Source organism: Chenopodium quinoa, unplaced genomic scaffold (assembly GCF_001683475.1).
Source record: "Chenopodium quinoa cultivar QQ74 unplaced genomic scaffold, ASM168347v1, whole genome shotgun sequence".
In the NCBI taxonomy this organism is placed as follows: domain Eukaryota; kingdom Viridiplantae; phylum Streptophyta; class Magnoliopsida; order Caryophyllales; family Amaranthaceae; genus Chenopodium; species Chenopodium quinoa.
In genome coordinates this window covers 2,834,013-2,906,101 of record NW_018743813.1, presented here as the reverse complement: position 1 = coordinate 2,906,101, position 72,089 = coordinate 2,834,013, and the positions used below count along the sequence as shown (strand labels likewise).

At 37.2% G+C, this 72,089-nt stretch overlaps 1 protein-coding gene and 1 long non-coding RNA gene across 3 annotated transcripts; both read right to left on the bottom strand.

Annotated features, from left to right (window-relative positions):
• Positions 1 to 15,305: 15,305 nt before the first annotated feature.
• On the bottom strand, positions 15,306 to 19,774 carry LOC110685432. Of its 2 annotated transcripts, none has more exons than XR_002504057.1 (3): positions 19,463 to 19,774; positions 16,841 to 17,735; positions 15,306 to 16,587 (listed from the first exon to the last, which is right to left on the bottom strand). It is a non-coding gene; the product is annotated as an uncharacterized LOC110685432 (long non-coding RNA). The 2 variants fall into 2 exon arrangements; XR_002504058.1 differs by having other exon boundaries at positions 16,841 to 17,658.
• A 19,506-nt stretch (positions 19,775 to 39,280) lies between these two features.
• On the bottom strand, positions 39,281 to 39,996 carry LOC110685454. The gene is made up of 2 exons (XM_021861980.1): positions 39,636 to 39,996; positions 39,281 to 39,549 (listed from the first exon to the last, which is right to left on the bottom strand). The coding sequence occupies exons 1-2, from the start codon at positions 39,994 to 39,996 to the stop codon at positions 39,281 to 39,283; spliced, it is 630 nt and encodes a 209-aa protein (XP_021717672.1).
• Between the last annotated feature and the right edge of the window lie 32,093 nt (positions 39,997 to 72,089).

Genomic DNA, 72,089 nt, shown 5'->3' with positions numbered 1-72,089 from the left:
AAATTGTCCCCTTAAATGGGATTTTGGACGAAATTGTTTAAATGACACAGCCTGAAGTCTTTGCCAACCAAAAAACTGCTAGGAAAGTGTGTAAGCTTTAAAAGTCCATCTACAGCGTAAAGCAAGCTAGTAGAAGTTGGAATCTGCGATTCGATGAAACCATTAGTAAATTTTGTTTTATCAAGAATCTAGGATGAATATTTTGTTTACAAGAAGGTCAGTGGGAGTAACATCTACTTCTTAGTCTTATATATCGATGACATCTTGCTCATTTAAAACAGCATTCCGATGTTAGAGTCTGTAAAGGCCTGTCTTGGATAATTTTTTTCAATGAAATACTTGGGAGAGTCTTAGTACATATTGGGCATCAAGATTTATAAGGATAGATCGAAAAGGATGATTGGATAGAGCCAAAGTACTTTTTTTTTAATAGCAAAAATATTTCATTAATTAAAAGTCATACGACATATACATTAGAGATTCGACGTTAACAAATACATAAGATATTGAGTCAAACAGAATTTTCCTTCATAAAAACTACGATCGTCGAGTAGATCTTGCACTGCGGAGCATCTCCCGCTTATATCGCTGAAAATTACAGCCTTGTTGGAGACACAATCTAACAATCCTTTGTAGCCGTGATGATGTTTTCCTTCAGATTCATCTGTTAGTATTCGAAAACTAGATAAATTTTTCACCAACAAAATAATTTCATGACAATCTATTAGATCTACTACCATGGATTCAAAACTAAGAAATTTCTCCCTTGAAAAGAGGAGATAAACCTTGTCTTTCGAAGGAGGTCAAAAAGCCCTTGTCTTTTGAAGTAGATTGGAAACTCTTTCTTTTGAGGGAGAAAAGTTCCTCCCAAAAGGAGGAAGCATTATTATAAACCTAAAAAAACAATCAAGAAATAAGGATTGGGGTTTTCCACCGATTAAAATTGATGGAAGTCCCTTCAAAATTCAACAATGGAGGCTAGGATTTTAGAGAGAGAAAGGAGGAGTTTAGAAGTAATATAGTTGATGATTAATCTTGTCATAGTTAGCCAGAGTGCTTATATTGATAAGGTATTGGCACAATTTAATATGGAAGAGGCCAAGAGAGGTCACTTGCTCATGTCACATGGCATGACCTTAAGCAAGAAGCAGTGTCTAAATACACTTGATGAGCGAGAAAGGATGAATTAGATTCCATAAGCTTTGCTAATTGGATCGATCATGTATGCCATGATATGTACTAGGCTAGATGTATCGTATGCCATGAGTGTTACGAGTAGCCGATACCATCCAGACCCAGGAGAGGCGCATTGGACTGTGGCCAAGAATATCCTAAAGTACCTAAAAAGGAATAATGATAAATTCCTGGTATATGGTGGCTCAGAAGAATTAGCTGTTAAATGTTATACCGACACAAGATTCCAAACAGACAGAGACGATTTCAAATCACATTTTGGATATGTATTATTTATAAATTGAGGACCGTTTAGTTGGAAGAGTACCAAGTAGAGCACAATTACAAATTCTACAACTGAAGCCGAATACTTGGCAGCTGTTGAAGCGTCTAAGGAGGCTGTTTGGATTCGTAAGTTCGTTGGTGAACTTGATGTTGTACCCTCTATCAAGGGTCCAATAGCACTCTATTGTGACAACAATGGAGCTATTGCTCAGGCTAGAGAGCCAAGTGAACATCAGAAGGTCAAACATGTCAAGAGGCAATTTCACATGATAAGGGAATGAAAATCAAAGGGTGAAATAAGAATTTGTAAAGTTGGAACGGATGATAATGTAGCCGATCCTTTTACTGAACCTCTACCTTAAGTGAAGCACAACAAACACGGTGAGGCAATGGAAATCAGACACGTTTAGGGTTCGTTTGGTATCGTTGTGGTTTTTAGTTTACTGGTTTTTTTTGTTTTCAAACTCATATGATATATGTCATATAATAAAACAAAAATTAGACAAACCCATTAAAATCATGATAATATTGAAAACTGACAACTGAAAAGTGAAACACCTTTTTCTTTTTTCCAGATTTTGGTTTTTTGTTTTCAATAAAACAAAAAACTAAAAACAAAAAACAATTCCAAACAAGCCCTTAAAGATCAGCTTTGATTTCTTAATTTAGTGTTTCAATTAATTTTGAACATTTTAATGTAGGACACTAAGATGAACCATTCAAGCTTTGGAGTAATTTAATTTCTTGCAATTTTATCACTCCGTTTTCTATCTCATTCTGGTTTAAGATTAAATAATGAGTTCATTTGACTCTGAGAATATTCAAAATAGGGTATCAAGACCAATCTTGGATAAAGAAACACCTATTAAATGAACGTTAAATATTATAATAAAAAATTGTCCCTAATCGAGGTCATTTAAATTATGGACGATTGATGACTTCTTGAGATTAGTATGTAGTTTCATTTATAGCACCGTTTCTTATGCTACAAGGACATGATTGTCATAAACCATTTGCACATTTATAGGTTTTGAACCATACTGGATTGACCTATAAGAGTACTTTAAGAGATTTAACAATCGTCATAAGTATACATATCATTATGGGTATCGGAACCTCTTTCCTTGACCGTGAGTATTGTGAGTTTTGGTGTTTGAGTACTAGTCCGTTTTGATGTTGTCAAACGAATGTCATACATGGAGATTATAACGGCAACACTCAGGCGGCTAGGTCCTCTTAGTAAGAGAAGCTTACATTACAAGACTGGGAATGCCCCCCAACTAATAATAGGAAATATGTCTTTATTGTTAACAAGGCCTCTCGAATAGCAATATAGTTAATATGCATGGTCGTGCTCGGATGGATTTTAGAAATCATCTGGTTATTGACAGTCAAACTCGGATTTCGAGAAACACTTCTAGACGTATTAAGGATGCCGAATAATCTTACCTTATAGTTCATGAAGAAACATTAAGCGACATAGGAAAAAGGCTATATACTAAAAGCGCACTTGCCCAAAAGGACAAGTGGGAGATTGATAGGAAAGGTGTCCTTCGATCAAGTGTATTGCTCCGGTAGAGGGTTTGGAGCTATTGAAAAGCTATTTATTTTGTAAGTACAAGTGATCAGAATTCCTAGGTGGAGGCCACTTCCTATCAGTAATATTAATGCATAATTAATATTAAAGCTTAAGCTTTATTGAACCCTTCGAGTCACACCCAAGAAACTAACGATCAGACACAATGAATTAATTCGGAAGGAATTAATGAGTCGCTTGAGTAATTAATATTTAGACATAGGAAATCGAGCAAGGAGCGTCGAAACCGAGTGTCGTAAGTCGAGTCAAATTATTTAAAGACAAGATGGTAAAATAATTAATTAATCAATAATTTACTGAAATACCTCTAGCATCAGAATTCCCCAAGAAGCCTAGGGGCATGTGGTATAGCCAAGGTTGCTAGCATGCACACCAAGCCGAGCCAAGGCTGGAAGGTGCGTGCTAGCATGGCACGCACATAGCCGCAGCAACTATGGCGCGCAAGCAAGCTAGCAAGGCACGCACATAGTAGCAACAGCTATGGCGCACCAATGTGCTAGCTATGCTTGCGGGGAAGTGCGAGGCAACAATGCAGCAGCGCACATCAGCCCGCAGCAATGCGTGGCGTGCTAGCGCGCATGCTGCAGGCCAGTGCGCGCAGCTGGCGTGCCCAGCCAAGGGTTCAGGAAGCCAGCAAGGCAACCTTGGGACCCAAGGCTCGCAGCGCCTGGTGGCGCTCGCGGATTGGTGCTAGTGGGTGCATATGGCCGGTTTTCCTCAAGCCTCGCGGATTTGTGAGGCTCGGCTTTTCTCAAGTAAGAGCTCCGTTTGGGAGAGTGAAGCACGCTACAAGGGGTAATTTAGTCGTTTCTCTATTCTTGTTATTTATGCATTTTGCTATATTAATTTTGAGTTTGCTCTTGGGATCGGGTTTTATTTTTGCGGTGATTCGGACTCATCAAAACCCAACACGACATCTATGTTCATAATTCTCTAATGACTCATTAATTTCATTAGGATTAATTTGTCATTACAGATCGTTTACTTGATTGGGTGTGACCCATAGGGTCCAATCAAGATTAAGCTGTAATATTGATTATACATTAATATTACTGAAAGAAAACAACCTCTAACTAAGCATTCCAATCACTTGACCTTGCTGAATAATTAGCTTTCTAATAATTCCAAACCCTCTATAGGAATAATATACTTGTTCAAAGGATATCATTCCTTTCATCGGGTACTTTGCGGGTCAATGGGTTAGCGGATCGGGTCAAATGGGTCGAGTATTTTTAAACAAACCTAATTCTCATCCAAATTCATAAATCTTCCGTTAGCTGCAGAGTTCAAAATCATTCTGGAATTATATCCAAGCCCGTTGTAGAAAGCTTGGATTATTTGCCATTACGTTATCCCATTATGGGGTATTCTCTCTGCAAATCATTAAATCTATCCCAAGCTTCATATAAAGATTCATTCGCTTAGCTTCTTGGGAAAAATTTAGGATCGAAGTCCTTAACAAAGTTGTCCTCTCTTCAGGGAAATATTTATTATAGAAATTCATATATAGCAAGAGTACTCCAATTAGTAATGCTAAGGGCAGCCCTATTCAATCCATTATACCACAATTTAGCTTTACCACATAAAGAAAAAAGGAAAACGAATCTCCTTGATTAAACCTGCGTGACCCAAGCTTGTCTGATAGTGTTGCAAAATTGGCAAAAATCCAAACTATGAAGATTTTGATCTTCACCCATAGCTCCACTAAATTTCTTCCTTTTGATCATAGTAATAAACTGGGGTTTAATCTTGAATTATACTCCCTCGAGATTTATTGTAGGAGAAAGGTGTGGAAAGTCACCTAGGGAAAGCTGCAAATAATCGCTAAACATGCGAGGTGGCGGTGGTGGCGATGGATTCATTTGTTATTCTATGTCTAAGAAACTTTTGAGTCACTTGAATCAGATGGAGGATCCCTAGGAAAATCACTCCCAGAATCAATCAATATTTGCTTGTAAAGATTCTTTTGTCTATGAAAGGAGCGCTCAATCTCAGAATAGAATGGGATATAACCTGATCTAAAACACCTATGTATAAAGAAAGAACTAAACAAAAAATATGAGAACTATCCCAAAGAACCTTCGTTCTATGAGACGAAGGAAAATAATATGTACTACAATTAGAAATAAAAATAAAATTGTTTCCCTTGGCAACGCCGCCAAATTTTGACAGTCTAAAGCCCTATCACCTAATCAAAAGTAATTCCTAAAACCACTATCTAAAATAGATAGGGAAGTAGGGTCGAATCCACATGGAAACAATGTTCTTTTATTCCTAATAAATTATTATAATCTAAAGTATCAAGAAACGAGTAACAATTGTGAGAATTATATTATGAAAATAATCAAACTAAGGGAATAAGCAATAATAAAAGGCATAGGTTCATAGGTTCACCAATAATTAATATTTTGGGATAAAACACAACAATTAATTATTAATGCATACATCAACCAAATTATAAAGGGCTTTCTTACTAGTCGTGCCCTTATTCACCGAATCAAATTCCTTTAACTCAGTCTTGGGCTTGAAATACTCGATCATAAAATATGATCCAATTACAACATTTTCATAGTGGCTCAATAAGCTCGAAAATCATCATAAATCTGCAAATTCTTACAAAATATTATCAATTCTACAAAAACATTATAAAACGTAAAGTAGTAATAAAAATAACTCCGCGTATCTCAAATAAGCACAATTATGACCGTGGGACCGGCAATAAAAACATATATAAAATTAATTCATCACGAAATTATTTATAAATAACAAATCATGTATAACTACATAAATATTATGTTGCACTTAACTCATATAATTATGTGTATTGATACATTATTTAAAATTTGCATATTATTGTCATATTCAATAATTCAGTACTAAATAAATCATTATTTCTTCATTTTTTTAATATTTTTAAAAATAATTTTTAATTGAATACAAGTGTAGTCAATTGACCAAGTTGCTTTGAAATTAGATATACCCCTAATTATAGTTATTTTTAATTCATAACTCCTATTTCTTTTCAGAATAAGGATATTTTGATATATAGATGAGATTTGACAACCAGATATGAAAATGTTTGTATAATGCAAGAAAACCAAGTTATGTCATCGATATGTGAGGAATACATGCATATTGTGGTTCAATGTGATTTTTGCTAACATTTTGACTAATTTTAACCTTTAATTATGTTTTTGCAAATGGGAAATATTTGGATGATCTGGAAAAGATATATTGCGGCGACGTTATTGGAACTTGGCCGCATCAAGAGTTTAATAATCTCGATTTCACTAGCAGATTTGTCCACGACAAAGATGTCAAACGCAATGAAGGAGTGAAATTGGGTAAGAATGATTAAGTTGTTTTTATTTGTGATCATACGTTATAGTTTTATTAACTTTTTTTTTGAATTGTTAAAGAAATGGAGTACCACGAAGAAAAAAAGAGTTAAAAGGTAGAAGATCAGCTCCAAAAGGGTAATGTGCAGATCGAAATAATTAGTGCACAACACCAAGAAACTATTCAAGATGGAACAAGAGAAGAATGTTGTACTATTTGGGATGGTAACACTTAAACCTGTTTTTTGTTCATAGACTTTTAGTGAAGATGGTGGTTGTGGTGACCTTGCCTCTGACATGCTCCCTCTATTTTTTATTAATGCTCCACTTTCCTTAATATATTATCATTAATAAATATTCTTAGATTTAACCACGTGCAATGTACAATTTTTTTTTATGCAATATTCTGTATAATTTTTGTGATCTCTTAGTCTCTAATTTTTTACTATTTAATTTTTACTAATATCAAAAGCTTTTTTGGAGGGTGTGACTTCACCTTCTTTGCTAATAGTTGTGTAGATTAGAGAAAAGATAGATTCCATGTATTCTTCAAGGGGAATTCGTCGATGCATGGAATCCATTCTCCTTGTACTTGTTTCAGTTGTTTATGCTTTGTATGGAGAGGCTCGATCAAGTGATCGAGGATACTATCATAATTGTAAAATGGAGACCAATTTTACGCTCGTAGAGAGAGTCCATTATTCACGAATTTACTCTTTACAGATGATCTCATCCTCTTTGAGACAAGGGTTGGACCTAGGTCGTTATCTAATTCTTCACTAAGTCAAACTCAATTTGTAAACGCTTAACAAACCTTAACGAGTATAGGGAAAGCTAAGGGTCGAACCCAAAGGAATGAATCAAAACCATGTTGTAGTCTAACGTTAAGCTATTTCGGAGAAATGTTAAAGGTTGAGTATGGTAACTAGGATAACAAGAAACAAGAATACAATCAAATTGCTAAACACTAGGGATATAGGTTCCACATGCAAGCTTAACAATCATGCTAGTTGATGGATCACCCGATTGACTCAAACGTTGCAAAGGACAAACATAAATTGTAATCAAAGGAATTCAAGGGTTTTCTCTTATAAGCCAAACTAGGGTTCACTATAAATGATTAACATGGAGAATCACAATCAAATTCAATTAATTAGAGCAATTCCCAAATCAATTGTTCGTGTCATTGGGATTTGCAACGCAATATAGATTAATCTTATAGGTTGATCACTCCTAGTCTAATTAATCACATGCACAACTATGTCAGCCAATTTAATTGCAACAATAAATCAATCAAGGATCATCATGCAACTAACAACAATCATTAATCAAGCATGCTTCCCCTTCTCCCTATCAACTAATCTACTCACTAATCATGGTGAAATCTAAAACTAGAACAAATTCAATCTCAAACATATTCATCTCAAGCTAAATCAAAAGGAAATACAATCAATCTATAACTTATCAAGACTAAATCAAAATCCAAACCAAACATTCAAGCATAAAAGTAAATTGCAATTGAAGTAAACTAAAAGGAAATAAATCTTACTAACTTGATTGATATTGAAGAAGAATCAAAAACTTGATTGAAGAAACAATGTTGAATTACAATTAAAATCCAAAAATTACAATCTCAAACTTTCTCTCTAATTTTTCTCTACTTTCTCTCTCTAAAAACTAAGCAAATGAAATATTATCTAAAAGTTTGCCTTTAAAAGGATTTACAAGAGTATATATAAGCAAAGAACAAAAGCTGATCGGCCGCACCCTCTCCTCGAAGACCCCGCGGGCGCAGAGAAATGGGTACGGAATCCATAACTGCCTCCGTGGGCAGTCTAGGCAAAACCAGCGCCCGCGAGTACTGTAGCTCGCGCCCGCGACAACGCTACCTGCGCCCGCGGCATAGGGCGCGGCAAAATGCTCTATTCCAATACAAGTAGGGGGCCGCGGTCTCTCTGATTCGGAGCGCCCTCTCCAAACTCTCCGCAGCCACGGGTAGACCGCGGGTAGGGCGCGGAGAGTTCCTGCCGAAATTCCCCAAAATTTGCACCAAAACCCGCGCTCGCGGCTTCAAGAGAAAGAGGAGAGCCCTCTCCGAGCCCTCTCCATGAGACTTGAAGCTCCTTGGTTGGCTCTTTTTTCTCCTCTTGAATCCTTTGCAAAGCTAAGTCTTTAGGCACGTACAAGAGAAACTAAGGAGAGAAATAGAAGAGAAAAAGACTAATATAAAAGGAAAACACTAAGAAATGTACATAAAGGAAAGTAAAACACGAGAGAAAAAGATATACAGAAACTAAAGGAGAAATGATCAAAATGGTAAAAGAAAAGCATGAAAAGCATAATGAAAATATCCTAAAACACTACCCTATGAGTGCCATAAATAACACACATCAAATTCCCCCAAGCTAGACTTTTGCTCGTACTGAGCAAAGCAAAATCTAGAAAGGAATAAGGATGGCTTATTAAGAAAAGAGAAAGAGAAAAGAAGAATATACACTAATACTCACTAACGTAGGAATCACGGTTGTTTTTAGCTACAACAAGCCCTTGAAACCCTAAAGTCGCCTATGAAGACGAGTAAGGTCTCGTAAGGGTTTCCTAAGAGCTTGACCCACAACTCTTTGAAACAAAAATGAGGTAAAATCATTTTAAAAGAAAAGTAAAACAAAAGTTCAAACAAATTGCTCTTTACAAGGACTTTCACAAATAGTCAAATGCATGAACACTTTTCTATAAGGAATAGGTATGCATGCTTCAAGATATTCACGGTTGATTGAAACATAAGGTATGCTAAGCGTAGAGAACTAATGAGGCGCGATCCACTTTCATCCCGACCAATCTAGCCGCGTTCGCCCTATGATTTCAAATCTTCCCCTAGTGAGCGTCCCTATGGTTCCTCGAAGGAACTGGAAAAAGATTAGAATTTTTAGGGTTTCCCGACATCTTGACCTTGCATCCCTTTTCCTTAGGCTTTAACTCATAATGTCATCCCTCGGTATATGACTCAAACACTAGGTCGAAAGGACTTTCCCAACGGTTATAACGTAAGGGCAAAAGGTTAGGGGTAGGCTAAAATTTTAAAATTTGGCAGTATTCCTAAAAGTGAAGCAACGAATGGTGCCTTTCTTAGAATCACAATCAAGTAATCACCAAACAAAAACAAACTAACACCCCCAAGCTTATTCAAAGCTATATCCACAATTATATATACAAAAAGCATAAACGCGTCTCCCCCGAGCTAAAAGGAAGCATTGTCCTCAATACTTGAAAAGGGAAAAGAAATTACATCAAAATATTTTTGAGATTTTCTCATTTTCAATTTTTTTTTTCTTCTTTATATGTTTCCATTGCTTTCAAAGCAATTGTCCATGCCTCTTTAATGTTGGACGGCTTTTACAAGTTTGCATTTGCTTTGTCCGTGCCTTTTAGAAAGTTAGGACGGCATTTTCATTTATTCATTTGCCATTATTATCACAAAAAACATAAAACACAAGCTTGCTGACAAATATGAACCAACATCCAAACTTATAAACCACATACTCCAATAAAATGATTATTTGCTTCACAAAAACAAAAGTTGGAACAAAAAGAAACAAAAGGCTCAAATTTCTGAAGATGTGGCTTGAAAAGAAGGGGAAAGGCTCAAATTGCTAGAAAGAAGGCAAATGTAAACCTAAATGAACTAAAAATAAAGAAAAGAACCTAGAAAAGAGAAAAATTACCACCCCGAAAAGATGCCTTTGTCCTCCCTAGTTAGTTCGGTCTCGAGTTTGAGAATTATGAGTCAAGATTCAAGAGTAGGTCCGCAATAGTCAAGGATCCATGTCGCTCATGCAAATAAATGTTGAAGACTTGAAAATATTGAAACTCACATGGATGTGGCAAAAACTCACTAAGGGCATCAAATCAACCAAAGGAAGCAACTCCGTCTTACAACAAACCCAACGGAATCTGGCTTCAAGGTCCCAAAAGGTCTAAACAACTACCTTAGCATACCCTATCCTAGAGTCAAGCGCAAATATTCTCAAAACATGCACACCAAGTAAACATAGGAAAGCATACATGCAAAGGCAAAATTCTGAAATGTAGAATGTCCAAAGAAAAGAACTAAACTAGCAAAAAGAAGAAAAATAGCCTCAAAAATGTTTTATTTGTAAATGAAAGAAAGAAAAGAGCTAAAAACTAAAAACTAGAGTGAAAAGTACTAGAATGCAAACAAAAACAAGTAATACCAAATCGTCAAAAAATTGGTCATTCGGCAACAACGCCAATGACCCCAAACACGCTAGGTGTTACAAAGCAAACATCCTCGAACCATTCAACTCATTTTAATAAAGCTAACCCTAAAACTAAGCAACCAAGAAAGAAAGAAAGAAAGAGAAGAGATATAGAAAGATCTCACCGAGCGCCAAAGCTATGCTTACAAAATCAAGGTGAAAGAGCACTCTTCACCTTACGCATCGTTGAAATCCCAAGCATAGACAATAGAGCAAAGTGAGAATACAAGAACTAAATACAAAGAAAAATTGTTAGTAACTTCCAAACAAAGTCGAACAAAAGAAAAGGAAGAAAATAAAATAAAGAAAAATCAAATAGCAACAGAAGTAGTATCCAAAGATATGTCAGACCGAAACAGTAGCAAAGAGCAAGATAGCAGATAATCATCATCAGGATTCATATACCAGATATACAGAGAAACGCATCAGACAGCGAATAGCGAATCAAACAACAAATCCAAAACATAGCGTCATATTAAAACCAAAGGACTTAGAGCTTTATACTAGAAGCAGATGAGACTAGGAAATGAACTACAAAAGCAAAGGGGAAAAACAACGAAACTCAACAATAAACGACATATAACACCCCCAAGCGTAAAAAGGGCCGCCCCCCTAACTCTAAACCGAAAGACAAATAGGCAAAAGAGAAATATCATATATAAAACACAAAAGAAAGAGGAGGGGACCAAGGTAGAATCATTCCGCACTATGGTAAGGGGTAGAATGAGAACTCCCCTCACCTGTCTCCATCACATGACTAGAGATTTCCATCTCGCTCACTTCCATAGGAGCCTTACCCCACAACCGACTTTCCTTCCTAATTCTATAAAGCTCAAAATAATGAGACTAATCATCTAAGATTGTCTCACCCGACCTACCCCACCTTCCAAAAGTCTCGGGGTTCGGAAAAGGCGAAGGATTAGCCGGATCATATGCATAATCACAACCCCCGGGACGCCTATAGTCGTTAGTGCCCGGGGTAGTGCCTATGATAGAACTAGGGAATATGGGGGCCCTCCCAATAAGGATAACAAAGTCTAGGACCCACAGTAGGATCAAAAGGTTCCCATTGAGGGACAGGTCCTTGTTGGACCGGGAGGTACGAATAGTTTACGTAAGGATCTATCTCACCCCTAAAAACATGCAAATCATATAATCGATACGTATGGTAATCATAACCAAGGAAAACGGGATGCACAGAAGGCATGGAGTACAACATGTTAGCAATAGAATCAAGCTTGGCATGAATTATTGTCATATCGAAAGTAGAAGGAGTGGGAGAAGGGGAGGGAAAAGATGTACCTCCTGGTTCAACCGGGAAAGGGAATGAGCAATCGATGAGCATGCATTAGTTGAACGACCTCTTGTACAATTTGTCCTTCGTCGGATAAAGGGATGAACATCTTGCATTGGGGGTCTCCAGGACAAAGAATCTCTCTCCTCGGGATGAGTAGTTGCCTCTTTGTAAGGGATGACAAACCACTCCTTATACCGACAGACCTTCTAAATAAAAACATCGTCCTTCCTCGTTCGATCAAGAAATTTTAAATTCACTAGTGCGGAGATGTTTAAGAAATGCGAGGGGGACTTTTCTCTAGGATCAATAATCTGTGGAAGCTCGTCTAGCATAGCCTTGTAATTCTCATTGATGCAAAAAGCTAGTATAGGAATCATCCCACCCAATTGGATGCATCCCAAAAGGCAAACTCCATCACGGATATTCAAGAATCGGGAGATCAAACGCTCCGTGAAATCCACCTACTCAATCTCAAAGTCATTTTGGTCGGCTTTCCATAACCAACAAAGCCCCTCACGGTAAATAGCTCCCAAAGAGTCCTTGGAGCAAAGAGCGTATGTGAGGATTCGGTTGAAATATCGCATAGCCGGATGAATCATGGAAGCGGACTTTGAAGTTTGAGGGTCATACTTTCCTTCTTCCGAGATACTTCTCCACCAACGTTGCTCATCATATCCATGCTCACTTTCCATTCGACCATGAGCCGGAGAAATACAATGATCCGGATCCTCGGCCCAAGGAAACTTGAAGTATGAACATAGTTGAGCATCCGTCAAAGAGTGATCATTGTTGAAGAGTTGGAAAGTCAAAATCTTTGAGTAATTTGCACCCGGCTCATGGACAACCTCGAGAAAAGAAAGGAATTCATAAGTCACCCTAGCATAGTTAGGGGCATTCAAATCCAAGAAGTCCAAAAGATCAAGGCCTTCCGCAAGGAGGCGAACATCCCCGTCAATCCCTAGAAACTTTGTTGTCGTTTGATTGTAGAAACGCATTGGCCGAAGCTTTCTCTTTGAAAGACGTTTGAAGCACTCCCAATGAGATTCCTTTGAAAACTCAAAGCCATAAATTTCCTCAACCTCCGGTGGAGGCGGAACAATATACCTTTGCTTGCTTGAACTAGCTCTAGCACGCTTCTTATGACGAAGCGTGGCCATCTACAAAGTATCAAGACTAAGCATAAGTAGTTGTTCAACAACAAGCACAAAATGGAAATATTTCACAAATAGAAGCAAGAAATGGTAACAAATGAACAATGCCATTGATAACATCATGAATATCAAGCAAATAAACATGGATTGAAGGCAAACTTGAACATAAGAAACCAAATCATGAGTCAATTTGAAAAATAAATCCCAATTATTGAATCATCAAAGATATGAAACTAATATAAAGAAAACCCATGAGAGAGAAAATAGCCAACAATTATTGTTCAAGAATTCAATCAAAATTCACACATTTATCATGAGGAAACTTCAATTCAACATCCAACGATATCATTCAACATAAATTTCAAGTGAAAAGTATTAACCATAGAATTTCACCATGAAAGCATAATGGTTCAAGCTTAAATCAAAGAGGAAGATGATGAATAGACAATAAGAAACCATACCTCAATGAAGCTTTGAAATGCTTGAAAAATGCTCAAAATGTAGATGTAAGAAAAAATAGAATTCTCAAAAACAACCTCCAAATCTCAACACAAAATTTCAAAATTTTGAAAAAGACCCAATTTTTTTTTCCTGGCTTGAATTGGGGAAAGAAATCTGAAAGTTTATTTTTTGTTTTAGATTTGAAAAACATGATTTTGGTAATTGAAATTGATGTTGAAATGATAAAAGAAATGAAGTAGGCTTGGTATTGTAAGAGAGGGTATAGGGTTTTAGGAGGGAAAAATGAAAGAAATGAAAGAAGGGGTGCGTTTTGGGGTTATAGGGGCTGCCAGCAGGTGTCGCGCCCGCTCCTGATAATGTCGCGCCCGCGGGTAGCCCGTGGCCAGCCTGCAGGAAGTTCCTGGTCAGATTTTGGCATTTTTGGTGCACAGGTATCCGCGCCCGCGGGGTCTTCGTGATGCGCGCATGCACAGCTTTGTGCGTGCGCACCCCACACATCTATGGCGCTAAAAAGAGAAATACCCCCTTAAAAATGCTTTCGTGTTTTCATTCTCACCGTCCCTATCAAATGTCATGATCAAGGACTCAAAAATTTTACTCCCTCCGTTTCAATATGATATTCTCATATGGAATCAATCACATAAAATAAGAAAAGGTGAGTATTTGGAATCTAGCATTAAAGTAAAAAATAATTCACAAATAGTTTGCCTTATATAATTTTTTTTTGATTTTTGTAAGGAAAGCATTAGTAATAATTGCATAAATTAAGGGAATAATTTTTTTACATAGAGTCATGTTATTAATTCACAATAAATTAATCTAACCACTCATAATTTATTATGTATAAAATAGGAAATAAAAAATAAGTTAAAAGTGGAATACATTCAATATGGGTAGATCTTTTTGAAACGCCAAAAATAGTATATGGGACTAACAAATTGAAACGGAGGGAGTATAAGAAAGAATCCGAAATATGTTTGAACATGAATAAAAATCGATGGGAATGCAAACACAAGAACATACAACCTCAACGACCCCTTTCCTCTAAGCATAACCAAACCTCACGAACTCTTGAAGTAAGACCAAAATTGTTGGAAAATTTCTCCGATTCAAATCCCATGGTACCTAAGATCAAAAGAACAAACCAAAATAGAAAGAAATAAGAAAAGTTCTCAAAGGAGGAAATAAAGAAAAATATTAGATAAAAAAAAAGGTTAGAAAACCGGGTTGCCTCCCGTAAGCGCTTTTGGTTAACGTCGTTAGCTCGACGTCCTCCACCAATTAAGGTGGTTGGCGAAGAAACAATGAGTCCACCAAACCAAAAAGAGCATCGTCGAAATACTTCATTAGACGATTGCCTTTAGCCTTGAACGGAGAAAGAAAATCTTTCATTGAGACTTCCACAAAGACATTTGGAAAACCACTCTCACTACAACAAATTGACCCTTGTGGCACGAATTATGCCACGGGAATTCTAAATTCGTGGCATAATTTTATGTTTCCACGGGAAAAATAAAGTCTGTCAAAAACTTCATATTACAATAATATATTATGCCACGGGAAAAAAAAGTTTGTGGCTAATTGAAACTAGTGCCACGACAAAAAAAATTTCCCGTGGCAAATAAACACTTTTGCCACATACAATTATGTTCTCGTAGCCAATGTACACTAGTGTCACGACTAATATTATTCTCATTGCAAACAAACACTTGTGTCACGGTTATTTTTATTTCGCCGTTGCATTCATTCCAACACTTGTGCCCCATTAATATTAATTTTTGTGGCACACATAATGAGAATTTACTTTTATGCAAAGTAAACTTAAGCTAACCAAACTGCCAAACACCTTAAGATTTATGAATGTGAGTCTTGTAAAATTATGACCAATATATATAATCTCAAGAGTCAAAGAGTAAAAATAAATATTAGTACCTATTTGTTCTACAAACACTGATTGTTGGAGCAAAAAAAAAAGAAAAAAGAAAAAGCAATAAGCAAATATAATAACGTATACCAAGATCCACCAAAGTTTAAAGTCCTTTAAACTACTAGTAAATACTCGTATCCCATTAAACTACACAATAAGCCACATTGTATGACCCACTCGTTTTACATGAGAAAGGGAGAAAGAATTAAAAAAGCAACACTTAATCTACTAATATCATCATAGACGAGAGATTGGAGCAGCTCCAACTTGGTGTCTAAGAATAGCTTGAACCACAAATAACGCATCACACTATAGTACTACACCCATAAGTCCCAGCCACTGCACAAGCAACAGACCTTATCCTGCAGCCCCAGCCTCAGCTAGTATCCAAAATCCTTATTGATCAACACTCACTGTGATTCTATAAAATCCATACTGCCCTGACCACTTTGAGCCTACTTCTGCCAAAGTCACTCAAGGGGACAGTCAGCATCACCCTGCAAAAAAAAAAAATATCAAGTAACACCACCCAACACATTTGCATTAGAACAAACCTGCTTAGAATAGATGTCCACTAGCAGGACTAGCAACCACCATTGGAGGCCAGCAAATCCCACAAGTGCTCTGTCCAACAAAAGTCAATCTCGTTAGGAGGTAACTATAATAGAAGAGAATAACCAACAAACACATAACTTTAAGAATTATGCTAAATGACAACTATGCATTAGTTAAATACAAGAATCCAAAAGACTACATATATACTTCGTAGAAAATATATAGCGGAAAGAGGATCCTAGTGCCTAGCAAATAGCTAAATTCAGCTAATCTCAAATCCGAGGACATTGTATCCTTGAAAGCATGTGCCCTCTAGCTTCAGAGTACACATGAGCGGCCCTCTAAAAAAAGGTCATTCGGTGTTAGGCATACTTTGACTTAGAAAGGGAAATAATTAGTTTACTACAAAACAATAAAAAGTATTACGGGTAATTTAAAATACCTTAGGGAAGTTCAACCCAACAACATCCATTATAGTGATTTTAGAAGAGCAAACAAAAGCTGCCGAACTTGAGAATCCAGAACCTAAAAGAAATCGCAAGAATATTCTCAGAATAAGAACAGAATTCCCTAATAAAATGTGCCCTTATGTAAGTCTTACTACAAAGATGCCATGTTTTTCATCCCACACTACAACCTATTTTTGGAGCGTTAACAAATCCCAAAGGCATACTTCGTTCTAAAGCATGATTATCATAATTAGATTTCAATCTACACTGCACAGTTTACAAAAGCTTAGAATAAGAAGCAAACATCAAATAATTATAAGAACCATCACCTGAAGGAAATAAGGGCTTAGACATGGACAAATCTGTTTGTAGCATGGACAAAATTCACAATGATACTCATAAACCAGCATGCCTCATGTTCTTCCCAAATCTGTTTGTAGCATGGACAAAATTCACAAATGCTTGAAATTAGTAAAAGGTGTCACATCATCAATCCAGATCTAAGGTAGAAAGATCATACTGAGAACATATCCAACTTGTGAATGAGAAATTGCAGAACTTTTAATTTTTCTACAAAGCTCCATAGCACCAACAGAGCATATGAACACAAGAAAGGTATAAGCTTCGAGAATTTGACTCCCAAAATACAGTCAGTTTTGACAGGCAATGTCAGCTTCACAAAGGATCAAAACCACCACGCTTCTTCTTAACCCCATCAGGCCATCAACAACCATCAGGGCGTCAAATTTCACAATGATACTCATAAATCCCAACCTAGTAGCAAGTTGCATACCAAAGCGGCATGCTGCAGCTTCAGCTAGTGAAAGAGACCACCCAGCATGCTTATTTTGCACAGCCGCAGCCAGCAAATCACCCTTCTCGTCTCGGATATTAACAGTCCCCACTGTTGGACAATTCCACGATTTTAAAGAAGTAGATGGTAATCTCTCCTATACTCTGAACACCTTTATTTGCAGCATACTCTTCATACTCCCCAACATGCTTCAGCAAGCTTGATGCTCTTTGCACTGGGCGCTGGCTTTCATTCTCAAAAATGCGCTTTTTCCTGCACCACCAAGCAGACCAAGCAAGGGTTGTAATGGAAAGGAGCTTTTTTCTTGATACATTCGACGTTAACCAAAGAAACCTTGCAGCAAATTCAGAGGATGGGGCCTGATTAATAATGTTCATGAAGGAGCTCATTGTCCAAATATTCTTGATCGCCTGACATTCAAATGTAGCATGTAGAGTAGACTCAATACCATTCCCACATATCGCACACACAGGGTCAGAGAGGAAATGCATATAATGTAGACTCTCACAAACTGCTAAGAAGCCCTTACAGGCCCTCCAAACAAAGTGTCTAAGCTAAATTCTATTATGTGTCCATTTTTCCATTTATCATCCACAAGAAGGGAAAATAAAACCTTTTACAAAAATATTAGTTTAGATATTATGTGCCCAGCATTAACAAAACTACATAATTGCATATTTTTCTCAAGAAAGGGTATGTAATATGTATACCCGATTAACTTTACAGATTCAACGCAATTTCCAATTATCACATCATGGTTCATCAATGTATAGGTCTCTTATATATGATAAGCTCTCACTAGAACTTTCATTTTTTTTTTTTTTTTTTTTTTAAGAAGAAGAAAAAACATTTATCCAAAATACTAAGAAGAAATTAGAGGGTAAATGACGTTCCAACCAATTGGACACAATCAGTTGCTAGCATAAACAATATATAGCCCTATATATATATATATATATATATATATATATATATATATATATATATAAAGCTAAACTTTTAGCCAGGTGACGAGGCAGCGACACTTGGCGTCCCAACTTTACGCTAAGTGTTGCGCCATGTTGGATAGATTAAAATAGACTAGGTTAATTTAGAGTTTTATTTTTGATAAAATACCAATATTTCAGATGTACAAATTGAATTTTAATTTTATTCAAAAAATTTATTAGATTATAATTTTAAAAAGTTATCATATAAATTTAAATATATATCATAATTTTTTTGGGGAGCAAAGAAAGTAGTTAAAAAAGTACAACATTCATTTATCGTATATGCTAATTGATTTAAATACAAAACTTCGTAATCAAATATGATTTTATTACTTTATGTAGAACTATCACTCGGGTCAGATCACAGATCATTTTGGGTCGAGTCACTTCAAGTCACGGGTCAAAAAATGTTTACAATAGCAAAAGTTTCAGGTTCAGGTCAACTGAAGATGCTTAAGAAAATTTTTATTTGCTTTATTTTTGGCTAATTTTCAAAATTTTCTAATATTTCAAACTTACTTTGCTATATTTTTTAAAATTTTTATCAAATCAAGCATTTTCACCAATATTATTATTAATCATTATATGCCTATTGCATAATTTAAATCGTCACAAAATCACAAAAATTCCTAACTAATTTTGTATCATTGAATAAAATTTTAAAACTTGGTATATAGATAAAAGTTTATGTTATAAATTTATTAAACAACCCGGGCGTCGCACGGGGCACCAGACTAGTATATATATATATATATATATATATATATATATATTCAGAAACCCAATTTAGTGAAAACAATGCAACAAATTCAATAAAAACAATATGACCACAAAAAAATAAAAAAAATTTAAAAAAATCAAATATTAAACCCAAATCAGATCCGAACTCAAATCTCACAAAAACAATGCAAAATATATTGAACAACAACTAAATCAAATGACTATCAATAAGTAGGGCAACATTTAACATTGTCCATAGTCATTATGAAATCAGCTAATTATTAGAAAACAAATTGCACAACCCATGAACACCCGAAATTAATATCACTAATATAAATAGAAAATAAACCAATAGATACCGCTAATTGATTTAATGAAACATAATTTTAGAGGAAAACTAAATTTAAGATATATGAGAATGAAATTACCTGAGAATTTGAGATTTCCCACTTGTGTATAGAAGAGAGTTGATGGTTAAAAAAAATGGAGAATGGAGTGAAGAATTGACTTTCTATTAAAAAAAATAAATAAATAAAAAAAATAAAATTATGAAATGAAGAACGTGGGATTGACTTGAGTAGGCAGGTATTTACTGTTTTAATTTTTAATTTTTATTTTTATAAATTACTTGTGCTCAATATTAATTTGGAGGGAGTTTTACCGCTTAATAATGAATATTAATTTAGTGGGTAGAATTTCCTGCAAAATTTTCCATAATTCATACTCCCTCCGTCCCTAAATGATACAATGATAGTCCCTTATGACCTATTTTTAATCCCAAATTAATAGTCCCATTGGCTTTTTTCAAATAGCATTAATATCAATTTTTTAATCAAAATTCCTTCCAATTGCACCAATATTTGTGCAAATTTAAGTTTCCCATGTAAATTTTATATTTCAATGTCTATTTACTAAATTGTTAAATGTAAGATAACATAATTATACTTCTAAATGTTCTAATACAAATAGTTCTTGTTGGCCACAATCGATCCCAAGATTTGTTGACATTAAGAGTGGAGCTCTAACCACTTGAGCTATATATATCTCACTCTCGTAAATTCGTAATGTAATTAACATGGTCTTACATCAGTCACATGTAACCCACATTCCAAACTCGACCCAAACACTTGTATTGTCAACTCTAGTTACATGATAATGTGGTATTTTTTGTTGTGAACTATTTTAGTATTTGCCCCATTAATCAATATTCAATAATATAGATTCTATTTATATACTGGGTAGTACTGTGTGTACTTGTCCGAAGTTAACACAATTAATCTTTTATCAATAATCAATCGAGGGTGTTAAATACCGCCAGCAATAATGATCAAAATCGCCGACATTTAGTGTGAATCGACAACCATGCCTAGTAACCGGTTTCGGGCTCCGGTTACCGCTATTGCCGGAAATTAAAAAAAACACCACTTTTCCGCCGACGAGGGAAGGTGGTGGCTTGTCATTGAGGGGAAATGATGGGTCGTCGGTCAAGGTAGTGGTTGTTGTCGCCGATCGGAAGGGGTGGTTGGTTTACCGTGGAGGAAAAATAGGTGGTTATATAGTAATGGCATGGTTGTCCACTCACACCAAATTTTGGCGGTGGTGATCATTTTGGACGGTGGTGTTTAGCAATCCACTAATCAATTTTCATAATTTAATTTTTGGGTTTTTCTAAGCTATACCCCTAAGGTATTCGAGTTTCTAAGGTGTACCCATGCCTTTTCAAGTTTCTAAGTTGTGTCACTCAACTTACTACCATTGATGAATGGTACGCTCCTTGGGACTTCCACGTCACCTAAAGTTAACTATAAATTTAATAGAAAGATGATAAAAGGTAGGGAAATGGTAGGATAAAGAAATCTTAGCCACCGCAACCCTAATAATGAAAACTGAAGTCACGAAATCACACTCTCAAATAACATTTGAACAACTAATAAGGGTACATTTTAGTATTGATAAGGAGTTGAAGGGCACAACTTAGAAACTTGAAAAAAGCATGGGTACACTCTAGAAACTCGAATACTTTAGGGGCATAGCTTAGAAAAACCCTTAACTTATTGATATATATAATATCACAAAATTTTATATTTCGGGGTTACTTATTATGGGCTTATTGAGGGTTACTCGGTCAATTAGGGGTTACTTATTTAGGGGTTATTCGGGCGATTAGGGGTTACTTATTCAAGGGTTACTCGGTCGGTTAGAAGTTACTTATAGTTACCCTTGACTGATTTAGTAACCCTCTAAATAAATAGACTTCTTAAGATAAAAAAAAAGTTAATTTACATTTGATTTGGATAGAATTTTAGGATAAAATTGTTAAAAACATGCGTTGACAAGTGTGATAACAGAAAGGTGTCAACAAAAAAAACATAGGAAGTATTAGATTATAATTCTCAAAAGTTATCATATAAATTTATTTTGGGTTTTTCTACATTATAACCCTCTAACTTTCCGTTTTCTACGATGTACCCCCCTTTTTGACAAATCTACACTATAACCTCAAAATACATTTAGTTTCTACACGGTAACCTTGTCGTTAACAAATTCCGTTAGTGGGTCCACTCACCGCTAAATAATATTTTTTTTATCAAATTGTTCGTTGAAAATGGTTCCATTAAATTTTTGAGGGCTATTTTGGCCCTTAAAGGGCCCAAATTGAGCTCAGATTTAACCAAAAAATAACATAAAGGGCTCGTTTTGCATATTAAGAAATGTCTCAATTTGCGTGTTTACGTAGTTAATACGCAAAACGAGGCATTTATGTTATTTTTTTTCCTAAATCTGAGCTCAATTTGGATCCTTTAGAGACTAAATAGCCCCTAAAACCTTTAACGAAGCTATTTTCAACACGCAAATCGATAAAAAAAATACTATTTAGTGATGAGTGGGCCTCACTAATGAAATTTGTTAACGACAAGATAACGGTAAGGTTACCGTGTGGGAAACTAAATGTATTTTGAGGTTATAGTGTAGATTTCTCAAAAAGAGGGGGCACATCGTAGAAAACGAAAAATTAAAGGGTTATAACGTAGAAAAATCCATTAATTTTTTATATCATTATTACATTATGAATAGTCATACATCATGCATGTGAACATGTCTAATTAAAAATAAGAATTGAGCATTATTTAAAAATAAAAAAAAAAAAAAAAAAGAATTGAGCACTTAAAAATAACGGCTATTTCACCAAATGTCACTGAGTAATTTCGAAATTCACCAAATGCCATCGAACTTTTCCAAATTCACCAAATGCCACCGAGTTTTAACAAAATTCACCAAATGTCATTTCCGTTAGTTGACCGTCAATGTCCGTTAGTTGACCGTTAGTTATACCCCACCACTTTCCACGTGTCACCTTCTGATTGGTCCGTTTTAAAAAATATATATATATTTTTAATAAAATTAAAAAAATAACAAAAATAAAAATTAAAAACTTTTAAAAATAGTAAAAAAAAAAAATTAAAATAAATAAAAATTACAAAAAAAAAAATAAAAAATTAAGAGGTGGCAGCCACCACCTCCTCCGTGACTGCCCACCCCAAAACCCTAGCCACCACCACCTCCTCCATGACTACCCACCCCAAAACCCTAGCCACCACCACCCCTGCCGCCAGGGCTAGCACCGGAAGGCGCGCTGGCCTCCGGCGACCCCTCCCCTTCCCCTCCCCTACCCCGTTGCAACCCCTTAACCCGCAAAACCCCACCCCCCTTCCTCCACCACCCCGAAATACAGTGGGGACTGGGGATTCGCCGGTGGGTCGCGACAAGAAAGGGGAGGGGGCTGCGACGGGGGGAGGCGAAGGGGAGGGGGGCTGTGACGGGAAAGGGGAGGGAAAGGGGAGGGAGCTGCGACGGGGAGAGGGGAAGGGGAGGGGAGCTGTGACGGGAAAGGGGAGGGGGATGCGACGGGAAAGGGGAGGGGAAGGGGCTGCGATGGGTTAGGGGAGGGGGTTGCGACGGGATAAGGCTAGGGGAAGGGTCGCCGGCGGCCGGCGCGCCTGCCGGTTCTAGCCCCGGCGGCAAAAGGGTGCGGCGGCGGCGGCTTCGTGGGCTGGCCGGTGGCAGGCTGGTGGTGGCAGCAGAATTTTTTTTTTTGTTTTTTATTTTATTTTATTAATTTTTTTAAGTATTTTACTATTTTCCATTTTTTTAAAATTTTTTCAACTTTTTTTTTTTATAATTTTTGTTTAATTAATTTTTTTTTTAAAAATGGGCCAATTAGAAAGTGACACGTGGCAAGTGATGGGGTCCACTAACGGTCAACTAACGGTTGTCAGTCATTAATGGCATTTGGTGAATTTTGTTAAAACTCGGTGGCATTTGGTGAATTTGGAAAAGTTCGATGGCATTTGATGAATTTCGAAAGTAATCAGTGACATTTGGTGAAATAGCCGTATAAAAGTAAGACTCACAAATCCCAACATGGAGTCATGGATAGATTAGGCGATTAATCCCACTTTTGCCCAAAAAAAAAAAAAACAAAAAAAAAAAAATTTAAGCGTTTAAAACGAAAATAAATTGGTTCCGCCAATTTAGTTAAAAAAAAAAATATTCCTCTCAAAATCACGATACCCTTGAATCGTGATATCAATTCCGTTTGTGACCAAATTGTGATATCAATTCCGCCAATTTGTGATTCACAACCGTTCGTGACCAGATTCAAGATTCAAAACGCAATTCCACGCCTTTGAATCGTGATATCAATTCCGTTGTAAAAGTTCCAAGGTAAGATGGGTTAATTGTTCGGTTTTCTTATTATTTCGTACTTTAAAGAATTAAAACAATGTTAATGGCTATTTATTTCAATTCGAATATGGTAATAGTTGAATTTAGTATCATATGAACTATGACTTATTCAACAAAAGGAACACAATACACAGAAAAAGAGATGGAGTAAATTGCATACACGATGCATTCAAAAACCCAAATGAATCTATTGTTTATTTAATATTACTGAGTAATCATGCTACAAAAGTACTTAATAATAAGGACTTTAACTAGCAGAATTAAAAATTCGAATTGCTATGCTCAAATAAAATTATACATGCTCCAATTGTAATTTTCCTTTAGCAAATTTTTGCTTAAATTTCGATGTGTTCTTTAATGTTGATTTTTTCGTATGGCAGCTTAACTGATTTAATTTAACTAATTCAAAATTTTGAAGTACTTAACAACAATTTTTGGATTTTTTTTTTGTTGTGAAATCTTTTCAATTTTCTGATATATTTGCATGCGCTGTGTTTTTTCCAGTATATAATACCTCGTATTTTTTTAATTGTTATTTGGGCTAAATCCTAAATAGTTAGTAATTACCTCAATGTCTAATGTAAGAGCGTTATAAAGGCAAAACAGATTACTTTATAGCAATTAATTAGTAATTCGAACTCCGTGTAATTTTTAATTTCTTTTGGGCTAAATAGTTAATTTTCATGCTGCTACTTAAAGTCCTTATTCTTAAGTACTTTTGTAGCATGATTACTCATTAATATTAAATAAACAATAGATTCTTTTGGGTTTTTGAATGCATCGTGTATGCAATTTACTCCATCTCTTTTTCTGTGTACTGTGTTCTTTTTGTTGAATAAGTCATAGTTCATGTGTGTCATATCATTGTTTAATACTTCATATGTGATACATATAGCTCTATCTTTAGTACTGTTGTCATCTGTGTTATTATGCTCGAACGCTATATTTTTTGTTACTGTGGGTGTCAACTGGTTGGCAGTTTAGAAGATTATGTTGGGAGGGGGGTATGGGAGGGCAGCAGGAGGTTTGATGGTTGCAGGGGAAGTAGGTGGAGATGCTATGGTAGGGAGGGTGTATGGGACTGGTCTTGGTTGTAGCCATCTGAGCTCCAAGTCTTGTCTATCTAACTGCCTCCCTAGTGCCTTCTCTTTTATCTTCCTACTCTTTAGAATCTCTTGCCATGTCGTTAATTTCAACAAGAGCAATCGCAGGATTTTAACATAGGCCCTTGAATATTTTCCTACTCCTAGCAAGCCAGATGCTCTGTAATAGGAAATATTTATACATGCCCTCATTGGTCATACTTTCATATAATCTTTCTGCAAGTAGTTTGCTGTAGATCGACTAGGAAAACTGATTGTAAAATTTCAATGGTGGAATTATGATTTAAGTGAAAGCTTGCAACTTTGATAGATTTATGAAAGTAGCAATTACAAGTTATAGCTTGACGCAACAAGTCACCAAAATGGCAGCTTAAGACTACCTTTAACTACCCTACTCAATACACACAAAATTACATAAAAATGTTACCCATTCACCACACTCTTTATTCTATAATGCTTCATTAAAAGATTTTTTCATGTTTCCTTAATTGTTGTTGCTGGCTGAACTTGTCCCCTGCCTTGTTATTCCTTTTTACTCTCATAAACCTGAATTGCTTGTATGGGTGGGTTGACCTGATCCATTGCATAGTTCAGCCAATTTTTTTTATTCAATCCTCGAGGATAAAGTTTTGTACTCTCTATATCGAGACATAAGCATTCACTTATTCCAAATATGGCTTGCAAACTCATAGTCACGGAAGAGGTGCTGTAGACACTCATTTGTGTCTCCCCAAAACCAAACCCAATGATGAATACCTTTCGCGTCGAATCATAATCGAATGAAGTGAAAGTGTGGAAAGTTTAGTGTTGCGGATAGTTTTAATTTCTTTTCTCTTCTCTCTGTTTTTCGAAAACCTATTTTAAGAAAACAGCCAATCCAGTTTGGTTGGTCCCTGATATGGGTCCAATAGTAGTGTAGTTGGATAGGGTTGAAAAGAGCTTTCCAACGATATATTATAAGCCCAATTCCGATGAATATTGAGGAAGTTATGGCCAAATTACTAAACTGGGCCTGGTTTGAGCCTTATATGCGGCTCAATGATTTAGAGGAGGCCTAATATGGATTTATAATTCCTAATGCAATTAGAAAACGTTTTAGTCTTCTAGATTCTTATAGAAGGTTCTTTTCATTCCTAATTCAATTAGCATTGATAAATTGACCTTTTGTTAACTTTTTAGATTTTTAATCAGAATAAAAAAATGTTTTTGAGGAAAATACGATTTTATCCTCCTGTACGACAATTTCTATCAGATTTTAGAAAACGCGTCAATAATTAAGTTAGTGCCAAACGCCAGCATTAGCGCCTGACGCTAAGCTTGGCGCCTGGCGCTAATGTCAGCGTCTGGCGCTAACCTCGTTTTGCACGTCAGAACTCTGTTTCGATTTTTTTATCTTTTCGGCTGATTTTCTCTAAAAATAGCCTTCTAAAAACTCCGTTTTCATTCAACAATTCTCACCAACGCTCATCAAGAAATTCTTTATTACTCTCTCCCTCTCTTTTCTAAACTAGCCTTTTCTAAAAATACAAAATTCCGCATTCACAAGACCTAGACACACCTAGCCATATTCGAAGTTGCCTTCGCCCTAGACGTGAAAGGTTTAATTTCTAAGGGTTTGGTCCCAAATCTCTCTTTCAATTATTTAATTTAATTGTTTGTTTTATTATTTTCCTTGAAGTTACTAACACGTGTATTTTGTTATTAGAAAGAGGTACGAGGCATCCAAGTAAGTGCTTTAATGGTTTTTATTGTTATTATGATGTAGAAATCATGCTTAGGTTGTTATTATGATTCCTAGTATCATGTCTAGGGTAACTTTAATATCAAGTAAGATTAAAAGTATGATACCTTTTGTGTTCTTCCTAATATTTATGATTGTTAGTATCATGTTAGGATTAAAACTTTGATTTTTATTGTTTAGTGACATGCTAGAATTTGTTATTAATCTTGTTAGTATCATGCCTATGATCTTACTATTATTATGCTTTAACATGATCATGATTATTTTAATTATTATTTTGATTATTATTATGTTGCTTGATATTTATTGTTATTGTTTGATCACGCCTTTAATGCATGTTTAAAGGGAATTTGTACTTGTAATAACGCTTAATAAGATAATCAATAATATTGTTAGGGTTAATTTGATTATAATTTAAGTGATCGCCAGTAATAGTTTATTTGTGCATTAATATTCAACCAACATAAATAAACAGGTTTAGGGTTAATCCTATTGATTGCATGTTAGTCAGAAAGCGCACGTGAATACGATCAGAATAAAGTAGAGGCCTATCATTAGGGCAGGTTCAATCTCTTTTAGGTTGGATTTGTACCTTCATCCCCGAACTACCAGTCATGGTTCAAGACCTATTGGAGTTGACGATCTCTTGGATCGTTAAGGGGTGTAACCTTCACCTCATGAACGGTTTACAAGTTCCTAAAAAACTTGTTGGCGACTCTTTTGCTCTATCTTCTTTCCCTTTGGACGCCGCCGTACTTTAGTGTATGATCACAGTGGGGTTCAAGCTAGGGATAACGCTTGAAATATGTCCTACAGTTTTTGGCGACTCCACTGGGGAGGATTTCTATTTTAATTTCGGAAATTTATTTCGGCAATGATTTAGAATGAGTGGATGAGACTCGAAACGTTCTAAGTATTTCATGTGCGTAATTTTGATTAACATTATTGTCATTTGCATTAAAAAGATCTCATTGGAAAGACCATCCGTAATGAGTTAAAACATAGGATTTTTACACTTAGGAAATTTGAGAAATATCTTTCACAACTAGGATCGAAATAACGCTGCGCGAAACTAGAAAATTTTATCGAGCACAGAAAGCTGCCGAGGCATGTAGGAATTAGCGTCAGCGAACAGAAATTAGCGCCGATACATTGACTTTAGCGCCAGACGACAACCCTGTTGCCAGGCGCTAAAGCCAAAAGCCGGCGCCAACCTCTGTTTGCTGGCGCCAAATTCTTCCAATACAGAGCCTGAAATATGCGTTCTAATTTCGACCAGTTTTTAGCATTGTTCGCTCGATCCTACTTCCTGATTGAGTTTTTCTCATTTTTCTGAAACTCATATGTGTTCTACACATCGACATAACCCTCTGGGAATTCATGCTCCATCAACCTGATTGAACGCTTTGAGCAACAAAGTATACATCCGAGAATGTTAAATTCACCAAACCATGAAAGCAAATTTTTTTTTTAAAAAAATTCGCGGTGTCCCATCCACTCGCGCCAACCCTTCACGGTTAGGCTTCCGCGCGGTGCATCCGGACAATTAACCATGGACCCTCTATTGATTAACCCATATCCCGAACTTTAGAGAACTAGAGCCATGGTTAGGTTGCAAACTCATTGCATCATATTGTGCCTACTTGACTAATTGTGCATTATTTGTTGTGCATATGGTTTATGTTTTTCCTAACTGTTTGTTTGACTTGTGCTAAGATTAAATAAAATTAATGACAAAAAGAACTTTGCCTAATTAATTAATTAATTAATCTGAGCAAAAAAAGTCTAATATTTTAACCAGAACTGACTTAGTACGACTTTAGGCATACCCCTATTGATCAATAATACCGAAAACAGTTTCAGATCGATGCTCCAGCAATGGCGCCGAAGTTTGAACTATAGCGCCACTCTATGGAGTGTAGCGTCTGGCGACAGTTCTGTCGTCTGGCGCTACACTGCAAAGAGAGGCGACAGTCCTGTCGTATTGACGACAGTTCGGATTATTGCTCGAGTCATCACTATGCGTCTAATTAACCAGTTTGCTAAGTAGTTCGGTTAAATTTTACTGTTAATATTACCTTGTTAAGTCATTAATTGAGTCTAGGCACCAATTCCCATGGTCTTACACAAAAGTCCAAACATGTCACTTACACTCAACGCACACACCAATACACATACTTTGATCATGTCTAAGAAAGTCTTGTATGCGCGTTTTTCCGTCATTTTTTTAGGGGGATAAGTCGGATATTAATCCTCCAATTTAAATACTATACTTGGTTCCTAAAAAATATAAACCTTGTTGTTGCAAAAAATATGCACCTATTTTTTATTTTTTCCTCTTTAAAACCGTAAAGTCAAGGTTGATTTGAATCAAGTAATTAAAGCAAAAACGGTTTAAATTACAGCGCGTGGGCAAGAAGGGAAGGGCGGTTAATCAAAGACAATCTTTTCGTACAAGTCCAACTTTTTGAAAAACCCATCGCTGGTAAGAGGAAGGCTAGGACAACAATGGCAACACAGGAAGAAGTCAATGAGCTCAGAAACCAACTGGTTACCGTGACTGAGGCACTAATGATCCTAACCCTCAAGATCGATGATCCCGTAAAACAACAACAGATGGACCTCATGCAAGAGAGTATGAGCAAGCTATCAAGCGACTACAAGTTTCAAGGGATTAGCTCATAAGGGGTCTCGGTGGACAAAGATCTTCTTCCGCAGAAGTTCAATGCCAACGACATACCAAAATTCAAGGCAACCGATAACCCTTATTTTCATTAAAGAGCCTTCGAAACAATAATGAGTATTAAGGGTATCGACAAGAAGGTGTTCCCTTCTCTGTTCTCACTATCTCTCGAAACCGTTTGCCAGTAATGATTCTTTTCTCTCGAAAAAGAAAAAACCTGCACCTGGGAGTCCATAGCAAACGCTTTGTTGACAGATACAAATGCAACATTCAAGTTGAGACTGACTATAGGGAACTTGAAATTCTGAAGCAGAAGGTGAATGAAGGCTTCACCTCCTTCTTTAACAAATGGAGAGAAACCTCAGCTAAGATGATTGAGGTGTCAAGTGAAAAAGAGTCCGTAAGGTTATTCCTTCAAGAAAAATACTCCAAGCATCTCAAATATCAGAATAATCTCCATGCCTTCAAGGCCGTCTACGACATTGGAATCAATATTGAAGACGACCTGGCTAAGTTGAAAGCTGCCAACAATAACTCCAACAGTGGCTGGAAAGGCAAGAAGAACGACAATCCTTCTTCTTCCAAAACTACCCACTCCAACAATGTTGGCACTTTTAACCTAGGTGAAGTCCTTGCTATGAATAATCAAGGACAAAAGAAACCATTTAGGAGGAACTTTACTCCTATTGGCATGAGTTATGACACCACATTTGACCGATTAAATGCAAAAGGTCTTATAACTCCTATTCGACCGTTCGGGGACCCACCAGTTATAAAAAGGTTGGCTAACTGGAACCCCAATGCACATTGCAAGTATCACCAAGGTAGGGGCCATCTTACTGAGAACTGTTGGAACCTTAAAGAAGCTAACCAGGACTTAATCGACAACAACAAGCTGCCATTGCCCCCTGCCAGCAAAAAGCCAAGTATTGATAATGCGCCTCTCGCTCACTCCTTGGCCATCTTTGATGAGGAAAACAAGGTTGATCCCTCGTCTCTCATCAAACTTGTTAAGGAAATTCATGCCATCGAAGAAGAGGAGGAGATCTTTTTCGACGCCATGGATAACCTTCCAGAACTAGCAAGTAAAGAGGACATACAATCGCTTACATTGTCTATGATGGAAGGATCGCACTTGCTACGTGAAACTCTTTAGGTTATAAAGGAACTTCAAAAGAAGTATGACGAGGTTCCACTCCCGAAAAATGAACCTAAGAGAGATCTCACACCCATGGGAACGACGTATGAGGCGAAATATTTTGCGTTACAAGTCACCGAAAAACCCAAGAAGAGTAATAGACTCTACACTCCAATTGGGATCCCATATATACAAATGTTCAAAATGCTCTCCGAGAGTGGCAAGATCAAACCTCTCGAACCAAGACCATTTGAATCATTGAAAAGGACAGATAGATATTATTTTCAATATCATCAATCACGGGGTCACACTATTGAAAACTGTTTTAAATTCAAGGATTTAATTCACAAAATGATTGATGATAAGAAGCTAGTCCAAGTTCCACAAGAAGAGGACAATGGAGTTTGGGACAGTGACGAAGAAGACGTCTACTTAAAAGACATGGTAAGAGCTCCACCTTCGGTGTCATATGCCATGGATGACTTTTGGGTTGAACAAGATTCATCAATAGACGTCCTCACAAGATCCGAGAGAATGCAACCTCCCGTTTTGACACAATCCATGCCAACCAAACAGCAAGTTCCCATACCTATCATTGAAGATAATGACATCGTCAAAGAGTTCAAGAAAACAAAAGTTGAAATGAACGTATGGAAACTTCTGGCCACATCTCGATAACATAGGTTGGCTGTAATGAATGCCTTGGACAAAATAGGGATAGATTCTGACACCACTCTTGAGGGGTTGGCTAACTTCCTCACGAGTGATCTCCCTAGTCCCATCAATTTGATCACCTTTTCTGACAAGGATTTACCCCCAAAAGGTGACAAACACTACAAGGCATTAAACCTCACAGTGGTTTGCAAGAGAATGAACGTCCCTATTACTCTTGTAGACAATGGATCAGCCATTAACGTCTGTCCACTTAGAACTGCGAGGATGCTAGGCATAAGGGATGAAGACATAACACCGTCAACGCAAGGAATAAGAGCCTAAGACAACACTCGTCGTCAAGCTCTTGGTAAAATTACTATGAATGTAACGGCGGGAGCGATAGAACATTCTACTACTTTCCAAGTAGTAGATATGAGTGATTCTCAAAGAATAGCAATGGGAACAGGCAAAACAACAATAATTCAGGAGGAAACCAGAGGAATTTCCAAGGGAACAATATCAACTTTATTGGGAACAAGGGAGTGCAACAGAATGGGGCAAAGAACAGTAACACCACAAGTGGGAATAGCCAACAGAAGGGTGGAACTGCAGGGAAACTGAATGTTCTGAGTAAGCATGAGGCGGATGCCACAAAAGATGTTATCACTGGTACTTTTTCTGTTAACTCTGTTCCTGTTAAAATATTGTTTGATTCTGGTGCAACTTTTTCTTTTGTTTCTAAGGGTGTTGTTTCAAAACTTAAAGACTGTTTAAAGACAGTAGAGGTAGTAGATTTACCCATAACCATTCCGACAGGTGGTATAGTGAAATGTACCAAAACTTTTAGAAATGTGCCTTTAGAAATAGAAGGAAAGATATTCCGGTCTGAACTTATTGAGTTTAGGCTGAGCGACTTTGATCTTATTCTGGGAATGGACTGGTTGAGTAAGTATAATGCTGAGATTAGTTGTAGATCACAGAAAGTGAAGATGGTCACAAGCGGAAATGAATCAGTGACTTACTGGATGAATGGTAAAACCAAGTGCCCAAGGGTAATATCAGTGCTAAAATTAGCAAAATACATGAAGAAGGGACATCTAGTATATTTCTGTAGTGTTAGGAATATGAACCATGAACAAGTGACAAATCCAGAAGATATAGAAGTATTCAACGAATTCCTGAATGTATTTCCGGAGGAGATCCCTAGAATTCCTCCTAAGAGGAAAATCGACTTTACCATAGATTTAGTCCCCATAACAGCCCCAATATCCAAGGCACCATATCGAATGGCACCTGCAGAAATGAGTGAATTAAAGGAGCAATTGCAAGATTTATTAGACAAGGGATACATTAGACCAAGTGCTTCTCCTTGGGGAGCACCAGTTCTATTCGTGAAAAAGAAGGATGGAAGTATGAGGTTGTGCATTGACTACAAGGAACTAAATACAGTAACCATAAAGAATAAGTATCCCTTACCAAGAATCGATGATTTGTTTGACCAACTAAAGGGTGCCACAGTGTTTTGAAAGATCGACTTGAGATCTGGGTATCACCAATTGAGGATTGCCGACGAAGACATTACAAAAACTGCATTTAGGACAAGATATGGACACTACGAGTTTACAGTTATGCCTTTTGGATTGACTAATGCTACAACAATCTTTATGGATTTGATGAATAGGGTATTTCATCAATTTATGGATAAGTTTGTAGTTGTGTTCATAGATGACATACTGGTGTACTCAAAGAGTAAGGAAGAGCACGCAGAACACCTAAGGGCAATTCTGCAAACACTAAGAGAAAACCACCTCTACGCAAAATTCTCTAAGTGTGAGTTTTAGTTGGAAAAGGTAGCCTTCTTGGGACATTTCGTGTCCAAAGACGGAGTAGAGGTAGATCCAACCAAATTAGAAGCTGTTAAGAGTTGGCCTACACCCAAGACGGTATCTGATGTGCGAAGTTTCTTAGGTTTAGCAGGGTATTATAGACGTTTTGTCAAATATTTTTCCAAGATTGCTAAACCTATGACCACCTTGATGAAGAAGGACAAGAAGTTTGAGTGGGACGATAAATGTGAAGAAGCGTTCCAACTCTTGAAACAAAAACTAATTACAGCACCAGTACTTACACTCCCGGATGATAGTGGACTGTATTATGTGTACAGCGATGCATCAAAGAATGGTTTAGGGTGCGTGCTTATGCAAAACGGGAAGGTGATTTTGAATTAGCTATCCAACCCATGATTTAGAATTAGCTGCAATCATTTTTGCACTAAAAATTTGGCGCCATTATTTGCATGGAGTGAAATGTAGAATTTACACATATCATAAAAGCTTAAAGTACATTTTCACCCAAAAGGACTTGAACCCTCGTCAACGGAGATGGTTAGAGTATACGACAGATTATGATTTAGACATACAATACCACGAAGGGAAAGCGAATGTGGTTGCGGACGCTCTAAGTCGTAAAACTAGTCATGAAATCAACTCGTTAGTAGTGGCTAATGAATTATGTAGAGAAATGATGAAATTGAATCTAGAGGTTGTAGAATGGGGAGTACCAGCGGGTATTCTTGCGAGTCTAAGCATCCAACCAACAATATTTGACGAGATTCGAGCCAACCAAGAGGGAGATGTAAAGTTGGATAGGATTCGCGAGAAAATTAAGCAGGGAAAGACTATAGACTTCAAGATTCACGAAGATGGGAGTTTGAGGTACAAAGATCGATGGTGCGTACCACAGAAATGTGAGGAAGTGAAGAGAAAGTTGATGGAAGAAGGCCATAATACACCTTACTCTGTACACCCGGGAGAGACAAGCTATATAAGGATTTGAATAAGATGTTTTGGTGGCCTAGAATGAAAAATGAGGTTGTTGAGTTTTTGGCAAAGTGTTTAACATGTCAAAAGGTGAAGATAGAGCACAGGAGGCCTCAAGGGACGGTGCAGTCATTAGAAATTCCAGGATGGAAGTGGGATTGCATTTCAATGGATTTTGTGACTTGCCGACCTAAGTCAAAGGGTGGAAATGATACCATTTGGGTAGTGGTGGATAGACTTACGAAATCAGCAGTGTTTATACCAATGAAAGAAACTTGGAAGATGGAGCAACTTGCGAAAGCTTACATCAAACATGTTGTGAGGTTACATGGGGTTCCAAAAGATATTGTATCTAACAGAGATTCCAGGTTTCTCTCAAAATTCTGGAAAAGTGTACAAGAAAATTTTGGTACAATACTTAAGATGAGTACGGCATTTCACCCTGCCACAGATGGGAAAACTGAGAGAACCATTCAAACCTTGGAGGACATGTTGAGAGCTTGTGTAATAGACTTCCAAGGAGGTTGGGAAGATAGTTTGGATTTAATTGAATTTTCCTACAATAATAGTTACCATGCAAGCATAGGAATGGCACCATTTGAGGCTTTGTATGGGAGGAAATGTCGTAGTCTAATTTGTTGGAACGACATTAGTGAAACTATGATCCTAGGGCCTCAAATGATTGAAGATACAATTAAACAAGTAAGGGAAATTCAAGCTAAAATTCAAGCAGCTCAAGATCGCCAAAAGAGCTATGCAGACTCGAAGCGAAGGGAAGAAGAGTTCGAAATTGGTGATAAAGTGTTGTTGAAGGTGTCACCAATGAAAGGAGTGATGAGATTTGGAAAGAAAGGAAAGCTCAGTCCAAAATACATTGGTCCATATGAAATACTACAAAGAATAGGCAAAGTAGTTTATAGGTTAGCCTTACATATGAAGCTTAGTAAAGTACATGATGTATTTCATGTGTCCCAACTGCGAAGGTACATTCCTGATAAATCCCATGTGCTACAACCCGAAACCATTGAGTTAGATCAAAGCTTAACTTATGAAGAGAGACCTGTCAAGATTCTTGACAGTAAAGTGCGTAGTCCACGCAATAAGAACGTTAACATTGTGAAAGTACTTTGGTCTAACCAAGAATATGAGGAAGCCACTTGGGAGGCAGAAAATGAAATGAAAAAGAAATACCCGGAGCTGTTTCAGGTATGTTGAGTTACGGGGGCGTAACTCGTTTTCTTTAAGAGGGGTAGAATGCGATTAGAATTTCGCGCTTTTTCCCTATATTTTACATATTTTTGATGCTTTTTGCAAAAATTCTATTAAGTATAAGTATTAGTGCTCTCAAAGAGACACAAAGGAGTAAAATAATGACAAAAAGTACAGCAATACTATACATAAAAAGGAAAAGTTTTGAATTTCGTTTCCCAAGTTTCGAGACGAAACTTGTTTTAAGGGGGGTAGACTATAATACCCCGTATTTTTATACGTATTTTATTTAAAATATGTATTTTATAAGGGTATTTAAATAATTTAAGCATTTTAATAATGATGTTTTAATTATTTATCCCATGTAAGTTGGGAATATTTTACTAAAGGAAAGTTTGTTTAATTAATTATTTAATAGAAGTTGGGGTTTTATTTTAAGAAGTTATGATTTTTAACAAGTTTTAGTAGGGAAGGGATTAGGAAAAACTAAAGGAGGAAAGTTTAGGGTAAAAGGGGTGATAGAGAAGGGGTATAAATATCCCTCTTATGAGGCAATTCAACTTTGCCCAGAGTGGAGAAAACCCAAGGTAAACTTCTCTCCCTTTTCTCTTTATTTTCTTCTTTCTTTTTCTTTCTCTCTCCTTCCCTTCCCCTTCTTGTTGCGCACCACCACCACCGGTGGGCCGTCGACCACCAGCACCAGCCGGCAGCAGCGGCGACCATCGGTGCTGGCAGCAGCCGGCAGTGGCGCCAGCCTGCTGTCGGCAGCCACATAATTCGAAAAAAAAAGGTTTTAAAAATCAAATCTTTATTACCCAAATCCAATCTAGGCTTTAATCTAATTGTAAATTATGAGTTTGGAAATTTAATTTTGATGTTTGGTTATTGTAATTATGGTAATTAATTTTCAGATTTGGTTTTTAATTAAAAAGCCCTAATTTTTGAAACTCTAGGTTCTTGATTCATGATTTATTGAATGATTATGATGTATAATAGGGTAGACCTTTGTTTTAAGTGTTTTAAAGCTTAATTACAACAAGTTTTAATTATAATAAAGTGCTGGAATTTTATGTAGAACACTTAATATTATGTTTCTTGAAGAAATTTTAATTACACATTAATTGGGACTTAATTATGGTGTTTTAAATATAATTTTAGCTTACTTTAATTAAATTATGAGGGGTTTTAAAATAGTATATATTGCTGGAAATTTGTTTAGAGTGGATATTAATACTCTATTATGAACTTAATGTGTAGGAGACTTTGAAGTAAGCAATTTCTACTAGTCGTGGCAATTTTAAAATCGTACTCAAGGTACGTACGCGTACTTAGCATATTTTGATGATGTAGAATCATGCTAGGCTTGATTTCAACCAATTACAAGTAGTATCATGCTAAGGTTTATGTATGGAATTGTGAATTAATGGTGTTGGTGATTGAATTGTGAAGCATGAATTATTTGTGATGGTTATGGATTGGAAAATTATATTTTGGGCATGTTGTGTTTGAAACACATTTTTATTTATGCCATGTTAGAAGGCATGATTAATTAAACTACATGTTTAATTATGTTTGGAATATTGAAAAGGAATTTTATTATGGTTCAAATAATTTTTATTGATGCTTTAAGCATGAGGAATGAGCTATATAAGTGTCTATGTACACAAGGAATAAATTGTATGATGGTGCCTTTGTGCACTTAAGGTGTTTTTAACACCGAGGGATAGGATTTTTGGCGCATTATGCGTTTAAGGTGTCTTTGACACTGAGGTAGAATTAAAAAGGGTTCAACATTAAATAATATGTGGTCACTAGTTATTCAAGAATTAATTTGGTATGTTTGGTTGATTGAATAATTATTGTTGATTGTTTTATGATGCTTTAAAAGTCATCACCAAGTCCAATAAAAGGTAAATAACGTAAAGTGAAAGAGATTAGGCAACAAAACTCTTGGAACGTATATACCTTGAGTATGAACAATGGGGGGAGTTATGGGGTTTTATATTTAACCATAACTTCTAATGGAGTACAGGACGCTGTATATTCCTTTTTATTTATTATTATGCGCAGGAATTCCGCCACCTTTGAGTGGTTTTGTCGCTGGCACGGTTAGCTCCCGTGTCAGTTAACCTCAATTTATTTGGGGGAGGATAGTAGGAAACTCGTTCGATGCGTAATCAACGCTTAATGAATTATTTAGTGTCTAGTCATTGTGTTTTGTTGATTGATGTGTGTGCTTGTAAACAGGTGCAATGAGGTAAGTGTGTTGATAGGTGAAAGCATGTTAGTGTGTTTAAGTTACGCTTATGTACTCAGCTTTGCTGATTGTGTGTGTTTGTGTGTTTGGCCATGTCTTTACCTTGGCCCTATGATGACCCATTTTTAATGGAGAGTGGTGGAAACAAGTAGAGATAAACTTTTCAGGTATTGAAGCATAATCATGATGGGGCATGAGAGAAGAGTGAATCTTGCCAGCTTTCATTAGGTTACGATGTGTTTTATGCTTTATTTATTTATGACATATTTTATGTAGACTAACACAAAGGTTTGGTTTTGGAACGGTTTTGAATAAGGGCCTTTAATGGTTCTAAGTTGTAGCTTGATTTTATTTTACTTTGTTTGTTTGGTTTTAAACTTTACGTTCGTTTGGTTGACTTTTGAGTTGACTTGATTAAACGGTTTTTAATTTTGAGTCTTCAATCTGTTTATCTTTGATAATTGCCTTAGTCGTTTTCACGGTGGCGGTAATGTCTTGGATATTCCTAAATCATATTTTAAAGAGTAGAGTGGATATTTAAAGGAAAGGAATTTCTAGGGTGTTACAAAAAGGTATCTGGGAGCTTTGGTTGAGATTTTAAATTACCACTAACCCGAAAACATTTTTCTTACTGTGATTTAAACTTGGCCAAGTGTTAATTTAATTATGTAACGTTAATTGTTCCGATTTCATTTTATATATATATATGTATATATATATATATGTATATATATATATATATTTTAAATAAAAAAATAAGGGGCCGAAATTTTTTTTTTATTATTTATTTATTTTATTTTGGTCCGATGTTTTTTTATGGGACACTCGAATTTTTTTTTAGTGTCGGAAATTTATTTTCTATAGGGCCAAAATTTTGGCCCTCTTCTCATTAAATTCAAATTTTTTTTAAGGGTAAATATATATATATATTTTTTTAATGTATTGCAGGATGCAAGGATTGAGGTAAGTATTATATGTTAAAAGCTTTTATTAACATGTTGGTGAGCTTGGGTAGGAAAAAGAAAGGGCATATAGGCTAGAATTTAATTTATTCCTTATGTGCATAATTTTATTTTGAGTGTTCTTTTTTTTTTTTTATAAGTAAGCAAGTATATTTCTAACAAAAAAACTGTACAAATGTACAAATTTTACAAGCCTAAAATAGGCACCTCCAAAGCTACACAGGCCTAACACAAAGGCCAGCCCCCCCCCCCCCCCCAAGCCTTAAACTCCTTAGTTGCCACCTTCTAGGAAGGGTTCAACTAAGAGAGAGTAAAGCAAAACCTGATCAGAAGCAAATAAAAAGAAAACCACAAAAGAAACAACACAGCAACACACAAAACAGAAACTAATTTGGGATGCGACTACATAACTCCTGATTCCACTTGCACTGCAATCTGCTCCATTTCTTGTTTATAAGCTGTTTGACTCTATCCATGCTCACCCTACCAATACCCTTACACAGAAAGCAGTGTTCCTAGCAAACTAGATATGATAAACAACACAAGCCAGAACTGCCAGGACCACCTTCTGCTGCACCTTATCTTTCACTGCTCTGAGCCAATTCCTCCAAACCTCATCAATGCAGAAGTTCTGAATTGGAATATGGAGCCAATGAGCAATTCTCAGCATACTCTCTTGACTGTATTTACAATTAAAGAACAGATGTTGTCTGTCCTCAATACAAGCACCACACAGCAAACAACTATCTTCAGCACAGACATCATATTTTCAGATCTTCTCTCTTGTTCTGAGTCTATCATGCATAGCAAGCCATAAGATGAATGAATGCTTGGGGATATTGAACTTATTCCAAACCCATTTACACCAATCCACCTTTGTTCCAGCTCCCTGCAGCCACTTGTAGCACTCATAAATTCTATAGTTGCCATTCATCTAGCTATTTTGCTCAAAACCTTCTTTTAGCTGGTCCTTGACTGCACATAATCTCCTCCAAGCCCATCCTGCAGATCTCTTAGGACTATAATTCCACCAGTCTTGTTCTTTAATGTACACAACATGAACCCATTTCACCCAAAGAGAATCCTCTTTCTTAGCTATTTTCCACACATACTTCCCCAAAGCTGCCCTGTTCCACATCCCACAATCTCTAATTCCTAAGACACCCTCAGCTTGTAGACCCAATCCCAAGCAATAGGGGGAGCCTTAGACAAAACATTATCTCCACACCAAAGAAAAGCTCTGCACAACTGAGTAATCCTCAAGATGACTGACTTAGGTAACAACACACACTGAGCCGAATAAGTGTGCAAACTAATCAGTACAGAGTTCACCAGCACAACTCTTGCAATATAAGACAGGTTTCTGCTAGACCAACAGGTTATTCTAGTCAGCATCTTATCAACTATAACATCAAAGTCTGAGACTCTCAAGTATTTAGCATTCAGAGGGATGCCAAGATATTTGAAAGGAGTTTCTCCTATAACAAAACCAGACTCGGACACAATTTCCTGCTGTATTTCAGACTGCACACTCCCAAAGTAGATAACAGATTTATCAGCATTAGCCTGTAATCCAGAACAACCCTTAAAAGCTTTCAAAGCCCTTATAAGAAGGGAGACAGACTTCTTATCAACATAGGAGAATAACATCAAATCATCAGCAAAAAATAGGTGATTTAATCTTACAGATTTTCATCTTTGGTGGAATCATCAGCACCCACTTTTTTAAGCAGTCTTGAAAGGTACTCCATCACAATGACAAACACCAAAGGTGACATAGGATCACCTTGCCTGATTCCTTTCTTGCCCTTAAAAAAACCATTCAGCCCACCATTAATCATAATAGAGAAAGAAGGGGAAGTAACACACTCCATGACCCAAGATATGAATTTACTTGGGAAGTTCAAAGCCTGCAACATATCATGGATAAAGGACCAGTGCACAGAATCATATGCTTTCCTCAAATCCACCTTAATAGTACATCTAGGAGACTTTCTCTTATTATTGTACTCTTTTAACATATCCTGGCACACTAAAATGTTGTCCAGAATAGATCTTCCAGCAATAAAAGCACTTTGATTCTCACTAATCAAGCCAGGCAACACTTCTTTAAGTCTTTCACATAGCATCTTATAAATGATCTTGTATAGCACATTACAGCATGCAATTGGTCTAAACTGAGTAACTTTAGTAGCATTGTCTAATTTAGGTACCAGAGTCAAAGTAGTTGCATTCACCTGTTTCAGCAGCTGACCATGCTCAAAGAATCCCAAAAATGCCTTACACACCTCATTCTTCACCACTCCCCAAGCATTCTTGAAGAATTTGTTGGAGAAACCATCAGGACCAGGTGCCTTGTCATCCTCAATACTCCAAATAGCATTTCTCACATCATCCTCAGTAAACACTCTACAAATACTCAGATGTTGCTCATCATTCACAATAGGACCAGCATTTATAATATCTTGATGGACTTGTCTAGAAGGGGTCCCACCAGTGCCTAATAACTCTTTATAGAAACTAATAAAAGCTTCTGCAATTTTATCAGAGTCCTGAATGATATCACCATTCTCAAGCTGAATGATATACATATTATTATGCATTCTTCTTTTCCTAATACAAGCATGAAAGTAAGAAGAGTTAACATCACCTTCTTTCATTCAATGTAACTTGGCTTTCTACTTCAAAAACTTCAATTTTGTAGTATGAACAGCTAAGAACCTTTCCCTGCATCACTTTCCATTTGGATCAACTCCAAATTATGAGGATCCTTGTTCAATTCACACTGCACCCTTGCTAAATCAGCATTAGCACTGTCATCTGCACTCTCCACTGAGGAGAAATTAGTCAGATTTAACACCTTGAGAGCTTCTTTCACCTTTTTCAGCTTTTTCACCACAATAAACATATCAGTTCCTCTCACATCACTATTCCAAGCCTGTTGAACAACTTCCTGGTATCCTGGAGCATCAATCCACGTATTAAAAAACCTGAAAGGTTTCTTAACATTTCCATTGCACCCAAACAGTCTCATACTACAAGGGCAATGATCCATTAATCCCTCAGGCAAGAAATCAGCTCTAAACTCCCTGCAGTTTTCAGTCCACAACTCATTAACCAAGATCCTATCAATCTTTGTGCACACTCTATCGCTCCCTTGCTGCTTTTTATTCCAAGTATAGAACAAACCCCCAACTTTAAAATCAATAAGAGCATTTGCCTAACACATTGTCTGAACTTTTCAATCTCAGCAAAGGTAACTGGGGAACCAATTCTATCCTTAATATTCAGAACATTATTGAAGTCACCCCCCAAGATCCATGGACCAAGAATGTCCTTTTTTATCTCCCCAATCTGATGCCACAACACCTCCCTTTCATCTGCAGTATTCAGCCTATAAACAACTGTATACCAGAACACAAACTTAGAAGCCTTGTGAACAACTTTCACATGGATTAACTGGGCTTCTACTCTATCAATCTCTACCTGAAAGATATCATGTAACCAAACAATCCAAATTCTCCCTCCAGGATGCTTACTGTAGTTTGCAGTTATAGACCACTTGCCACCAAAACCAGTGAAGACCTTACCAAAATTACCAGTCTTCACTTTAGTCTCCAGGAGCCCAAACAAACCAATTCCTTGGTTTTTCATAAACCAAAGAACATCACACACTTTATTTAGTTTGTTAAGGCCCCTGACATTCCAAAAACCCCAATTATCCATGGAGAGTGTATGAACACTCCCCTATCTCCCAGTCACCAAACAGTACCCTCCCATTTGTTATTATGCATACTGATCCCATAACACATTTATCACCATCAGCTATTCCAGAAACAATATCTGGATCAACATCAACATCAAACTTGTTCTTATCCACTCTGATGCCTTGAGGTTGTTCTGCCTGCTGATTTTGCTAAGATTTGGGCATCCAAACCTTCCTTACCACAGGTTTCTTCTGCTGCCTTTGTTGTTGAATCTTAGCTGGTGGCTTCTGGACCATAACTCTGTGATTAGGGCAGTCACTATCTCCATGTCCCATACCTCTACAGACACCACAAATAATAGGCATCCTTTCATATATCACTTTCGGCTTAACATCAACACCACATTCATCCTGAAACTCAATCTCATCTGGTAGCTCACCATTTATTTTCACCTTGACCATTATCCTAGCATATTCAAGCATTTCCTTGGTAGTTGTGCCTCTATCAGTCTTAACTAGCCCAGCTATTTTCATTAAGAAGACTGACCCCAGAATTTTAAGTTTAATCTTGGCAATCTAACCCAAGTGGGAACTTCAAACACCTTCTTATTTCCCAAATCCAAGCCTGGCTCCCACCTCTTCATCATTACAGGTCTACCATCAAACAAGATAGGTGTAGAGTTCATCACCTTTTCCCTTCCTTCCACTGTCTTAAAACGAACCAGAAAAACTCCATTATTCATAGCAAAAATTCTATCTATTCCATATTTGCCCCAAATTCTTTGCACAAAACCACTCATTACAGACAATGAAGGTTTACCACAAAGAACATAACATACAATTGCTGATTTCCAAAACACAATTTCAAGTAGTACATCTTCCTTAGTTAACTTCATTTTCACCTCTTCCGTATTACCCATTTTGCAGCATGAAGTACAATAAACTCCAGCACTGCCAGCAAGATTTAAACCCTCATCAATCGTATTCTTAAACATGCTACTCCAGCTAATACCACCCGATTCATTAGGAATGGCAGAAACAGGGGTTTCAAAAACTGGGTTTCGAAATTGGGGGTTCAAAAAGTTTTTCTCCAGATTAAAATAAAAATCATTTCCCAACTTATCAGGTTCGTTAATCATCAACAATGGAGTCGGATTAATAGACCCAGTACTAACATCAGAATCTACTGTTCCATTGAAATGCACAGGACTAGGGGTTCGAATTACCTGTAGCCATTGATTGAACTCTTCACTATGTAGAGCCTTATCCTCCTCCGTCACCATTCTCACCGGAATCTCCTCAATCGCCTCCCCGTCCAGCCAGCTTTCAACCGAGACATCATCCATGGCCATACTTTGTTTTTGCTCTTCGAGGTTCCTCGTTCTTGGCTTGGTTTTCTTCTTCCCTTTCGATTTTGAGCCCGAGGATTTCTTTCCCTTTCCTTTCCTCCTTTTTTCCATGGAAATCAGCTTCCAAAAAGCTCAAAAAACAAGTTGAAAATGGTGGGTTTCATTCTCTCTCTAGAGTTTCTCTCTCCTACTTATTCTCTCTACTTCCTATTTTGAGTGTTCAAGCATGTTGTTTGACTAGATGTTTGTTGATGAAAGCATGAAATATGTGTATTGTTCTATGTGATCCTTCGAGATTGTATGATTGAACACCGAACTTAATCTCCTACAAGACTGTATTATTTATTTTATTTTATTTTATTTCTTTTTGGGAAGGGAAATCTTTTCTAAGCCTTTTCTCTATAGGATGCCAATCTTTCCTAGCAAATTTACACAAATGGGATTTGCAATTTTCTTAGATTTCTATTTCATAGATGAAATCCCAACTCCTATCCCTAAGGAGAAAGCACCCCCATGCTTTGACTTTAATGTCATGGGGTTATTATTCGGGCGAGAAAAGGATGAGCCGACATACAAAGAGGATAACTTCTCACTCATTCAAACAGTCCTACAAAGTGAAAACTTTGATCCCTCGAAGCTAATCACTCCAGCGGAAGGATCACTACAAGGGTGGCGCAAGACCGTCAAGGTGACTACTCCAAGTGGAAGGAAGATCTCCATCACGACAGGGCAAGGACCGATATTCGAAGAGTCGTCTGAGTCAGAGTCAGAGTCTCTCCCTATAGAGTCATCTAGGTCTTTAGTTGTAGTATCTTCTCCTTCTATTTCTTCTCCTAGAATAGTTAGTGATCAAGTCCCTAAGGACATATCACTCTTTGATGTAATGATCTCAGAGTATAATAATATGACTTCTTCCCCTTACTCCTTGTGTTCTTCTTTAACTCAAGATGACGAGCATTGCTTAACTAACAATGAAAAAGATAAAAAACTTATTAAAGCAATGGAAACACTCGAAACGAAAACACCAATAATTGAAGAAACTAAGACGGTTGATATCTCAAATGATTCAACCAATAAAAGAGAAGTTAAAATCGAACTAACACTTAATGAACAGGAAAGAACCAATTTAATTAACTTGCTTAAAGAATTCATCGATGTATTTTCTTGGTCATACGAAGATATGCCAGGCATTAATAGAGAAATATCTCAACACAATATACCACTAATTCCGGGAATGAAACCTGTAAAACAAAAGTTACGTCGAATGAAACCCGACGTAGCTCTTAAAATAAAAGAAGAAGTTCAAAAACAAATAACTTGCAGGTTTCATCAAGGTATCCAAATACCCTGAATGGGTCGCCAACGTCGTCCCAGTTCCGAAAAAAGATAGAAGGGTAAGAATGTGTGTCGACTATCGAGATCTAAATAAGGCAAGTCCAAAGGATGACTTCCCTTTACCATACATCGATATTCTGGTGGATAACACAGCAAATCACGCACTTCTCTCGTTCATGGATGGATACGCAGGCTACAATCAGATTCTCACGGCAAAAGAAGACATGGAGAAAACAACCTTCATAACACCATGGGGCACTTACTGCTACACGGTAATGCCATTCGGGTTGAAAAACGCGGTTGCTACTTACCAACGTGCAGCGACTGCCTTACTCCATGACATGATGCATAAAGAAGTCGACGTATATGTGGACGACATGATTGTAAAATCAAAAGACCGCCCAGGCCATCAAGTAGCCTTAAGAAATTTTTTTGAAAGGCTAATAAAATACAATATGAGGTTGAACCCATCTAAGTGTGCTTTTGGAGTCACCTCAGGCAAGCTTTTGGGTTATGTCATAAGCTGTAGAGGAATAGAGATAGACCCAACCAAGATCAAAGAAATCATGTCAATGCCACCGCCCAAAATCGAGAAGCAGATTCGAGGATTTATTGGTCGGTTGCAATACATAAGTAGGTTCATCAAAATTGACGACGATATGTGAACCAATCTTTAAAAAGCTTAAGAAGAATGTACCAGTAATATGGGATGACGAGTGTCAAAAAGCCTTTAAAAAGATCAAAGCCTATCTCGCAAATCCTCCCGTATTAGCACCAGCACTTCCAGGAATACCTCTTAGGTTGTACTTAACAGTTACCAAAGAGACAATGGGGGCTATGCTAGAACAAGTAGTAGAAGGCAAAGAAAATGTGATCTACTATCTAAGCAAGAAAATGCTCGAATATGAAGCACGTTATAACCCACTTGAGAAATTGTGCCTCGCCTTGGTGTGGGCCACAACCAAGTTAAGACATTATATGCTAGTACATACAGTCTTCGTATGTAGTCTCCCGATTAGATCCACTCAAGTATCTATTCGAGAAATCTACACTCAATGGTCGCATATCGAGATGGATAGTCAATTTAGCCCAGTTTGATGTAAGGTTCATGCCGCAAAAAGCTATCAAAGGTTCTGTGTTGTCAGACTTTCTAGCGGACTTTCCAATAGAAGACTCAACGCCAATACACGACAATGAGTTTCCAGATGAAGACTTAATGGTCATTGAAGATGATACTTAGACCTTGTACTTCGACGGAGCCTCAAACCAAAAGGGACGTGGCGTTGGAGTATTACTAGTATCACCTAAAGAAGAGCATGTTCCAATATCCATAAAGCTTGATTTCGACGTTACCAACAACGTTGTTGAGCATGCGTGGTAGGCCTTGAAACAGCTTTGGTATAGGGAGTAAAAAAGTTACGGATATTCGGAAACTCTTCATTGATCATCAATCATATATCCAAAAGGTGGAAAGTAAGGAGCGAAAGTCTAGCCCCTTACCAAACCTATCTGGAAACTCTTACTAATCGGTTAAAGAAGGTAGAATACACATATCTACCTAGAGAAGAAAATCAATTTGCTGATGCCTTGGCAAGACTAGCCTCGATGGTTAGGATTCCCACGGAAATTGAGAAAATGCCTCTAACTATAGAAAAAAGACACAAAGCAGCATATATTCAAGCTATAGAAGATGATGAAGTAGTCCAAGACGAAGAAGAAGAAGAACCGTGGTATATGGATATACTCAACTACGTCACCAAAGGAGATTACCCTCCCCATGTTGACAAAAGAGAAAAACGAGCATTAAGACTCTTGGCTTCCCAATACGTAGTCATAGACAACGAGCTACATAAAAGGGTACCTAAGGGTCGAGCTCTCTTATGTGTAGTAAAAAAGGATGCCCAAAGAGCAATGAAGATAGTCCACGAAGGAATTTGTGGAACTCACGTAAATGGTAAAATGTTAGTCCAAAAGATAATGCGAGAAGGATATTATTGGACTACAATGAATAGGGATTTCCATCAGTACGTGAAAAGACTCCCTAAGTGCCAAATCTACGCCAATTTACAACATGTTCCTCCATCCTTGCTCTACACCTACACGTCGCCATGGTCGTTCTCTACATGGGGAATTGACATCATCGGTAAAATCACTCCCCCAGGAACAGGAGGCCACGAATATGTCCTAGTGGCAATTGATAACTTCACAAAGTGGGTCGAAGCGCAATCATACGCTAAACTCACTGCAAAACATGTAGCACTCTTTATCGAGAGAAATATTATTTGTCGATACGGAGTCCCACATGAAATGATAAGTTACAACAGAACTCACTTTCAAGCCGAATGTGAAGAATTGTTACAAAAATATGGCATTCAACATCATCATTCTTCCCCTTATAGGCCTCAAGAAAATGGAACAGTCGAAGTAGCTAATAAAAATCTAAAAACTATCATCGAGAAAATGACGGAAAATTACAAAGATTAGCCTGACAAACTTCACTTTGCATTGTGGGGTTACCGCACGTCAATTCACACATCAACAGGAAATACGCCATTTTCCTTGGTTTATGGAATGGATGCCGTACAACCTGTTGAACTAGAGATTCCATCTCTACGTATCGCATTAGAAAGTAAACTCGATGAAGTTGAATGGACTAGGGCAAGATATGAAGAGTTAATTCTACTCGACGAAAAACGACTTGAAGCTCTACATCACACTCAATGTTACCAAACTCGTATGGCTAGGAATTTTAATAAGAAGGTCAAGACACGAAACATCAAAGTAGGAGACTTGGTGTTAAAAGCATTAAGGAAAAATGTCTTAGATCCAAGGGGAAAATTTAGACCTAATTGGTCCGGACCCTACATTGTCAAAACAATCCTGTCAGGAGGTGCAGCAAAATTAACTGACATGGATGGCAATGAATTCTCCAACATGACAAATCTTGACCAACTTAAGAAATACTACCCATAATTACTTGAGTAGGATACTCAAGAGAGCTACGTTTGGCCTGATTCCTTAAGAAAGGATACGTAGGCAACCCTTTACGGGTGCGGCCACTTTATTTTTTTTAAAAATCTCGCATCCAAGACTTAATAAAAAATTCAACAGAAGATCGACGAAACATCGGCGTCACAGAAAAGATTCTGGCGCCAGCCGATGAACGTCAGCGCCAGACGACGGCACCTGTCACCTGACGCCAGACTGCCGCAGCCGGCGCTAGTCGCAGAATTGTGGCGCCAGTTTACAATTAAATGTCTAGGAGCATTTCGGTGTTTTTCGGAAAATTTTTGACTTTCGTACTCGAAAAAATTTGTGGAAAATTAATTCTTCGGTTTTCATTGCTTTAATAAAATAAATTTAAAGTAAATAATTTAATTAAAAAGCTGGAATTTCATTAATAAAATAAATTACATTATTGATGGAATTTAAATAAAGATTAAATAAATTAACTTTAAATTAAAAAAAAAAACCTAAGTCTAATAATTTGAAATTAAGCAATGCTCTTAATCTTCTTTCTCTTTCTTAGCCCTTTTCCAATTCTTGTCTGCATCTTCTTCCTCATCCATAACCTTAGCTAGTAGGCATCCTTTAGAGGACCTACATTCAATCTTGGAGTAAATAGTTTCCCCCTCAGCTAGGACCCCATGTTTCTTTTATACCCAAGCTTTCTTTTCTGTGGTGTCAGCTTTCCTTTTTCCTTTATCTTTCGCAGTACTCTTCTTCCTAGGCATTATAGGTGTTTTGAACTCGATCCTTTCACCCAAGCGTTCCTTAACAGGATTCACTTTGTCACCTAGACGACTCTTCACATCAGTTTTACTCTGATTTTTCCTCACGTCCTTTGAAGGTTTCTTCAGAAGCCACTTTTTCACATCATTGGGCAAGGAAGGAGGAACCTTTTGGGTAATTACTTCCCATAAAGGTCTAGCGCTCCAATAAGCATCAAATTTGTCTACTTCCTGGGAGACAGGGAACTCACAGGGACGACAAAGATCACCGGAAGGAATAGTCTAAAGTAGGCCGTATTGTCTTTTTACCCTGGAAGGATAATAAAAAGTCATACGGGACACGCTTGGAAGACGGCAGAAAGGCTGCTTGTTGACACCAACCATCTTTTCTATCTTCCACCAAGGGATGACCCACTTGATGGAAAAATTACAAGACTCGAAGACCTTCTTCCATTCATGGCGCCCCATCTTAGAGAAGCGTTTCTTCCTTCTCACGAAACAATTTGGAGTATACTTCTCAATGTTGTCCGGAGGGCTTATTAATTCCAGTCTTTCCATTAGTCACATCAGTAAAAACATGCAATGTAAATAAATTATTATTACTATACAAAAATATATTTTTGATTTTTGTAATTAAAAATATTATTTTTCTACCTGTATTAAAATTGGAGAGCCCCGAAAAGGTGCTTTTGGATTTTTCTTTAATTCATCAAGACTAAGCATAGTCTCTCCAACTATTAAGGGCATTGGATTTCTCCCAGATTCAATTTGTTCTAAAACAGTGAATATAATTGATTGACCCTCATTATTTTTACCACTAGTAAGAAAAAATTGATTAAGCATGCAAAACAAGAAAGCCCTTCTTCTATAAACATGGAAAGATTCAGAATAAGGTATATCAAAATAATGGGGAGCAAATTCTTTCAAATTAACTACATTACCATCTACTATTTTTGATAGACCCCTGTCTTTTAAATTGAAGAAGCGTTCAAAATCCTTATAATAATATTCGTTTATTCTAGGGATTACCACAAGATCCAACGCACGGAAGCCTAAAATAACAACAAATTCTTCCGGCAAAGGGCTAATTTCATCATACCCTATTCTAAAGCAATGAGTATCTACATCCCAATATTCTAGAGCGGTATGAATAAAATCTGAATCAAGATCTACCCCTTTGACACCATAAATACCCCCCAAGTGAAACACATATAACTCTTTTCTCTCCTTGGCATTAAGAGACCGACACCATTCATGAGTGTAGTTGGTAAAACTCTTGGAGACTAGAGACATGATGATTTTATTTTTCTACAAGCTTAGAAAATTTTTATTTGCTGAAATTATGAAGAAAATCCGCTGGCAGGGGGCTATTTATACACAAAATCGGAGCAGTTTTAATCCATAAAGGATTTGGAGTCAGCACTCATTAGCGCCAGATGCCAACTATTGGCGCTTGACGCCAGAGCCTGGCGGCAAACGCCAAGTGTAGCGTCTGGCGCTATAACAAAACGCGTGGCGCCAGCTGGCGCTAATATGTCTCATCGTACGCGCTTTCTAAACAACCGCGTTTTTTACTTGATTCGAGTCTGCTAACGACTTTACGGTTTCCTTATCTTTTTCTAAAAAATCATTTATTCCTCCCTCTTACTTAGTATAACTATTATATTAATTATATTATTTTTCGGATTTTATTTAGACTAACTCCCAAGTTTTTATAAATCCAATATTTTATTCGACTTTTATTTTTTATTTTTTATTTTATTGGGTGAGAAAGTCGGATACCCTCCATCAATAATAAAAATGACGGAATTTTTTGCGCAAAATTATTTTTTTACGATTCATTTCACACAAACATGTACATAATAATAAAAAAATAAAAAAAAAATAAAAAAAAGATGAAAAAACACGATAAATGATGAATAAACTCATAATAGTATGTATATACATGTCTAAATAATGAATCTAATAAAAGGTAAAGTTCTATACAAAGTCAAAATAAAAAAATAAAAAGCATAGGAACAAACTACGACGCGTGAGGACGTACACCCATCATCTCATAAAACTACGCCGTACGAGGAGTAACCTCTCCACGAGCTCCAGCTCCAGTCTCCTCGGGAGGAGGAAAGCTCAACACATGACCCGTCCACCCAAGATCAGCCTGAGGCTGAGGCTGCTGCGATGACGAGCCGACCTCGTACATCCCACCACCTCTAAGAGCCGAGGTAGCCTCTCCCTGGCCTACCGGCGCAGCATGTGCACCATCAGATGAAGAACCTGAGCCCTCTACCGCCTCGGTACGAGCAGCCTCAGAACGACCACCCCGACCTCCCGAACCAGTGCGGCGACGTCTCGAGCTAAACCTCGCCGGATCCCTCCGCACCTCAGGTCTCGTGCGGGTACGAGAAGGAATGGGCTGACCCTGCAAAAGAAATTAAAATCAGTAACAGGCAAAATAGAAGCGGTAATATAAAAAATAAGAAGGGAAGCTACCTCCTGAACGGCGTCGTCTCGACGGCAGGTAGCCACGTTCCTCATCCGAACGAGCTTGCTACGGAAGGCCTCTATGCATCGTGCCATCGCCGAGACCATCTCGCGTGAGAACTGTCATAGAAATAAGTTAGTAAACATACATAACATATATGGACAAAAGTTGTAAATGAACAAGCTTATCCGAGTTTGATGACGAGGAATCGACCGCTCCACAAAGCGCTCGCCCTCAGGAGCTGGGCCCACCTGATAGTGAATAGACATACGGGGTGGCACGAACTCAGCAGGATCATCCTGACAAAACAAAACAAAATCGGTAAAGCATCACTTGGGGGCTACTTAACTTAAGGTAAAAGCTAAAAATCGTACCGCCACATCCTCAGCAGGTACAGGAACTGGAGCTAACAACAACAATACCTCCTCTCCATAGCATCGCCCAGGGATCGTGTAAGATCGCCAAGGGGTACCAGCTCCCTCCGACATGCTCACCAACCTCGTGTCGTTAAACATCTGACGTGGTGGAGGAGCAGGAACGACAAAGGTATCTGACGAATGCTGAATAGCAACCCTTTCTCCAAGATACGCCACCGCTCCGTAGGTCCCTAAGAAATAGCGACGCTCAGCAGAATACTGCGCGGCTAGCCCAGGGACTGCCAAGTCAACCCACGGTCGGTACAACACCTCAAGCTCCTGCAAAGAGCGCCTATCAAGCAAGAATCTAGCTAAGGCATCACAAAATGTCAAATAAGAAAAGAATCATACCGAGATGATCCAATCTCGGACATAGGCAGTGGACATCCCCACACATCGGCTGCCCCAGGAAGCACTAACTGGAAGCCTGCGTGGTGACGGTCTTGCCGGCGTAGCTGAGGGGAAGTACTCGTAGAACCAGATCTACAAGAAACAAAAGTTATCAGCAAGTGCTAACTAAAATGTAGAGCTAAACTTTATGGTGAATGAAGTATACCTCTACGACCCTCCAAAAGCCAGATAGAGCAATGTTTCCCGCGAAGGATCGATGCCAACACGAGTCCCGCAACGCTCGGATGAAATCAGCATAGGCCAAGTTGGCCCAGTCTTAAGTCCCGATCCGGTGTAGATCATAGAGGGAAGGGAGGTAGTACAACAGCGCCCTACTACCCTTGTCAGGGGAGAACGTCCCAAACAACAAGATAAGTGCAAAGATGCGCACCCGCAGCTCTCGAGTAGTCGCACCATCGTCAAAAGCCGCTGCTATAGTCGAGCGGTGAATTCCCCTAGCACTGAACTAAGTCGACTTTACCTCAGCTCAAGCCCGAATAGCAATCGGACCCAACAACTCCTCCACCTCAGGAGAAAATACGTCAATCCCACTATCGAACGGCAATGCCACAAAGCAAAACTCCAGTCCCGTGATGAGACTTAAGTCGGTAGGAGTGACCATCATCTCACCACAAGGGAAGTAGAAAGTGTTGGTGGTTTCCCAAAAGAACTCCACCAGAGCAGGAACTATATGGTGACCCCCCTAGAGGCAATCATGGCCTCGGAGGTCTCGAATAGTGCAGTAAGCCCGCAAGACTCCCACAGAAGTCTCGTCTGATCGTCTCTGGCGATATGCATCTTGTATAGATCGCCCAAGCCGTCACAAACGAAACCATGACAGCGTGTCCTCCCAACTGTGATGCTCCATCTCACCCTCTCAGAGATATGGTGGACGGGAGAAAAGTACAAGGTCCGCTCTTCCCACTCAGGGAGTCGGCTGAGAGAAGTGGACGGTTCAGAATCGTCATCTACGGGCTCGTGCTCCCATCGAACGTCTCGGGACCGTGAACCAGAGCCTCACTGTCTAGCCATGATACATTGTGCAGAATTATCATAAATTAAGGTTCTATGGTATCTAAGGTTCGCCTAGTCGCATGATAATATGTTCGCAAAAACAGAGTACGTAGTACTAAAATAGAGCAGAAATTCAAATTGAGCATACACGGCATTTTCAAGCAATCAAACAATTTCTTGCAACACTATAGTAATTACTGTGACAAATTGGACAAGAATTCCTAGCAAAAACATCAATAACAAGCCACATTTTTTTCCCGACCTTAAGTGGTTCAACAATGGTGATTTGTTCATTTCTTCACCAAATTGAGTCAAACAAGTCTCAAATTACTCCTAAGGCAATAAATAAACCTAATCAAGCAATTTCATGGCATAAAATTTGATAAACAAAGAGAATTAAGCAATTCTAAATTCGAATTTTCAAGAAATTCATGAATAAATGCATGAAAAATTCATTAAAATTGATGTGAGTTTGGAAGAAACTTACATAGATCGGGAAAATGGATGGAATAAGCTTTGATTTGCAACAAATTTGAGCGAATTTGGTTGAGAAATGAGCAAGAACGAGTGAATTGAAGTTATGAGAATTCTCGAGCAAGAAACGCGAACAGCAGCAGCAGAAATGAAGAAGAGAAGGGTATTTAAGGAAAACCCGACTCTAGCGCCAAGTGTCAGACCTTGGCGTTAGTCGATAAGCCTTAGCACCTGGCGCTAGCTCCAGCGTCTAGCGCTACAACCAGATAAGTGGCGCTAACGTTATTTCAGCAGCGCCAGACTGTTCAGCCACTCAGTATGGTTGTTCCAACCTTATGCAATATATTTTGGGTTCCTTGGTACGCCAGTTAGCCCCTCTAAGCAATTTGACACGATTTTTAGTAATCGGCTTGATTACATAAAGTGATTGACTTGATGAAAGATCGTCTCACTAAGCTTAAAGCACCTAAGCATTGGCTCATCGCAAAAGGCACCAACATACTGGTTCATAATTTAGGAAAAGGCACCGACATACTGGTTCATAATTCAGCGAAAGGCACCGACATACAGGTTCAAAAGCAACAGAATCGCCGACGTACAAGCATAGCAGAAGCAAAGTTCAAGCAAACTTTTTAAAAGATCGACAAGCGGAGGTCTTCGGTAGTTTTCTTTGAAAAATTATCGCAATAAATGAGGGTAGCTTCAAGCGAAGATATCTTCGGCAGCATTCCCTAGCTTGCGGAGAGTTGTCACAAACAACTGAAGGTGATTTCAAGCGAAGTTGTCTTCTATCGTGTTCCCTAAGATGTGGAAGATGGTCATAAAGCGGAAGAGGATCGTTTCAAGCGAATCAATCTTCAATAGTGTTCCCTAGCTTGCAGAAGATTATCAAGGCAGAAGTTGGAGGCAGTTACAAGCGTAGCGGTCTTCAAGCAGGATGGCATTCTCTAGCTTGGAAGAGGTCGTCAAAGCAGAATACAACAACAAATCGGTTACTTCAGAGACGTGTGCTCGACGTTGCAAGATACGCGTTTCTTAACTCTTTTATCTGTTTAACTAATGCTAGTTTGCATGTATCGGCATTATAAGAGTGATTTAGGATCGTAGAACGTTCTGAATCATTCTCCGTCCCAATCGCTACTTTGACTTTTGTTTTCGAAACTTGCGTTTCTCCACACTCAGTCAAAGTGGGGGCTTCTGTAGACAACCATTTGTGTGTTCCCAAAACCAAACCCAGTGATGAGTACCTTTCACATCGAATCATAATCGAATGAAGTGAAAGTGTGGAAAGTTTAGTGTTGCGGATAGTTTTAATTTCTTTTCTCTTCTCTCTGTTTTTTAAAAACTTATCTTAAGAAAACAGCCAATCTAGTTTGGTTGGTCCGTGATATGGGTCTAATAGTAGTGTAGTTGGATAGGGCTTGAAAAGAGCTTTCCAACGATATATTATAAGCCCAATTCTAATGAATATTGAGGAAGTTATGGCCAAATTACTAAACTGGGCCTGGTTTGAGCCTTATATGCGGCCCAATGATCTAGAGGAAGACCTAAGATGGATTTATCATTCCTAATGCAATTAGGAATGGTTTTAGTCTTCTAGATTTTTCTAGAAGGTTCTTTTCATTCCTAATTCAATTAGCATTGATAAATTGACCTTTTGTTGACTTTTTAGAGTTTTAATCAGAATAAAAGAATGTTTTTGAGGAAAATACGATTTTATCCTCGTGTACGGCAATTTCTATCTGATTTTAGAAAACGCGTCAATAATTAAGTTAGCGCCAAACGACAGCATTAGCGCCTGACGCTAAGCTTGACACCTAGCGCTAGCGTTAGCGCCTGACGCTAATGTCAGCGTCTGGCGCTAACCTCGTTTTGCGCGACAGAACTCTGTTTCGATTTTTTTATCTTTTTGGCTGATTTTGTCTATAAACAGCCTTCTAAAAACTCCGTTTTCATTCACCAATTCTCGCCAACTCTCATCAAGAAATTCTTTATTACTCTCTCCCTCTCTTTTCTAAACTAGCCTTTTCTCAAAATACAAAATTCCGCATTCACAAGACCTAGACACACCTAGCTATATTCGAAGTTGCCTTCGCCCTAGACGTGAAAGGTTTAATTTCTGAGGGTTTGGTTCCAAATCTCTCTTTCAATTATTTAATTTAATTGTTTATTTTATTATTTTCCTTGAAGTTACTAACACGTGTATTTTGTTATTAGAAAGAGGTACGAGGCATCCAAGTAAGTGCTTTAATGGTTTTTATTGTTATTATGATGTAGAAATCATGCTTAGGTTGTTATTATGATTCCTAGTATCATGTCTAGGGTAACTTTAATATCAAGTATGATTAAAAGTATGATGCCTTTTATGTTCTTCCTAATATTTATTATTGTTAGTATCATGTTAGGATTAAAACTTTGATTTTTATTGTTTAGTGACATACTAGGATTTGTTATTAATCTTGTTAGTATCATCCCTAGGATCTTACTATTATTATGCTTTAACATGATCATGATTATTTTTATGATTATTTTAATTATTATTTTGATTATTATATGTTGCTTGATATTTATTGTTATTGCTTGATCACGCCTTTAATGCATGTTTAAAGGGAATTTGTACATGTAATCACACTTAATAAGATAATTAATAATCTTGTTAGGGTTAATTTGATTATAATTCAAGTGATCGCCAATAATAGTTTATTTGTGCATTAATATTCAACCAACATAGATAAACAGGTTTAGGGTTGATCCTATTGATTGCATGTTAGTTAGAAAGCGCACGTGAATATGATGTGTCTATTTTATATAGTATTTTACCCCCGTCCCTTGGTCATAATTAGTAGTGTTTTTGGCTCTTTAGAGCCACTTTTATTACTAATTGGCAATTTCTAGTGTTTTCGTAGATTTGGTTGACTTTTGCAGGGAATTACACTTTTGGAGTATTTTCCCGAGATATTTTGGAGCAATCACGAGCACTAGAGAAACACGGGCATATTTTATAGCCCAGGGTCGGTTAGAGCCATCGAACCGGTGATTAAGGGCTCGGTATAGGTGATACCGGGGCATTTGGACCGATTATTCAAGACCGGAAGAGGAAACCCAGATTGGCCCGAAGAAGTGGAGCCCAATCGTAGTCCAAATAGTTGTCCAAGAGAGCCGCCCGGCCAAAGAGGCTGGCGCCCGAAGGCGTGCCCGGTCAGGCGGGAGAAGCAAAGGCTGGCGCCCGGTGACGCGCCCGGCCGGGTGCGAGATTCAACTTGAAGAGCAAAAAGGCGCGCCCGATCGGGCGCGTGTTATTGTTAGGAGACGATTAGCATTGTTTTATTTTGTTTTAGTTTAGGATTTGTACGGAGTATAAATACTCCTCCGTAATACGATTTTAATCTCTCTCTCTCTCTCTCTGTCTCTCTTTCTTAATCTCTTAATTGTTTTCTTAGATTTCTTTCTCTAAAACCTTTGTTCTTAATCTACTCTTAATTCCAGATTTATTTTGGTAACGATTTCTCTTCTCTTAATCTTAGTTGTTTATTTTATTCCTTTAATCTTGTCTTGCTTTATTGCTTTGATTAGTTTAGTTTATTATGTGTGAGTAGTTTTCTTTCTAGGGTTCGTGGGGATCCATAAATAATATGAAGGGATAATTTATTGTTCTTGATTATCAATGCTAGATTAATTTCCTATTGATTGATTTAATGCTCTGTGACTACATTTGCGCAGATCTTTTATGCATGAGTTTAACAATATTGATTCGAGATTCGACAGATGAGAATTATGTTTAGGTCTAGTTTTAATAGGCAGGTTAATTTATAAATGGTTAAATCGAGATTCGAGAGATAATACCGGTAAATTAATTGTGTGATTGTAATACGTAGCGAAAGTTAATGTATGCATTGATGATTGATTATTATATTTTACCCTGGAATATTATTTATTGGTGAACCTATGCCCTAGGCCTTTTATTCATTGTTTCTCCTCTTACTTTTATTCTTTCCCACTTTTACTCTTAGTAGTTTAGTTTCCTTCAATCATTATATTTTGGTTACTTTATAATTTAGATTATATTAATTAATTAGGAATAAAAAGACTCGTTTCTCTGTGGATTCAACCCTACTTCCCTATCTACATTAGTTAGAGGATTTAGGATTTACTTTTTATTAGGGGATACGACTTTACCCTGTCAGAATACGATCAGAATAAAGTAGAGGCCTATTATTAGGGCAGGTTCAATCTCTTTTAGGTTGGATTTGTACATTCATCCCCGAACTACCAGTCATGGTTCAAGACCTATTGGAGTTGACGATCTCTTGGATCGTTAAGGGGTGTAACCTTCACCTCGTGAACGGTTTACAAGTTCCTAAAAAACTTGTTAGCGACTCTTTTGCTCTATCTTCTTTCCATTTGGACGCCACCGTACTTTAGTGTATGATCACAGTGAGGTTCAAGGTAGGGATAACGCTTGAAATATTCCCTATATGTGCTCAACCTTTTCTTTGAAATCTATAGAATTTTGATTTATTTCACTTCACATTTTGCAGTTTGTATCAAGATTTGTGCCTTAATAATATTTCATGTCCAATAGTGATGGATTTGGTAATGCTTTTTCAAAGAAAGTGTTTTTTCTTTGGTTTATATTTGCTTTTCCAAAGCCTTTTCTAATTTAACTATAACAAATAATATTGGAGTATCTACGACAAACCTAAATATAAGATCAGATATTACTGGCGCGAAATCCCATTCAAATTATTTCATGGCCAATATTCACAATTTAAAATCATGCTGCAAGCCTGCAGGGAGTGGGGTGGGGGCAAATGTAGGAAGGGTTTTTTTTTTTCTGCAGTACGCTACAAACTGTTGTGGTAGGGTAGGCGCAGCTATGCACTTGCTGGCAGGAGAACCATGTTTAAATAAAAAAATAAAACATATCCATGTATACATAATTTCTTGCAGAACCTAGCAACAACTCCACCAAAAATATTCCCTTCTTAATACATATATAGTGATTAAAATATATTTTATCTATTTTTTTCCAATACACGTTAACAGAAAATGATGAAGAGGCTGAAGAGACCAGGGATGATGATAACAACACATCGCGATATTATGATGATGAAGGACAAATTGGTCAAGATCTTGAACTTGAACATGCATCTTCACATAGTGAACCACTCAACAACGACAAACTCATGGATATAGCATAGGTAGAGGAATCAAATGTTTCAGCAGGTATGAATTATCCCTTAATACGTATAATGCTCAATTTGGTTTTAGTCATGTCAATTTTATTCATACTGAGCTTATGCATGATCTAGGTACAGTTGGAAAAAAAAGAGGGACAATTTATTGCAGGAAGCTTACCCTATTACCTCCTGTTGAACAACTAAATGGTGAAAAACATTTCAAAGTAAAGCCTTCTCGAATAGATCTGTTTGAATAGGTGAATGAAGTTATAAAGAAAGCAAATCAAGCAGTTGAAGAAGAAAAAAAATATGCTAAAAATGCTAGACCAGAGGCAAAAAAAGCTAAAATAGAAGCTGAACAAGCCAAAAAATAAGTGGAAGCCGTTAGGAATGATGTGGACAAAAAATTGCAGGGAACAATGCGGTTTGGGAGAAGAAATTTAGTCAACTTCTAGATTTTCTTGGAGCAGGAGGTTCTTCAAATAATGATGATTCAGGAATTGAAGGTTCATCAAATTGAAGTAAGTACACCTCGATCTCTCTGTTTTGCTTTGATTTGAGAGTTGGCCTAGTCTTTCTTGCTTTAATTTATATACACAATAATCTTTTGTGTAACCTTGAAATAATCATGATCTAATAATGATCTGACTTTATAGTAACTTCATATCATACCCTTCTTCATCTGCTGAACACTAGCAAATGTCTCCTAGGACTAATTATATATCCTTAATCTTTCGGGTAATAATCTGACTAGTTTATTGTTAAAAGATTTTCTAAGTTCAACCTAAAGCAGTAGTAGTATTAGTAGACTGCAGGTTCCTGACATGTCTGCTAACAGAATTTTAGGGATGCTTCTGTATTTCGAGACCATTCCTACCGATTCCTGCACTAATCTTTAGACTCTAAATCGTCCATGAATTAGTTCAGTGGAAAACTTTTCTATTTAGGTAGTCTGCCAAGTATACAAGTATACAATTCAGTGGAAAAATCCCTCCCTATTTAGGTAGTTTTCCAAGTATTAGTTTAGTGAATCTGTCTATGAATTTGTTCAATCGATCTATCTTATAACTATCTTGCAGTATATAATCAGCTTCTAAAGAAAGGTGCAAGGGAAACATAGAGGTTTCTATCATGTGTTGGTGTTGACTCGAATGAACAATACAAGAGGGGGGGTGAATTGTATTGTAGAGGAATTAGGGTAATTTTTGCGAAATTCTTAAAGAAACTTAAACAAAACTTTAAAGTGCAAGAGAGATTTTACGTGGAAAACTTCTTGGCCCTAATCAAGAAGAAAAACCACGACCACAAGGGATTTCAATCACAACTCTTAATAATAATAGGGAAAACAACCTATTACAAATTAAGACTTCTAGACTCAAGTTCCTCTACGAACTTAAGTTCCCCCTCAACTGATCCCTCCATCAGTTGAGCTCTCAAATCTCTCTCTTTCTCCTTGCTTCACTCAAAGCAATTTCACACTCTAGAGTTTACCCAAACTCTACCCCAATACAACTCAATATAAAACTACTAAGATGCTAAGTACAAAGACACTCAAGGATTTAAGTGGATTTTTGACTCTTTTAGAAAAGCTAAGAATCGTAATGCTCAAGTGTACTTTTCAAAACAGAGAACTAATCCTATTTATACAGGAGGAAAGAAGTTGAAAACCTTACATTTTCCTTAGCTCCCACTATACCACAACTTCCATGAAATAAGGAAGTGCAGTTCGTGGATGCTTGGGCAGCAAGCTGAAGCGCACATCAAGGAAGTGGTTCCTATATTTTCTCAACCTCCTTTACCAAGTAAAAGCCGTTTGAAAAATACTTTTACCAAGTCAGATTTTCCAAAATGTTAGGATAAAATCAGAACATAAATTCTTTTAATAAATAAGATATTTTACTTAAAAGATATTTATCCGAAATAAAATTAAATCTTTGTTAAAGAAAGGAAAAATAAAATCTTTATAAACTGAAATTAAATCCACTTATATCCTATCAATTAACAATGTACTTAACATATATACAAGAAGCCTAAAATAAATAATAAAGATACAATAGACTCCTTGGAACACAGTGAAGCTTCGACTCTGGAGCTTCAGTTCCTTACTCAAGGAACTTGGCTTCTGATTGTCTTCTATGCTCGTCCATAGCTCATCCTTTAGACTTGTTCCATGCTCCATTCTAACTCTAGAACTTTGTTGCATATAAAACCTGTCAATACATTAAAGCTAATAGACAAAAGTTAAAGCCCCTATGGGTTTGCTTAGGTTCCTTGAGTCATCATCAAATTTTAAGATCAACAATATTCCCCCTTTTTGATGAATGACAAACCTAAGCAAACTCACAAAATAAAAAAGTTTGAAAGACAATCAGAAAACGAAAAACATAAAACAAAATTGAACTAGCTAAATTTAAACAAGGAACTGAATGAAGGTTATAGTTATACCTTCTATTGTAAATGGATGGTAAATGGATGGAGAGCTTGTCAACAATTGAGTTTGCCTTCTTTTCCCCCTTTTGGCGTTCATCAAAATTAATGCACACAAATATACATATCTAAACACAGCACCATTTTATAAGTTTGTGTCCAAAGCATAGAACAAAGCACATATAGGTAGAAATAGTATGCAAATAGTCAAAAAGCAATCAAGCAACATCCATATAAACAAACTAATGTTCCTCCTGAACATCAAAAACAAAAGAAAATACCATGTTTAATTGTTTACAGACCAAAAGAAACAAAATAAAACAAGTTCAAGTCAGATCAAGTTCAAGAAAATAAAGTCTTAGAGCTAAGACATAAGGAAAACATCAAGCTTTAGGGGCAGAGGACTGGGTCTCTTCTTTAGCATCATTCGCTAGCACCTCTTCAATGACCAAGGCCTCCAATTTCTTCAACAAGTCAGCCTTCCCTTTGGAAAGAGTTGATGTGTTCTGATGCATTGTTGAGGTGAGCTCTGTGGAAGCTTTCACCAAGTCTGACACTACCTTCTCAAGAGCTTCAATCCTTTGAATCAACCCTGGTTGAGTATCAACTAGCTTTTGTACTGTCTCCTTGAGAGCCTTAAGTTCCAAGGTGGAACTCACTGTGTTGAAACTAGCAAAACCTGACCCTGTAGGAAATGTTTTTCCAACAGAAGCTTGAAGGATGCCCTGTTCCCCCTGAGAACCAGTTTTCTCTTCAAGGATCCCTTGATCCCCAGGTGCACTGTTTCTCTCTTCGCTTAGATCAACCACTGCGGCAGACTCAGCCTTGTCCTTCCCTCTTGGCCTAATAGCCAACCTAGTACTTTGTCTCTTCCCAGAGCTTTGAGTACTCTTTTGGTTTGGCATCACAATCACCTCTTTCTTTTTCTATTCACCTTCTTTCTCACTGCCCTCTCCCTCCAACCATTTATCCAACTCTTCATCCTCCTTTTTCTTCAAACTACTCTCATCCTGTTTAGGCTTAGAGATGGATTTTGAGAGAAATTGAGTAGTTCCTTCAACAACAATTAGGTTTCGGGCTTCAAGAGTTTTAGGTTGGACATAATGGTTTGTTTTAAGCTTAAGGGATTCATAGTTAGTCATGGAAATTCCACAACTTTCAAGAAGAGTGATTATCAAATTTGCATACCCAACCTTTAGATGATTGGAAAGACAATGAGTGAGGTGCTGAATCATCAAAGATGGAAAATTAAACGGTATTTTGTTTTCAAGGCAATACATAAGCACGAAATCAAGGTGATTAGCCTCATGTCTATGCTGGGTTCTCGGAATGATGGCTAGGTGAACAAAAATAAACAGCAGCTTTTGAATAGGTGAAAACAGATTATGGTTGGTTCGGACTTTGGAAGCTTTACCCCCAATTGACTCAACAATTTTCTCAATAGGAACACCCTCTACACTCAATTCAGTTTCTCCCTTAAAATACTCATCAAATCCCTCATAAGGGGTTCCAAACACAGCAGCTAAATCATCAGCATCAAAACTAATTTTCTTGTTTTTAACTTTGCTAACACAAACTCCATTCACATTCTAAAAATTCGCACAAAATTCCTTTAAAGTTGCATGTGCAATCACATTGTCATAGCATTCACTAAACAACTTAATCCAATTTTGTGCTTCAAGAATATCAAGAAGTTCAGAGTACTTACTCGATTCGCACCACTTTAGATTTATACAAAACCCAGGAATGAAAAGTTCAGAGCTGGCTTCAAGCCTTTTGACAGCAACGGACTTCGACTTTTCCCTTTGAATTGGTTCACCCAGTTCCTCATAGTCCAATTCTTCTTCAGCCTCGATCTTCCTCTTTTTCGAATCACTGCGAGCCATGGGTTTGTTTTGGGGTTTTTCAGCAACGGTTTTGACCGAGGTTTCAGTCTCTATTTCCACGGGTGACTCCTTTTGAGGAGAGTTTTGAATTTTGGGTGAGATTTCCATGGGAATGGGAGATGTGTCACTAAATATGAGTGTGTATTTTACGGAGTGAGGTGGTGAGGAACAGTGGTTAGGGTTTGGCTTCATTTTATAATGATGGAATTTAGAGGGGTGAATTTAATCGGTGAAAAGGTGTAGAAGGTTAATTAAATGGGGTAGGTGTCGATTGATGAAGAATAGCACAAAACTTTTCACTTGGTCAGATTTTAATGTGATTTGACATGAAGGGTTTAAGTTAATTGCAGATTATTTTTGGTCAGGAACTTTGAATTCAATGTAAAAGGTCACGGGTATTTAATCAACAATTTCAAGGAAAGAATTTGAAATTTAAAAGATAAGCAATGAAGGATAATTCAAAATAAAAGATAAGATTTTAAGTGGATAAAATTAATCAACTGACCAGTTAATTAATTCACAAAAAGATAGAACAAAATCTTATAGATTATTTCGGAGGAACTAGGAACAAATCAACATAGTTTGTTAAAATACAAACATGCCTAATGCAATTTGATTTCTTCACATACAGCCACAATCCCATATGCAATGCCATACGTTCTAATGCTTAGGACTATGTTTTCACATATACATATTGTGTAAGATACATGTAATGTATGCATGATTGACTTATACCTTGGGGAACTTGAGGTCTTCTTAACTCAATTGTATCATACCAAGTTCCATGCGCATCTTTCAAATTTGTCCCTGCTCAAAGGCTTAGTAAGAATGTCAGCAATTTGATTTTCAGTTTCACAAAAATCTAACTTAATTAAACCTTTTTCCACATTATCCTTAAGGAAATGATTCCGTATGTGAATATGTTTCACACGAGAATGATGAACTGGATCTTTTGAAATGCATATGGCACTAGTATTATCACAATAAATAGGAATGCAATTATACTTCATACCATAATCTCTTAGTTGTTGTTTTATCCAAAGTACTTGAGAACAGCAGGCAGCAGCTGCCACACATTCAGCTTCAACAGTTGACAAGGCCACTGAATTCTGTTTCTTGGATCCCCAAGAAACTAGGCATGGCCCGAGAAACTGAATCATTCCTGAAGTACTCTTCTTATTCACCAAATCTCCTGCATAGTCAGCATCTGCAAAACCTTTTAAATCAAAAGTATCACTTCTAGGATAGAAGAGACAAAGATGGTCAGTTCCTTTGAGATATCGTAGGATCCTTTTTACTGCCGTAAGGTGTGACTCCTTAGGATTAGATTGAAACCTTGCACATAAGACAACACTAAATGCAATATCAGGTCTACTAGCAGTCAAGTATAAAAGCGATCCAATCATACCTCTGTATTTGGTTTGATCTACACTAGTTCCTTGTAGATCTTCATCTAACCTTATGCATGTTCCCATTGGAGTATGGTTGGTCTTTGCTTAGTCAAGGTAATATTTCTTCAGTAGTTCCTTGACATATTTTTGTTGGTGAATTGCAATACCTCTTTCAGTTTGTTTGATTTGTAGTCCAAGAAAGAAGTTGAGTTCCCCCATCATGCTCATCTCAAATTCACCACTCATTAGCTCAGCAAAGTACTTGCACAAGTATTCGTTAGTTGCTCCAAAAATAATATCATCAACATATATTTGAACAACTAGTAAGTCAGTTCCTTCAGATTTTAAAAACAAAGTTTTATCTACTTTACCTCTTTTAAAATCATTTTGAAAAAGGAACTTGGAGAGCCTCTCATACCAAGCTCTAGGTGCTTGTTTCAGCCCATAAAGAGCTTTATCAAGCTCAAAGACATGATTGGGAAATTGGGGATTTTCAAAACCAGGAGGTTGTTCCACGAACACCTCTTCTTCAAGAAAACCATTTAGGAAAGCACACTTAACATCCATTTGATATAGTTTGAAACCCATAAAAGAGGCAAAAGCAATTAAGATTCTAATAGCTTCTAATCTAGCAACAGGAGCAAAAGTTTCTTCAAAGTCAATACCTTCTTGCTGATTATAGCCCTTCACAACAAGTCTTGCTTTGTTTCTCACAATTGTTCCATATTCATCCAGCTTGTTCCTGAATACCCACTTGAGCCCTATAACCTTTTTGTATTCAGGTTTCTCTTCAAGATGCCAGACCTTGTTCCTTTCGAACTCATTGAGTTCATCTTGCATGGCAATTATCCAGTCAGCATCCTTTAGTGCTTCATCATGATTCATTGGCTCAATAATGGATAGGAAGGCTTGAAAGGCACATAAGTTCCTCAACTGTGATCTGGTCTGAGTTCCTCTACCAATATCACTTATAATAAGGTCTGTTGGATGAGAGCCTCGATATCTGAATGGCTTTGGTTGAAATTCTCTAGAAGGAACTCCTATTTGAGGCACTTCTTCTTCAGTTTCTTCTCCATTTTCCTTGTTGCCATGTTCTCCATGATCTTGTTCCTCCGGGTTTTCTTGATTAGGAACTTCAGCATTTTTATGTTCCTTCTCAGGTTCCTCTCTTACTTCCTTGGTTTGCTTGGAGGTTTCTTCATCTTCTTCCCTATCTCTAATCATGCCAATTTCATAATCATTATTGTCTTGTTCCTGCACATTCATAAACATATTATATTCATCAAATATCACATGAATGCTTTCTTCTACACACAATGTATTTTTATTGTAAACTCTGTAAGCTTTGCTATTTGATGCATAGCCAAGGAACATAGCTTCATCACTTATTTCATCAAATTTTCCTATATTCCCTTTTCCATTATTATGAGAAAAACACCTGCATCCAAAAGCTCGAAAGTTAGAAATATTGGGTTTCCTGCCCTTAAACAGTTCATAAGGAGTCTTATTGATTATTGGTCTCATCATAACTCTGTTAATAATATAACATGCAGTATTAATAGCTTCAGCCCAGAAGTTTCTTGGAAGACCACTTGCTATGAGCATAGTTCTTGCCATGTCTTCTAGAGTCCTGTTCTTCCTTTCAACTACTCCGTTCTGTTGAGGGGTTCTTGGGGCTGAAAAGTTATGATCCATGCCATTTTCTTTGCAAAAGTCATCGAATCTTGAATTCTCAAACTCAGTTCCATGATCTGATCGAATGTGGATAATTTGATTTCCACTTGACTTTTGTACTCTTTTGGCAAAGGACACAAATTCATCAAAATTTTCATCCTTGCTAGACAGAAAAATCACCCAAGTAAATCTAGAAAAATCGTCAATAATAACTAAAACATATTTGTTTCCACTTCTACTTTGAACATGCATGGGACCACACAAATCCATATGAATTAGCTCCAATGGCTTTGTAGTGCTGACCATGTTTTTGCTTTTAAAAGAATACCTAACTTGCTTGCCTCTCACACATGTATCACAGATATGTTGCATGAGGAACTTGACTGAGGGAAGCCCTATAACCAAGCTCCTTGTTCTAAGTTTATCCATGAGTGAGAAGCTAGCATGTCCAAAACGTTTATGCCATAATAAGGGATCATCATTAATGGCACTCAAGAAGGTAAGGTTGTTCCTTGGAACAGAATTTAGATCCACAATGTATGTGTTCCCTTTTCTAGTTCCTTCAAGAACAACCCTTCCTGTTTTATCATTAATGATGTTGCATGAATCAGAGGTAAAACTTACAGAGTTTACTTTATCACAAAATTGTGATATGCTCAGCAAATTGTGCATCAAACCCTCGACCAAAAGTACATTTTCTATTGAATGAGAACTGGACCTTCCTACTTTTACTTTAGCAATTACTTCACCCTTTTTGTTGTCTCTAAAGGTCACATTTCCTCTTGGATAGGCCTCTAGTGAGAGAAACTTTGATTTATCTCCTGTCATATGCTTTGAACAACCACTGTCGAGGTACCACGTGTTGTTCCCCCTCACTAGGACCTGCAAAAGAACTTATTGGTTAGATTCAGGAACCCAGGTTTCCTTGGGTTCCTTGGACGTTGAAGCAATATCAGATTTCTTTACCCAAACTTGCCTAACATTCTACTAACAGACTGTTCCTTCTTGTAACACGTGGCAACAAGATGACCAGTTTTACCACAGAAGGTACATACTTTATAACTAGGCAGGTCTACATATTTTTTCTTGCCCTTATGCTTAGAACGTATGAATCCTAGACCTTCAGTTCTTTTGGTTTGAGCATTCTCTATCCACTTAGGAATTCCAAACTGGCTAATGCTTCTTTCTTTTCGAAGCTCAAGTTCCTTCTCTAATTTTGCCTTTTCAATTCTTAACTCGTCAAGATCATATTTTAATTTTTCAAAATCCTCATTAAATTTAGGCAAAGATTCAAAGGAGGAACTTGGAGACACTTCAGTATTAACAAGTTTTTATTGAGTCAATTCTACATTATCCATGATATTCTCAAACTTGAGTTTCTCATTCATTTCTTTTAATAGAAGATTTTTGTCAAAAAGTTCAAAAAATCTACTTTGAACATCAGTTCGTTGATTCTCAATCCACGTACTGTGTTCCTTGCTGACTTTGAGAGCTCTTTAACATTCACCTAGACGAATACTAGTGTGAGTCCAGTCATCTTCTAATTCAAACACTAAATCAATGAGAGCATCTTTAGTATAAGTTTTAAGCACATTATGATCAAGGAATACCTCTTTAGCAAGCTCATCGTTGTAAGCCTTTTCATCACGTTTGGCCATCAGACACAGATGAGCTGTTTCTTCTTCAGGTTGTTTCTCTTCATCCTCACTTTCAGAATCTCCCCATGCAGCAATCATAGCCTTCCTAATGTCTGTTTTATTGAAAGGAGTTTTGTTGTAGTTGCTCTTAACTTATTCCTTTGCCTTCCTTTTACCTTTCTCTGTATCCCAAAGTGGACACTCACAAATAAAGTGTTCTAGAGATCCACATTTGTGACAACCAGAGTCAGTTTTTGAAGTTGAGGGTTTCTTGGTGAAGTTCCTTCACTTGTTGTTTCGGTTGAACATTCTTTTGAACCTTCTCACCAACATAGCAGCCTCTTCTTCATCGACTTCAGAGTCTTCTTGATCTCCAGCTTTGAGAGCCAAGCCTTTTCCTCGGTTTCCTTCACTGTTGCTTGTTCCTAGGTGCAGCTCATGGGTTATAAGGGAACCAGCAAGTTGCCCAATATTGAACTTTGTAAAGTCCTTTGTTTCTTGTAAGGTTGTCACCTTGGCTCTCCATCTCTCATCTTGGGGGAGGCTTCTTAGAACTTTTCTGACCTGCTGATCAATAGGGATTTGCTTTCCAAGAGAAACAAGCTCATTAGTAATGTTAGTAAATCTAGTTAACATTTCCTGAATTGATTCTTTTGGTTGCATTTCAAACCGTTCATATTTTGACATAAGCAAGTCAATCTTAGAGCGTTTCACTTCGTTAGTTCCTTCATGAGTGACTTGAAGTAAATCCTAAATTTCTTTAGCATTTTTACAACCCATAACACGGTTGTGTTCAATTTGTCCAAGTCCACAATGAAGTAATTTAACAGCAAGTGCATTAATTTCCATTTTCTCAAAATCTTCCTTATCAAATTCAGACATGGGATAAGGTACTACCTCATTTTCACCAGTGGTTTTGGTAATTTCAAAATCACCAACTTCGATCACTCTCCAAACCTGGTAGTTGTCGGCTTTGATAAAAATCTCCATCCTGTTCTTCCAATAGGTGTAGAATTTTCCATTGAACATAGTAGGACGCTGCGTAGAGTAACCTTCTTCCAGTTTCTCGTGATTGTTCATCTTGATTCCAGGAACTTAACTCGTCAGGGTTTCCTGATTTCTTCGAGGAACCTGCTCTGATACCAATTGTTGACTCGAATGAACAATACAAGAGGGGGGTGAATTGTATTGTAGAGGAATTAGGGAAATTTTTGCGGAATTCTTAAAGAAACTTAAACAAAACTTTAAAGTGCAAGAGAGATTTTACGTGGAAAACTTCTTGGCCCTAATCAAGAAGAAAAACCACGACCACAAGGGATTTCAATCACAACTCTTAATAATAATAGGGCAAACAACCTATTACAAATTAAGACTTCTAAACTCAAGTTCCTCTACGAACTTAAGTTCCCCCTCAACTGATCCCTCAATCAGTTGAGCTCTCGAATCTCTCTCTTTCTCCTTACTCACTCAAAGCAATTTCACACTCTAGAGTTTACCCAAACTCTACCCCAATACAACTCAATATAAAACTACTAAGATGCTAAGTACAAAGACACTCAAGGACTTAAGTGGATTTTTGACTCTTTTAGAAAAGCTAAGAATCGTAATGCTAAAGTGTACTTTTAAAACAGAGAACTAATCCTATTTATACAGGAGGAAAGCAGTTGAAAACCTTACATTTTCCTTAGCTCCCACTATACCACAACTTCCATGAAATAAGGAAGTGCAGTTCGTGGATGCTTGGGCAGCAAGCTGAAGCGCACAACAAGGAAGTGGTTCCTATATTTTCTCAACCTCCTTTACCAAGTAAAAGCCGTTTGAAAAATAGTTTTACCAAGTCAGATTTTCCAAAATGTTAGGATAAAATCAGAACATAAAATCTTTTAATAAATAAGATATTTTACTTAAAAGATATTTTTCTGAAATAAAATTAAATCTTTGTTAAAGAAAGGAAAAATAAAATCTTTATAAACTGAAATTAAATCCACTTAAATCCTATCAATTAACAATGTAATTAACATATATACAAGAAGCCTAAAATAAATAATAAAGATATAATAGACTCCTTGGAACACAGTGAAGCTTCGACTCTGGAGCTTCAGTTCCTTACTCAAGGAACTTGGCTTCTGATTGTCTTCTATGCTCGTCCATAGCTCATCCTTTAGACTTGTTCCATGCTCCATTCTAACTCTAGAACTTCGTTGCATATAAAACCTGTCAATACATCAAAGCTAATAGATAAAATTTAAAGCCCCTATGGGTTTGCTTAGGTTCCTTGAGTCATCATCAAAACTTAAGATCAACAGTTGGTTATATTGTTTATAATTTACAGGTTATTAGGCTTAACTAATTCTTTTTGTTTTTTATTCTTGTAGGTAAAAAGGAGAATGCAAAGCACGTTCCAAGATAAACTATGTACTATTTATTTTTATCGATCAAATTACATATCGTACAATAATTTTGTTTTTTCGTGTGTGTACGTGAATAGTGATGAATCATACTAATTTCAAATATTTTATTTGTATGGATATTAAACATCAATTAGAAAATCTACTTCTCCAAATTTATTATGTGTTACGAAATTTATTTATTGGTATAAAAAAACTACCAAATGTAATTTATTTGATTGAAAAATATCATTTAAAATTTTTAGTCACGTGTTGATCATGTCGAGAGCTCACGACAATGATCATCGATAGTAAATTTGGTAGCCATGGTAAAAATTCTTGACAAACAACTTGTTTAGCCACGATAGTATATGTGGCAATGGATAATATTTGCCACGAAAGTATTTGTGGCAAACAAGCTTATTAGCAACGGTAATATTTGTGGCAAACAAGCTTATTAGCAACGGTAATATTTGTGGCTATGAAGTTTATTAGCCACAATAGAATTTGTGGCAAATTAGTTGTTAGCCTCGTTAGTATTCGTGGCAAAAGAATTTGGTTGCCACATGAATACCCGTGGCGTAAAATCCAATATTTGCCTCGATGTCCTTTTACCCGTGGAAAATTTCTTACCACGACCTCTTGTGCCTTGGGAGTAAATTTTAGAATTCATGTGGCTAAACTGCATAGCCACGAGAATTTTAAACTTGTGCCACAATTTTTCCCGTGGCACAAAGGTTAATTTGTTGTAGTGTCTTAACCGAATCGGGACCGCTCCAACTTGATCCCTCGATGCTATAGTGTGATGGAAAAGGTTTGACCTCGATCATTGATACACCTTCTCCTTCCTTTGAAGTGGCGGCTTGTAAAGCTTCTTGGCTCAAAATATTCATACATACGTGGTCATCCACTTCCTCAATGCCTTCATTAAGCAAATCTTAATACATTGTCACTTCCTTGATAGGAGCACCTATCTTATCCTTATTCAACAAGACATTCTCAAGAGGATCGTTAGAAGTGAGCAAGTTTTCATGCATGGAAGATACAACAAGATCAAGATAATCGATCAACATGCAATTTTCCAAAGATGAACATGGATATTTCATGCTTTCATTCAAATCAAATTCAATAACCTCTTCTCCTACCTTGAGTGAAATTTTTGCACTCTTAACATCAATCATAGAACCCGAGGTAGCAAGAAAAGGTCTACCAAGAATAATGGGAATGGTAGCATCTTCATCCATTTCAAGCACCACAAAATCTACTAAAATTACAAACTTCCCTACTCTCAAAGGAACATCCTCAACCTTCCCCTTGGGAATCTTAATTGACCTATCGGCCAATTGCAAGGTAATCTTAGAAGGCATAAGTTCTCCTAACTCAAGTCTTTGATAAACCGAATATGGCATTAAGCTAACACTAGCTCCTAAGTCACATAAGGAATTATCAATTTGCATCTTGTTAATGGCACAAGGGATAGAGAAGTTTCCGGGATCTTTCAATTTGGGTGGCATCTTGTTCATTATGATTGCACTACAATTCTCGGTCAAGATGAACGTCTCCACCACATCACAAAACCTCCTACCACACAAAATTTCTTTGAGGAATTTTGCATAGTTGGGCATTTGGGTAACAACTTCGGTAAAAGGTAGAGAAAGATGAAGTTGCTTTAGCATGTCAATAAATCTTCCAAATTGTTCATCCAACTTATGTCTCATGAATTTTTGTGGATATGGAAGCTTGGGTTTCACAATCTCTTTCTCTACTCTCACCTCTCTAAGTGTTTCAATCACAACCTCACTCAATGATGCACCATTTCTCTCATCCTCTACCAAGACCTCCTTAGGACCCTCCTTAGGACCCTCCTTAGTTCCACTCTTCCTAGGCAAATTCTCCTCAAGAACCTTACCACTCCTTGTAACAATAGCATTCATGGGTCTTTTTGGATCTTAGCCTTGGGAAGGTAGAGAAGAAGGACTAGCATGATCTTTCAAAGCATTAGCAAGTTGAGAAATTTGGTTTTCAAACATCTTATTATGAGTCATCACTTCATTGAATTTCTTGTCACTTACGGCCATGTAAGTACTCAACAACTTTGTTTGATTTTTAATGATTTCCTCCAAATTAGTCCTAGAATAAGAGGATTGTGAATAGGAATTATCAACTTGAGTCTTTAGAGCGAATTCGGGTGGAGGGCCTCTTTGAGAATTACCTTAAAAATTGCCTCTCTCTTGATTGTTCCAATTACCCCTATTTTGATTTTG

What these genes read in the sequence shown, in the direction of transcription:
- LOC110685454 (XM_021861980.1), bottom strand. Translation starts at nt 39,996, where the DNA reads ATGTTATTCTCCTATGTTGATAAGAAGTCTGTCTCCCTTCTTATAAGG. An exon ending in GCACACTTATTCGGCTCAGT is followed by an intron (nt 39,550 to 39,635) that starts GTGTGTTGTTAC and finishes GTTTTGTCTAAG; the next exon opens with GCTCCCCCTATTGCTTGGGA.